This window comes from Lynx rufus, unplaced genomic scaffold, assembly GCF_022079265.1.
Source record: "Lynx rufus isolate CCGP_SWC_20201006 ecotype Redwood Valley unplaced genomic scaffold, mLynRuf1.p SCAF_3, whole genome shotgun sequence".
Taxonomy (NCBI): Eukaryota; Metazoa; Chordata; class Mammalia; order Carnivora; family Felidae; genus Lynx; species Lynx rufus.
The window spans coordinates 126,361,650-126,433,738 of record NW_025814845.1 but is presented as its reverse complement, the minus strand read 5'-3'; the positions used below and the strand labels follow the sequence as shown (position 1 = coordinate 126,433,738).

Below are 72,089 nucleotides of genomic sequence, written 5' to 3'. Positions count from 1 at the left end.
TGGTCAAAAATACAGAAATAACCAACTAATAAAACAAAACATGATCAGTCTCTGGATGTTATGGATGTTTCAAACTGAAACTGCCTTACACTTGTCTAATATTTTCTTATTCCCCTCACTTTTTCCTGGCATGTAATGGGCACCCCTTTGGAACAGTGCTATCTTATTTTTGCCTTTTACTAACAAATAACTTTTCATCATAAAATTTAATCTTCCTATATTGCTGTATATCCAGAAAAGAGAGAATTAGATTTTAGCCATTTTTGTCTTTCTAGGTTTTCTGTTAAACTCTTTCTACAGATCATTTTAGGTAGACTGTGGAGGAAAGATACAACCCTAGAAAAAATATATTTTGGTTATTAATTCCTTGGTTCATTCAGTAGGTGTTTATTGAACACAGTTATACTTTAGACCATTAGTTTTCAACTTTTCTGCATTCACATTTGACAAGATTAAAGATTTTGTTATGACATTACAGTAATTACCACCTTTCTTGGGTGTTGAGTAGACATTGTATCCTATATCTCTTCTCAAAATAAGTTGTACTTGTTCTACATCATATACAATAACCCACTTAGATATATCCTGTCTGATTAACATCACTATATGTTATTGTATATTATACATAGTTTTAAATTTAGCACACCAGTGAAGAGTTTGCGCTGCTTATTATTTGGGAATTAGCAGGGGCTTAACTAATAGAGACAGTTCTAAAGATAGAGTACAATGAAAAACTGTGAATAGGCAGAATTACCCCTGAAACTGCATTAATTGACACTTGAAGTACAATGCTTATTGCCAAATTAGGTGCCATGTTGGAGTCTAATGTACCATTCCTTAATAAGGTGAATCTGGCCAGTTTTCTGTCCACTATTAGAAGAGTACTACCCTTTGTTGAGCACCAGATGCTCATCAAGGTGACATTTGGCATGAAAAATACCTGTTTGTTTATTTATTTATTTTTTAACATTTATTTATTGCTGAGAGACAGAGCATGAACAGGGGAGGGGCAGAGAGAGAGGGAGACACAGAATCAGAAGCAGGCTCCAGGCTCTGAGCTGTCAGCAGAGAGCCCAATGTGGGACTTGAACCCACGAACCATGAGATCATGACCTGAGCTGAAGTCAGACACTCAGCTGACTGAGCCATCCAGGTACCCCAATATTTATTTTTGAGAGAGAATGAGAACAGGGGAGGGGCAGAGAAAGAGGGAGAGAGGATCTGAAGCGGGCTCTGTGCTGACAACAGAGAGCTGATATGGGGCTCGAACTCACGAACTGTGAGATCATGACTTGAGCCAAAGTTGGATGCTTAACTGACTTAGCCACCCAGGTGCCCCCGAAAATAGCTATTTTTATATATTAGACCCAGACACTCTTAGCAAGGTGAACATCAACAAGATATAACTGGGAATAGAGATCAACAGAACTAAACCAGCAGCAAAATTATTTGGTGGGGGATTTGCTTATTAAGTAAATTGTAGGTGGAGTCACCTCTACTATTTAAATTATATTTGTTTCTCTCTAGGGGTAGGATTGAGTTCACTGTAGTAGTGAGCACTTACTGCAATTCCACTGAGTTGTACTATAAAAATGAGTAAAAACCAGTCTCTTTCTTTGAGAAGTTTGCAGTCTAAATAGGAAGTCAAGACATGCATGTACTGGGGGGAAAAATCAACAACAGAGAAAACAACTTAAAAAATTGGGAAGGACAGGGCAACATGTTCTAATTTTAAATGTACTGTTATTAATAGTAGAGTTGAAGGCTTTTTCCAGGATCTGTGAAATTTTTCATGGGATATTTATTTATTTATTTATTTATTTATTTTAACGTTTGTTTATTTTTGAGACAGAGAGAGACAGAGCATGAACAGGGGAGGGTCAGAGAGAGGGAGACACAGAATCTGAAACAGGCTCCAGGCTCTGAGCTGTCAGCACAGAGCCCGACGTGGGGCTCGAACTCACGGACCGTGAGATCATGACCTGAGCCAAAGTCGGCCGCTTAACTGACTGAGCCACCCAGGCGCCCCCATGGGATTTTTTTTTAATAGGGCTAAAGAAATATGAAATTCTTCAGAGCTACTGATCACTACATCCATTTTGTGAAAAGCATCATGGGAAGGGTGATGGAAAGGAAGAGAAATCTGTGTTCTCAGTAGGGATAATACAGTGCTCACAAAAGTTTGTCCGTTTGTTTTATTCTCTTGACTTTGTTATTGCTTAGTCTTGGTAGGAGATTAGGTATATGAGAAGTATGCATTGTGAAACTCAGAAAGGTTGTAAATAGTGAATATTAATTGCAACTGAAATGCAAATAGTCAATTATTTGAGTTTATAAGGTACAATTATGATAAGTATAGGGTGACTCAACTGGTGTTGGCAGGATAGTTCCAAAAATTTCAGCCTTCTATAATTACGAACTATACACATTTGTGTATTGGAAAATAGGGTAGGAAATGTAACTAACATTTTGAGACTTTATATATAATGTTTTTTATTTTATTTTTTTTATTTTTGAGAGAAAGAGAGACAAAGTGCAAGCTGGGAGGGGCAGAGAGAGAGGGAGACAGAATCCAAAGCAGGCTCCAGGCTCTGAGCTGTCAGCATAGAGCCTGATGCAGGTCCTGAACTCACAGACTGCAAGATCATGACCTGAGCTGAAGTCAGACGCCCAAACGACCGAACCACCCAGATGCCCCATTGAGACTTTTATATGTGCTAAGCACTGTACTGTATATTTTATGTAGTTTTTTTTCATTCAATATTAGTAACAAGTAAAAAGATTGACATTAGTATTCTTACATTACAGAGGAAACAATTCCAGCAAATAAGTAAATTAGAAATAGGAAAGCAGGTCTCTGGCTGGTTTCAGATTCTGTATTCTTCCCACTACAATCATGATGCCCCAGTAGGTACATCATATCCTATTTGCTTTTTCTCTACAGGTCATCCTCCATATTCTCTATACTCACAGATATGACTGTTAATAGAACTCATTTTACAAATGTATAATGGGCAGAATGTGTTAATGAAAACTCATTTAAATATGTATGGGCTTTCTTTGTCCTGAAACTGTGTAGATAAAGGTAGCACATTTGTTTTGCTTGTCTTTGAAAAATATTAAGTAGAAAAATACCCAGTGTAACTTGATGTTGTATTACAGATCTTAATTATTATAATTGAGCTGTCAATGGTGATAAGAAAGTGAAATCAGAACTCTTACAACTTTTTCCCTAAAGCTTTCAGAATATTAATAGAAATATTTTGTAGTTTTGTTACAATTTTTAGCTTTAGCAAAAGCCATTCTGGTTGGATTTGAATTATTTTTTTTCTCACTAATCTTTATTCTCTGCTTCTTCAGAAGGGATTCACCCCCTTAGTATATACCCAAATTTCAAACTATGGAGGTTCATCAGAATTTTAGAAAGAATAGGTAATTTGTTTTCATTAGTTTTAAGTAATACATTTATTCTTTTTCATTTCCTACAGTTTGTCAGATATGGCTCTACATATTATGATGATGATCTTAATTTAGACATTATTAAAATGGCATTATAGCCTTATATTTGTCTCTGTAGCACAATATCATTTACTAATTCATACTTTCGTCTCCCATTACATAATAATACCTTATTCTAGCAGGTAGTATAGGCTATTAAAAGTTTGACAGATACCCAAGATGAAAACACAAGTAAGGTAAAACCTTGGATTGCAAGTAACGTGTTCTGCGAGTGATCTGCAAGACGAGCAAACATTTCTAATCAATTTTAAGTTGATAAATGAGTGATGTCTAGCAATACAAGTAGTATGTGACACTGAATGTCACATGATCACAAGTGAGCCAGTGGTTCTTGAAATTCACTTTGATATACAAGTGCTTTGGATTGCAAGCATGTTTCCAGAACAAATTATGCTCACAAACCAAGGTTTTACTGTATTTGTTATTATATAACATTATTGCTTTCTGTTTTGAGAAGCAAATCAAGGTTGATCCAAGGCTTTTTTTGTTTATAAAAGTATATGTAAGGTTTTTTGATTTTGGGGTTTTGGGTGTTTTGTCTTGTTTTGTTTTTTTGAAATGCAGTAAGTCAAAGACTTGTTTATTGCAGTCCTAAAATAAGTATCATTTTTTTAAGTGCAGGTAATCCTTGATTTATAAACAGCTGACTTTAAAAGGTTTTTTTTTTTTTTCATAGAATGACTGGCTTCGTATGTTCTTTCGTAGAAAGACTCGTTTTGTTTTTCCACCTAGTAGAGCCATAGTACCACTTTTCTCAAACTGTTATTGGTGCTAGATATTTCTGTTACTTTTTTCTTCTTTCCTTCTCATTGCCTTTGTTTCATTCTTTTATATGTAGCCCCCAATTTTATCCCACTACTGCTACCACCAACTTGGCAACCAGTAATGACAAAGTCATCTTCTTTCCCATCCATATAAATCCTATCACTCTGTTTTGTTGTCACTAACTTAGTGGTTCTTAAGTGAGGGCAGTTCCCCCCTCACTCCTGCCTTCCCAGAGGATAGTTGGCAATGTCTGGAGATATTTTGGGTTGTCACAGCTGGCAGTGGGTGGGAAGAAGTATGCTTTTGTTATCTAGTAGGTAGTGGCTGGGGATGCTGCTAATCATCCTATAATAAATAGGACAAGCCCTCTTCCTTAACAAATGCCAGTAGTGCCAATGACAAGAACTTGCATTAGCTCTCTTCAAGCATCAGCTCTGTCTTTTCTTCAACTCTCCTAGAACTAAATTTAGACACCCCTATCCCAAGGTCTCGTAATACCTTGTGAAACATTTTTTCACATTTTTTTAACTTTTATTTATAGATCTTGTCAATGTGACTGCATACCTCTTGAGGGCAGAGGTTGTATATTCATATTGGTGCCCCAGTTTGTGGTATAATGCCAGGTACGTAGTGAGAGCTCCATAGATGAATAATTGCCTGCATAAATAAGACACCCTGGACTTCTCTATTACCTTTACAGCACTTCCAAAAACTTCCACTTGCTCACCTCTCTTATCTTTTCTTTCCTACCTGCACTCATTATGTATCTCATCAAATATTAGTGTACCAAGCCTATCACCAATATATGTAGTTCCTAAAAATGTGGATCTGCCCACAGTTTTTCAAACCGAATATTCACAGTCCAGGGTTTATTCATAAATGCTTTTTTTAAAGACAGGCAAATACCATGGTTTGAACATACAGACCAGCTACAGTTAACAATGCTTGTTCTAAGGAGATATCCCAGATAAATTCTTTTTTGCTTTTGAGATACGTTGCCGTCCTATCCTTGCCCCATAGATTCTTAGTGTTTAATCTGGCTGGTGATGCCTGGCACTAATACTTCCCTCTCTAGCATCTTCTCACTTTGGCATGGCATTTGAGTTCCAGTCCTTTCTTATGTCTTACCATGACTTCCTTGTATGCTGTGCTCAACTGTCCCCTCATACATAGTCTTTTGTACATACTGCCTGATGCTCCCTATACAGACCCTTTCTTCCCACACATTCTTCTGTCTCAGTCAATACACATGTGACATTTTTGAAGCTTTTCCTTAGACTCCAAGATCGAGTGATATATGCCTTCTTTGCATCCGTAGCACGTTGTGCCTACCCTTGCATAGTGTTAATAGAAAGGCAGTTGCAATATTTGTCTTTCTCACTGAGAGCAGTCTATGCTTTCAAGGCATTCCTAGTGGTGTGTGTGTGTGTGTGTGTGTGTGTGTGTGTGTGTGTAAAATATTACATACATTGGTTGTGTGAGAATGAATGAGCCAGAATACCTCTTCCAACCTGCAAAAATCACACCAATCTGATTAAACCTTTCTGCTAGGAAATGGAAATGAATCCAAATGTTGAGAGCCTTTGGAAAAGATGGTATAAAGAGATAAATTTTATGTTCACTGGCAGGTTTATCAGCTTAATCAGAGGGCTACACCTCTAGGTCACACTAGCTTTACCCTTTGTCAAGCTAATGACCTTACCGACTGGTACTTTAATCATGTACCATGGCTTTAATTGAGGGTTTTTACAGTGTATTTTCAAAATATATTCAGTTGCCCCTGCACAGAGAAGGAACTCCAAAACCAGATGTGGTGGCGATGATGGGCACTTGGAGGCATTCTGATTTGTGTACCAAACTAGCCACATTCAGAAACTTCATTTACTGGTTTGTGAAAAGTTTTTCCTCGCCAAAGAGAAGGGCAGGGGAAATTATTTAAAACTTGGAAACAAGCTGTTGCTTTGAAAGTGTATTAATATTTTTTAGAATATTTCAGAATGATAAATAAAACATGATCCAAAATAAAAAGAGAGGTTGGATTTTCTTAGGTGAGATTAAGAATGACTATCATGATTTGCTTTGTTGTTGCTGTTTTTGACAGTATCAAAACTAGTAACCTCTGTTTTCTCCTGCATCTGCAAAATCTGGATGAGATTCCATTGTGAAATTTTTTGAATTAACTTTATGCTTGAGGGTACTTGCCTATATAGTGAACTTTGAAAAGCATCTAGGTACCTTTACCTATCCACTCAAGCAAGAACTATAGATTTGACTGTAATCGGATGGTACTATTCACAGCTGATTCTGTCACTAGCAGCTGTGTGACTGCAGACAGGATACCTAACCTCTAAGCCTTATTTTCTTCATTTGTAAAAAAGATCAATGTGTTTGGGCACATGTAATGATAGCAGTTTTCATCATCATCTTCATTGCTGAAATCTTGTCATTAGAAATTAATTTCATTAGGTTAAGAATCTCCTTTTTTTTTTTAATTTTTTTTTCTTAAGTTTATTTATTTTTGAGACAGAGAGAGACAGAGCATGAACGGGGGAGGGTCAGAGAGAGAGGGAGACACAGAATCGGAAGCAGGCTCCAGGCTCTGAGCCATCAGCCCAGAGCCCGACGCGGGGCTCGAACTCAGGGACCGTGAGATCATGACCTGAGCTGAAGTCGGACGCTTAACCGACTGAGCCACCCAGGCGCCCCTCCTTTTTTAATTTTTTTAATGTTTATTTATTTTTGAGAGAGAGATAGTGTAAGTGGGGGAGGGGCAGAGAGAGAGCTAGCGGGAGACACAGAATCTAAAGCAGGCATCAGGCTTTGTGCTAATAGCACAGAGCCTGAGACAGGGCCCAAACTCACAAACCGTGAGACCATGACCTGAGCCAAAGTCGGACACTGAGCCACCGACTGAGCCACCTAGGCACCCCAGGTTAAGAATCTCTTTTAAGATGCAATTTTCTTTCTTAAAAGCACCTTAACACTAATTAAGGCTGTGTGCAAATGCAGTAGTAGACCGTTACCTTACAACACAGCCTAAGGGCTTATTGTAAAAGAGTGGGAAGAAAGGATAGAAAGGGACTCTGAATGGCTGGATACTCCCCCAAAGTCCCAGAGGAAGATAAATCATCAGGAATTAGACCTGACACTACTTTGTCTTGACCTCAGCTTTTGGTTCTTCTCTCAGAATCTGAAAGCCATTTACTTCCCCTAACCCTTTGTTTCCCTCCTGGTGGGTCTTTGACTGTTACATGTCAGGAGTGGTTTTATCTGCCCTCCAGAAAACAAAGGTACCTGATGATAGGGGCCGCAGCACTTGAAGAGCAGAAGGCAGAAGTTCTGGGTCAACTCTGTCAAGGGCCAGCACATAGACTCATACATTTAGAATGGAGGGAAGATGCTATTTGGCAATCCTTTGTTTTGCCATGGAGTGGCATAGGCTCAGGCTCTCTTGCAATAGCAGAAACCAGAGGGGAGCAAAGTAATCACAAAGAAAAAAATAATTGAAAAACATAAAAACTATGTGATATCACACCCCAACATGGAAACCTGTCAAGGGTCGTATGTGTTGTCAGATGTTTTGTGATGTCCCTTAAGATAACGAAAAAACATCAGTAATTATAATCGCAGCAATAACAATAGTGTATTATTGAACACACACTTCATTCCAGGGCCAGTGTAAGATTCTTTAGTGGATTTTCCCTCTTATTCTCCACAACAACCTCATGAGGGAGTTAAGTTATTCCTGATTTTATACATGAAAAAACACGAAGAGAAGCTAAGTAATTTGCACACAGCTACACCACCTAACAAGCAGAGGCACCAGGAGTACGTATGAACAATGGGACTTTGGAACCAGCTCTCTCAACCACGGGGCTCTACTGCTTCCTCCTCTGATCAGTGATTCTATGGCCATGTCTACTGTCCCATAGTGGCCATCCTTCCTGGAGGTTCCCAGCTAAGACATGAACCTGAGCTTATGCTGAGGAATAACTCCCATGAGGTTTTCTGTTAAGACTACTGAGTGATACCTTCACTGTAGCCTTTGCTCTACATAAAGGTGGAGAAAAAGAGACATCTTTTGCATCCATAGCTACACTTGAGATACAGAAATTGTATGCACTACACAGCCAGGAAGTTACACCAGCATCTCCCAAAACTGCTTCCTATGGAGATGTATTTGACCACAGGCCTCCTTTATTTTCCCTACCACAAAACCTGTTAACCTAGAAAGGAGAACTTTACACTTTAGAGTTTGGAAAATGCTGTTTTAGACATTAAGATACTGATTGGTTAGTTGGCTAGCTGCCTGGCTGGCTGGCTGGTTTATGGAATTAGCCTAAGCATGATGCTTATAAATCTTGAGAATTATAGAACCTTGGCTGACCTCAGTCAAAATTATTTTGTGCCAAGGTTTCTGCCACCCCCACAGGCCCCCCAACTTTTTTTTTTTCAACGTTTATTTATTTTTGGGACAGAGAGAGACAGAGCATGAACGGGGGAGGGGCAGAGAGAGAGAGGGAGACACAGAATCAGAAACAGGCTCCAGGCTCCGAGCCATCAGCCCAGAGCCTGACGCGGGGCTCGAACTCCCGGACCGCGAGATCGTGACCCGGCCGAAGTTGGACGCTTAACCGACTGCGCCACCCAGGCGCCCCCTTTTTTCTTTTTTTTTTCAACGTTTATTTATTTTTGGGACAGAGAGAGACAGAGCATGAACGGGGGAGGGGCAGAGAGAGAGAGGGAGACACAGAATCAGAAACAGGCTCCAGGCTCCGAGCCATCAGCCCAGAGCCTGACGTCCCCCCAACTTTTTATCGAAGTGTAACATACATACACGAAAGGTACAGCTCAATTAATTATCACATCTACTCAGCCCCCAGAAGACCCCACATGTGCTGCCATAATAAGTGCCACAAACTGGGTGACTTAAAACAACAGAACTTTATTGTTTCGCGATTCTGGAGGTTAGAAGTCTAAAAGCAAGATGTCATCAGGGCCACGCTCCCTCTGAAATCCATAGGGGAATCATTCCTTGCCTCTTGCTATCTTCTGGTGGTCTGTGGGCAATCTTTGGCTTTCTTGGCTTGCGGCTGCATCATTGCAGGTCTCTGCCTCATTGTCACATGGTGCCTTTCCTGTGTGTCTCTGTCTTCACATGGTTTCCTTCTAAGGATAGCAGTCATATTGGATTAGGGGACCATCCTAGTCCTGTATGACCTCATCTTAACTAATTACATCTGTAAGGAACCTATTTCCAAAAAAAGGTTATTTTCTGAGTTTAGATTTCAACGTGTCCTTTTTGGGAGGGGGACGGTTTGACCCAGACACCCCCATGTTCCACTCCAATCAGTACACCTTCCTCCTTCACAAAAGTAACAGCAAACTGGTAAATAATAACAACATTATACCAAATCGGTGGTAATGAGCAAGGAGATAATGATGTAGACATTCCACAAGCTCTGCCTGGACATACACATGGAATTTTGACTTTCTTGGCCCTGCCTCTAGGTACTGATTTTGATTCTATTAATTACTTCATAGAGTCTCTCCACTTTTGCATCCAGAAGTTTCTCCTACAACCCTCAGTCAACCTATTTGCATTTTAGTACTGTTAATCTCTTCTGTGTTATACTAATTTTTTTTCAAGTAGTTGTTTACACAAGCCTTCAAGAACTGTTTTTAAAAATGAGCATTGCTTACCCAACTAACGTGGATGGATCTAGAGGGTATAATGCTAAGTGAAATAAGTCAGTCAGAGAAAGACAAATTCCATATGATTTCACTCATATGTGGACTTAAACAAAACCAAGAAAAGAAGAGAAAACAAAAAACCGATTCTTAAACACAGAGAACAAACTGGTAGTTGCCAGAAGGGAGGTGGGTCAGAGGATGGGTGAAACAGTGAAGGGGATTAAGAGTACACTTACCATGATGAGCACTGAATAATGTGCAGAATTGTTGAAGTATTATGTTGTTCACCTGAAACTACTATAGCAGTATGTTAATTATACTTGAATTTTTTTAAATCTAATTAACACAATAAATCAGTATTGCTGAAAACATTTTTTATGTTTAACTTTTTCAACGTTTTTTAAAATTTATTTTTGAGAGACAGAGCACAAGTGGGTGAGGGGCAGATAGAGAGGGAGACAGAGAATCTGAAGCAGGATCCGGGCTTTGAGCTGTCAGCACAAAGCCCGATGCAGGGCTTGAACCCAAGAACCATGAGATCATGACCTAAGCTGAAGTTGATGCTCAACCAACTGAGCCACCGAGGCGCCCTGAAAACACTTATGTTTTTATATTATTGTCCTACTTTCATAAGCCTTGGAGATCTCCTCTTGCTTAATTTGGGGGGAGTGGGGGTCTGGCAGAACAGTATATTCTTAAAGTGTCCCTCCCATATAATGAACTGATACGTTATTGCAGCTTCCTGAAGTATTATCTTATCTACTTAAGAAACAGCAAGAGGATTTATACAGATTACCATCAGCATAAATTTAGTAATCAAAAATAAGCCTAAATGTTAAGAGCATTCAGAAGCAAAGTGAAGAATTTTATAAACAAGAAGGCTTTTTTTTCCCTAAATCCTATCATTAATTTTTTAGGTTTGTATATTTTTCCTAAATTATTCCAACTGGAATTAGTCCAACTGGTTTGAATAAAGATTAAAAAAAAAAAAACAGTCTTACAAACTAGTGGTATAAACCTTTGCAACTAGATGGTTTTGACTAGTGAATGAACAAAGGCTCATAAGCATTTCTGTGACTTGGCAAAGTCACATAGTCAGAGATACCAAGGACCAACCAGACACTGAGGAAAACTCAAAGCAACAGAAGACTTATTTTTAGGTGGTGATGTTTTAAATCTAATCTTAGGAAGAAATGCTGTTAATCCTTGGGTCAAATTACTATAAAAATGATATATTTTGATCTGAGATAAGAAGATAGGAATTCACTGTCAAACACCAAAACGGATAAAGGAGGGTCAGAATTCTTTTGAGTACCATGTAATTGCTGCCTGACTTCAAGCACTGTCCAATTTCACTGGAAGATGCACTGTGTAGGTAGCTATGAAAGCAATTTTAAGGCAGATTTTTATTTACACTGCAGATATACTTCACCAGCCTTCTCATTTCCCATAAAACATTTTATGTCAAAGGCAATTTAAAATTTTTTTTAATTTATGTTTTGTAAAGAGGATAAACCAGAAACTAATATGTCAAACTTGCTGCTTGATGCCATATTGAGTCCCAGAAATGACCTGGCATTATGAATGATTCTTCTTCAAAAGGATTAATGAATACATAATGTTTTTTTCTCTTTCTTTTTCTAGCCAAGGACCCTTGTCATCCATTAGAGCGGTAATCAAGAGATGTAAGTTTGGTTTTTCCTGCTCTGTATTTTCCTCTGTGATATTTTAAATGATGGTCTAGATTTCCAGCAAGTTATTGTATTTGATAAATCTTACAAAGAATCCAAAAAAGTAGCTTTTCACTTCTTCTGAGGAGTAATAAACCATCTCAGACAAGCAGCTAGTTTTTCAGCTTCCTTTTCAACTTTCATTTATTGATAAGCCAGTTCCTCAGAATAATATTTTTTCTCTTATTATAACTAAACTTTTAAAAAATCTGGATAATCTATTCAATTTTTATGATCTAATATAAATTTTATGTAACCATTTTCCATAGGTAGAGACATCTGATGGATGCAAAAAATATATCAAACCCTGTCCTTTTTGATTCATTTGCTTCCATAGTGTTTTTATTTTAATTTCTTAACATTTATTTATTCTGAGAGAGAGAGAGAGAGCGCCAAGGAGGGGCAGAGAGAGAGAGAGAGAGAGAAAATCCCAAGCAGGCTCCATGCTGTCAGCATAGAGCCAGATGTGGGTTCGATCCCACAAATCATGAAATTATGACCTGAACCAAAATCAAGAGTCAGGCGCTTAACCAACTGAGCCACCCAGGCACCTCTCCACAGTGTTTTTAAGTAACGATATAAATGCCTGTGGAGATTGGCTCACTTCCATATACAAGATAGAAGTGCCGTAATAGAATTCTCTCCAAAATGGTACATTCATACTTTCATCCTTACCTCTTGGTTAAAGCTTTACCAACCCTGTTGGTTAAAACTTGCTCTTGGTGTAAAATTTTAATAAGCTTTTTAACATAGGTCTCTGCAAATTTCTCTTTTCAAATAGAACATGGACTACCTATTACAAACAGAGATAAGGAAGGGATTTTTTTTTTTAACCAGCAAAAATGAATTTGTTCAAGAATAGCAGAGAATTGCAATCCAGGACCCGCAAACTATAGCAAAACCATAGGCAAGTCTTCAGAACAAAGGACAGGAACATTCTTTTATACAGAAAAGGTGGGGAGATGGGAAGGCTGTTATAAACAAAAAGCCCATGGGAGTAAGCTGAGGAGTAAAAAATATAGTGGCTTCTTACTGGCTGAGTTATGGCTGGGCTTTTGCTAGGGAGAAGGAAAACCCTCCTTCTTCCTGATGGGATAATAAAATAGTATCTGCTGAGGCCCATCTCTTCCTGTTGCATTTGCAGTTGACAAGTGGTAGAACTTGTCTCAACTCCATTCTTAATGAAGTTGCCCATAAGAAAGGGATTTTTAGATGTTCTTTGCATTGTTTGAGCTGAGGTCAGCACCTGAGGAGAATGTATCATAGTTTTAGAAACATAATTTGTAATATTTAGTATAAATTTAGGATATCCACAGGTTCTAAAGAGCATACATTTGAATCATTGCTGTGCAGATTTTGTAAGGTGGCAATACAGAAGGATATTCCACATTTCTCACATTTTATTTTTGTTGGTGGTGAATTATAAAGATGTGGGAATGCCAGTGTATTTTGGAGGGACTTCAGATATGAAAATTAAAAATTCATGCCTTAGAGCACTTTGAAGTGGTGGGTATGTGGAGAAGACAGGGCACAGAGAGAATTTAAAAAGAAAATTAGGGTCTGGAATTTAGGCAAGAATATTTTGCTGGAGATATAATTTGGGGTAATCAAGGCAAAACCCAGCAGTAGCTAAACTCTTCAAGAAAAACGTACAGGCTAGAGATGACAAAGGACAGAATCTTGGGAAGTGACATCTGAGGCCAAGCTCTGCCTTTAAGGTGCCATAGGGCAAAAGATGAATGACCCAAAAAAACCTCTGCCCTGCTAATAAGGAGGAGAGACTGAGTCCTGTCTACTAGCTTCTTACCTTTCCTCTCTCTTGGATTTTAGGATTTCTTTGTCGGGGATTGTAATTTGTACCTGACTCCCCATGGATCCTCCATGATGGATCTTGCTTACCTTAAGGCCCCTGTGCCATACAAAGCGTAAGGAGAGGGCAGTTACGGTGGAGTGGGCAAAAACCAGGGATGGCTGTGTGTTTAAAGGTCAAGGGAGAGGAGGTTTTTTAAAGAATAAGTGAACCACAGATAACTCTTCATGCTGCAGCAATGACAAGCCAAAGGTAGCTGAGAATAGGTCATTGTATGTGGCCCTTAGGTGGTCAGTGGTGACCTCTGAGAGAGCAGTTTCAATAGAACATTGAAGTTGGAAGCCACACTTCAATTTAAATAATGAATGGAATATGTGGAAGTTGGGACAGCGGGGCAAGGCTGCTCTTCCATGGCATTTGGTGGTAAACACAAGAAGGAAGGGCTGAGGAGTGTCAAGCAGAGAGGAGATTTGAATATAGACTGTTCAGGATAAGGAAGCTTGGAGACGTTTGGAGGCAATAGTCAAGGAATCAGTGGAGAGATCAGACTGGAGCATAAAAAGAGGAAATTGGTGAAATAGGGCCATAGCAAAGAGGACAGAGGAGATGAAACAAAGGGAGAACTCTGCCTTTGAGGTATCTTTAAAAAAAAAAAAGACAAAACTAAGTTGTGTTTCAATTTTTATGTATCAGTTACTTAGCGTACACTAAAGAAGTAGTTGCTGGTAGTGTTTATTCCTGGATGTTTAGGCAAGGACACCAGATAACCTCATGTGTTGCTGTGTAAATACAAAATGAAAAATAATTATGTCATCCCCTTTTTCACTTTTTGCCCATTCTGTAAGAAAAAGTTGCAAACAATTTTTGTCTTCCCCAACCCAGTGAAATGTTTGTTTTACTCTCCCATACTTAGTCATCTTTCTCTGGCAAGGAGAAAGACTTCATCACATTTTTAAAGCAATATTCCTTCTCTGGTTGTATTTTAAATTCTTCCATAATGATACTCCTTCCAATCAAGCCTTGAGGTCCATTTTGCATTCATCCTCACAAACCCTAAATACTGTGGGTAAAAATCTGGAAAGTATTATAGTTGGATATATCTGGAATTTCATACTTTTCCTTTCATTAACTTTTTGAGAGAAAATTGTATTCTGAAGTTTAGAGTCAGCTAATATTCATTGCATACTGTAAGTTGGGAAATGTTCACATAAATTGTAAAACAGTGCTCTGCATGGTAGATGTTTAACCCCATTTTACAGATGGAGGGTCACTGAGGTAGAAAAGGTTAAATGGCTTCACAAGGTAGACCTGAGATGTGAACCCAGACTTCTGACTACAAGGCCATTGAGCTTTCAACTCCACAGATGTTCTTGTTACCATGTCAGACATGTCTAACTCATACCCAGTCTCAAACAAGTGTAGTTACTTACTTTCTTTTATTGTGATTTTCATTGGCAAGGTGGTACTATAGCAAGGATGCTTGTAATATAATAATCCTTCTATGTGTTTATTTCTTCTGGTCATCATTTAGTCAATAATTTTGAGTTATTTAGAATTAGGGTCAACATCCAGCTCTCCTAGATCCAAAAGGAGTTAAACTGCTTCAAGGAACAAACACTCCCAGCCCTTCCCATTAATAGGCTGTGTGACCTGGGATAATTCATTTAACCTCTCTGTGTCACAGCCTTCTCATCTGTAAGATTGGAGTAGGATGATCACGGAGGTTCTTTCTTGGCTTATGATCCTGTTGGAATTTAGGAGGATTCTTTATTAGTGCTAATATTGCAAATCCAGATCTCAGGCTTTTATAAACAGTTGAGTAGGAATTTGTTTTGTACTTAGAATTTAACTATATGAACTAGAAACGCTTGAAAATTATTCTTGTCATTGTAAAATGATACGATAACTTTAACTGTGGTCTTAATCCGAAATGCAATTTGTGGAAGGGACTAAATGGAACGTGTTCCTCTATATGGGCGTTGGTGGCAAATTGAATTTTCCTGGCAGCAACTACACCAAATCCGTGTAATCTGGGAAGGTGAGAATGAGGGGAAGTGGATAGTTAAGAAATTAGCAGGAAGAGTGTGAGACGCTGTATGAAAATCTAAAGTGTTTGTACCTACTAAATTTGTTCAACACTGACAAAAAGTGTCAGTCATCCTATAAGGATCAAGAGAGATTTCATAGATGAGTAAATGTGAGGGAAAAAAAATTTAAAGCAGGAGACAGGAAAGCAGTGATTCTCAAAGGATGTGGAGGAGATCTGCAAGTAAGGTTGAGAGACTTTCTCTTGCTCATCCTGCTACCTCCAGAATGGGAGGACCGCTCTGCTAACAGTGGTCACTAACCACCACTGGTGTGAAGGGGGAGAATCAAGTGAAAAGCCACTGGTTTGAGAGAATGTCAATAGACTACCGGATTGCCTTTTAAGTACTGCGTTCATACTTTAAAATTAATCCCTATTGAAGTAGCAGAATGACTTTGCAAAATAGTTTTTAGACTTTATTTTTTGCATTGTTGTTAAAAACTGTAGGTAGATTTGTTTTTACTGGGGTTGTGTGGGTGGATGTCCCGGTCGGGACAGATATATCTTTGCCTCAGCAGATTTCTTTACTCTCTGAAACTGGTACATCAAGTTTTCTTTTCCATCGAAGTGTGCAGAGTTGGGGAAAAACAGTGGAATGGCAGAGCAGTCCTGTTCCTGAATTCCTTTTAAAGCATAGGCAACTGGTTCACTCTTTTTTTCCTCCCTTTCCTCTTCTATAACCCCTTCTTTTTTTCCCTTAGCACTCATGAATAGTGCACAGCAAAAATGCCCCGTGGAAGAGGTATGTTTGTGACAATAACATAATGTCTTTTGATAGTGTTGTGTCCGCTGATTCTGGCTGTCGTGATGGTGGTGATGTGATTGTAGCCTGCTTGGTGAGCCTCTGACTTAATGAACCCATTCTTACGAATCAGATGCACCACTCAGAGCTTGAGCCTCTCTGTCCTCTTTTATTCCAGTAGACAAAATGCATCTCAGCTTGGTCTAGCTCTTGATAAAAATGTAACAGTCATATCAGTTAATGGTATGAATCTAGGACTCCTGAGACACTTTGCCAGCCCAGCAGAGGGTCAGCTGCCATAGCCTCAACTCCAGCCTCGGTTTCCTTCCCACCCCCCACCTCCATCCCCACCCCCTGCTGCCTGGCTTCGGCAGCCTGCTTGTTCAGGGAGAATCAGAAGTTAATAGGAAGAAAGAAAGGATTCATACCCTCAACCTTTTCAAATCAGAACAACTGAAAATGTAGAGTACTGGAGAGATATGAAGGCAAGTGATAGAAATAGTTTAGATCTGAAACAAATTCCCCTTTGTACACGTATCTTTGCAGTATAGCGTTTAAAGATTTTCTTAAAGGAATCATTAGAATGTGCTTCTTGAAAATAGGAATAATGTTCCGTTACACATATGTGTGATATGTGACACCATTTTCCAGATCTTATGATTAAGACTTGACTTAGTTTTAAAATAAAATTTGCAGAAAGTGTCAACCATCTAGCTTTTTGAGTTTGAAGCTTGAAGGAAAAGTCTGTGCTGCATGTATATAATATGTACTATAAACATGTTTATAAAAGTGTTTTGAACAGTTTTTACATTATTATTCTCTTTAAATTTAAGTAGTAGAACAATTTAAACGTTATAAAATTCTGGAAAAATTAGAAAATAGATGAAAATTTGACCCCTTTCACTTTCTTTGCAATAGAGTTGTAAATAAACATGACACAAGTATAGTCATATGGATTAAAATAAAAATTTTTTCTGCCCATTGTAATTCATGTCATCATCATAAAGCTCTTACCAAGCAGTTTGTGTTTAATAGCTTTCTTCCTTTCTCTTTCATTCTTCAGATTATTTTCAGAACCATGGAATGTGCTTTCAGGAATTTTTGAAATCTGTATTTTCTTATGTAATTCAAATATATAACCATAATTTTATGCCATATAAAAAGATAATTTTGATTTGCTTTTCTACTTGTGGATGTTAAAATTCATACATCTTCATTGATTTCAAGTATAAGTTAATTTTTTCCAATAATGTATCCTATAAAAATGTAAACCTTTATTAAATGTACTGATTTTGTACTATACCAGTTTTTTTTTTCTTCTATAGCTTCTCGGACTTCTTTTCAGAGCGAGCTTCATCGAGATAGGAGGTATGGTTATAACAGAGGTCATATATTCTGCTAATGAAATCAAAGTGTGCTGTCAGTTAGCAAGTTAAATATTTCTCTTTCATAAGCAGTGTATAACATAAGCAATGTTCTACCTCATCGGTATATTTCCTAATTTAATCTATAAGTTTGAATGATGGAAATTTTGCTGGGAGAAGAAGCGATACAAACCTCAAAATGTTCTTTTGGCAATAATTATTTACTGAAGTTAATTTTTTAAATGTTTATTAAACAACTGGTATATGTAAAACATTGTTGTAACTGCTTCAAAGAAATGCTTTGTACCTCCCAGCTACTTAGTAAATGTTGCATAAGTAAATGGATGACAAGATAGAAAATTGAATGGAAGAATAAGGAAAGAGAAAGAGTCAGGCTGGATAGATAGCTGAATGGATAAATGGCTGGATGGCTGGTTGGAGCGAAGGCAAGAGGAAGGAGGAAGTCACTGAGTAGATAAAAGGAAGGACCAGTAGGCAGACAAATGGATGGAAGCATGGACAGGTAGATAAATAGATGGGTGGAATTTTATAAGACAGGGACCCTGCTTTCACATTTCTTACAGACTATAGTATACAGTAATGAAGAATGAGGATTTTAGAGTCAGACATAACCAAGTTCAAATTTTGACTTCACTGCCTTCTCACTGTGTGACCCTGGGCAAGCTGCTCAACCTTTTCTAGCTTCTGTATCCCTATCTTTAAAGTGTTGCTAATCAGGGGCATCTGGCTGACTCATTCAGTAGAGCATGCAACTCTTGATCTGGAGGTTATAAGTTTGAGCCCCATGTTGGATGTAGAGGTTACTTAAAAATAAAGTTTTTTTTTTTTTAAATGCTGCTAATCATACCTATCTCAAGGCTGTCATAAGGATTATTACATGTGTAGTGCTTAACATTTATTAACTAGTAACTCCTATTATTCAAATAAAAGTTGTAAGCAGGGGTTTTTAGGTATTGCAATTCACATTTAATCAATAAGCAGATTCTACTGTTTTATGGGCTAGCATGAGAATGTGTGTATATGCCCAGTTTTGATAATAGCAGTGCTTTTTATTTTTATTTTTATTTTCTGTAGAGTGCTAGAGAAAGGCAGAGCAGATATCAGTCATCATCCCTTTTTGTTAGATGAGAAAACTGAGGCTAAGAGAGGTTAATCATTTGCCCAGGGTCACACAGTTGGTATTAGTTAGGAAATCAGGTTGAGTATTAAGTTTAAACATGAGAATGTAGAATCAGATTAAGAAAATGGTGAATCACTGTGGCTCCTCAGATTAAAGATTAATTATCAAATTCATATACAAAACTGACCAGGAGCACAGACACACATGTCACGGTCTGGAAGTGAACAAGGAAAGATAACTTTGAATTGGGGTAGAGTTGGGTGAGGAGGAAAGGATATTCTTTTCATATGGTATCGTGTCTGAGTATATAATTTATAATGGCAGAAAACTAAGCAATTGTACTTCACTGGTGTACTTTTCTACCTTGCCATATATTTATGTTTGTGGTATAGGCTAGACAGTAGAACCCTGGAATGAAGAGATTGTATGGGGCCTATTTAGTTCTTATCCTTATCAACCAAAGAAGAGCTAAGTGGGCCCAGGGTACATCTCTAACATTGAGGCCCAGAGTCCTAGAAGATGACTGTCATTTGCTCCCTTGATAGCCCAGGCCAAACAGGTCATTTCTGTGATTATGGCAGTTCTTACGTAACTTTTGGGGGAGAGGTGGTTGTTTTCATGAATCTTTGACAATTTGCAGATAGACAATAGCTTGTTACCGACCTGCAAACCCTCACTGAGGTCTTGTCTGCTAGGCGCCCAGAGATTACCATTGTGGCAGCTGAGCCCCTAAGGCCAGCCTCGTGGTTTCCAGGAGCTCCACCCCCAGGATTGGGATTTCCCCCACCTTCTGCAGCAGGCCCTTGGAGGCCCAGTGAGCTGGTTCCTGCTGAGGTAAATAAGTATCACATTATCTCTTTGCATTTTATTTTTATTTTTTTAATGTTTATTTTTTTTTGAGAGAAAGAGTACGTGTACATGCACAAGTGGGGGAGGGGCAGGGAGAGAGAGAGAATCCCAAGCAGTCTCTGTGCCTCCTGGGAGGATTCTCTTCTCTCTCCTCTCTCTCCTCTCTCTCTGTCCCTCCCTTGCTCATACTCACTCACTCTGTCTTTCTCTCTCTCAAAATAAATAAATAAAACTTAAAAAAAAAAAAAAAAAGAGTCGGACGCTTAACTGACCGAGTCACCCAGGCACCCCTACATTTTATTTTTAAAATTAAGTTCAAAGACAAAAGTGAGACGTTTAACATTTTGGCTATTTGTCCATAGATGTCTAAAATCTTCATTCTTTATTTTGCAGCTCCCACCATCTTATGAACAAGTCATAAAAGAAATCAACCAAGTTCAAGTTAACACTACGAATAATAATAATGCTGCTGCCACTCCAAGGCACACAATTACTTCTGCAACTCAGACTGACTTTTCAGATGAAATAGACAACCGTCTGCCTCAAAGTAGTGCAAGTAATTTGTCTTCCCTAATTCTGACCTAGTTCTAGGAAAGTAATCAGTAGGCTTCTAGCCTTTAAAATAATTTGCAACTTGTGCATAATTCATTGAGCTCTGCTTCCCAGTCACTGTGATCACTGTATGCTTTCTTTATTTTGACTTGGTGTGATTATTACAATAGATCATTCTCATGAGCCGCAGGCCCAATCTCTGGGACTCACCCTAGTTCATATCACAAAAACATCATCCTTTTAACTCATGGTTGTATTATTGCTAATCTTCTGAATTCCCATTGAGAAGGATGTTATATTTAGCAATGTAATTTTGATGGGATGTTAAAGGTGGTTGTCCTGTTAAGCTTTTAAAAAGCATTGTGTTTGAATAACAGAGATGAGAGTATGTTACTTTGGAAAAGTAAAACAAGAAATGTTGGAATCCTGATGAGAGAGAAAGTGTTTGCGTGATAAATATACTGAGAATCAAGAATTTAATGGTGTTTTAAAATAATTGGTAATGAATATTTCTTTTATGAATAAATACAACTTGAAGAACACTCTTGTGAAAAGCTGAATATAAACATCTCCCTCTTGATTTTGGAATTACTTTTTACCAATTAAGGAAATCAAAATCTCTTGATATTCTACATGTATATTTTTAAAAAATCTGTGTATCTTCTATTTTTTTTTCTTTTAAATTATAATGGTGCAACTTCTTTCTGTTGCTTTTGGTCTTGTCAGCACTACAGGCACCTCTCAAGCCTCTCCATCCTTCCTCAGTGGTCTCAGCCAGTGATCGTCCAACGGATGTCCCACCTCTAATAGTCTTTGATATTTCTGAAGAACAGAATTGTCCAGAGAACTCCAGTGCTCCAAGATGTCCAGTGCCAAGACCAAGATCAAAAGCCAACCTCAGACCAATAGCCAGAGATAGTCACATTAAAGAGCAAAATCACCAGAAAATTAGCCCTGTGGCCACAGAAAGGGAATCTTCCCCGAGCGAGCCCCAGTCTCTGTTGGACAGCACCAACGACTTGGATAGTCAGGCAGTGATGAACATTATGAACACAGAACGAAGCCAAAATAGTGTTGTTTCAAGAATCAAAGCATTTGAGGGTCAGACAAATAAAGAAACCTCGGGACTGTCTGTGAAACCAGAAATTGTTCCCCGCACACTCCCCCCAAGACCTGCTGTTCCCTCAGGGAAACCCACAGTGGCTCCCAAACCAGCTGCTAACAGAGCTTCTGGAGAATGGGACTCCTGGACTGAAAACAGACTCAAGGTGGCCTCTCGGGAGGGGCTCACCCCACACCCTCCACCACAAGAGGTAGGGAGCATCCCAGTAACCAAACCTGAATTGCCAAAGAAACCAAATGCTGGCCTTATACGAAGTGTTAATCCTGAGATTCCTGGAGGGGGACCTGTGGCCGAGAGCCCTGATGGTGGGAAGAAAGTTCCAACTCCTGCTCCTCGGCCTTTGTTGCCGAAGAAATCGGTTTCCTTAGAAAACCCCGGCCCTGCAGCTTTGCTGAAACCCGTCACCATTCCTCCCCGACTCTCAGTGGCGTCACAGGCCAAAGCATTCAGGTCACTGGGAGAAGGACCCTCAGCCAACTCCACAGTTACAGCTCTGCAAAGCAAGCCTTCAGGGGACATCGACCTCATCAGTTTTGATGACGATGTTTTACCCACCCCACCCGGGAACCTGGTTGAAGAATCTGTTGGTTCAGAGATGGTTCTGGGTGAGTAAAAATCAGAAGTGGAAGGGAGTGTAAACTCCTCAGAGGGCATCTTGAATGGCACTTGCTGTTTTAGTTTCTAACACATAAGTTATTGAGTTGTGTATGTGTGTGTACACATATGCATATGTGTGTATATAGAAGATAGAAACACAGAAAGTTTAAGAAACATGGAGCTGGGTAGGAGATAGAGACAGAGAAGGAAGGGAAGATATGGGATGGGGGGAGATGGAGATGGAGAAAGAGGGAGACACATGTTGATGACTGTTACATGAGCCAGGAATAAGCAGGCTCGGTCTAACGACAAAACTAGGTGTGAGGTTGGCTCCCTTGCTTTGGCAGGTGGAGATTCAAGCATCAGGGGAATGCAGGGGAAATTTCTCATAGATGGGAAATCATGCAGTGGCCCCAGAAAGGCTCCTCAGATTGAACCAGCCTCACTGGGAGTGCCAGAAGAGATGCCAGCCCTGGGACGGACTCTGGCAAGAGCAAAGCAAGGAATGAGGAGGACCCAGCCATATGTTGCAAATTTTTTTTTCAGTAATCTTCACAGAACGTCTTCCCTTGGGAATGCAAAGTTTTGTAAATAAAATACAACAGCTGTAAGTTTCTTGCCAAGATCAGGACAATTAAATTTCTCAAGAGGAAATTCAGAGAGTATGTTTTCTTTCCTCACACTGTTCAGATGGAGAATATGATCATAAAGCTTATCTTTGATTTGTCAGAGTAAGCTGCTTTACTTGTCATTGAGGATTCCTTTTACTGCTGTTTACTTATTTGGGTAAATTTTGTGAACATATAAGCTTAATAATATTTTCAAAAGGTTAGCTGTCATCTTATAAATGTTTAACATGCATCAAAATGGCATAAGCTCTGTGATTCAAAACCAAATTCTGCACAGCACAAGTGTATTTTAAGTGATAACAAACATATTTATTAAATATTTATCCTGCACACATTAAACTGGCTATAGCTTGCGTCTTGTCTATAAGGGGTAGAAGGAAAGATGTTAGAATATATTAAGATTCGGCAATGTTCCAAACCCTGTGGTAGATACCCAGACATACATCATTTAATTTCATACTTGTAGTAGGGGCGCCTGGGTGGCGCAGTCGGTTAAGCGTCCGACTTCAGCCAGGTCACGATCTCGCGGTCCGTGAGTTCGAGCCCCGCGTCGGGCTCTGGGCTGATGGCTCTGGGCTGATGGCTCGGAGCCTGGAGCCTGTTTCCGATTCTGTGTCTCCCTCTCTCTCTGCCCCTCCCCCGTTCATGCTCTGTCTCTCTCTGTCCCCAAAATAAATAAAAAAAAAAAACGTTGAAAAAAAAATTAAAAAAAAAAAATAATTTCATACTTGTAGTAAACCTCTGCAAGGGGTTGTTGTTCTCAGTTTGCGGAAGAAAATGAGACTGAGAGAAATCAATGGGTAACTTGCCCAGTGTCCTAACACTAACAGTTTTCAAGGCATGATTCAAACTGTATTTCTTTTAAGTTTTATTTATTTATTTATTTTGAGAGAGAGAGCACACACAAGAGCAGGGGAGGGGCAAAGAGAAAGGGAGAGAGAATCCCAAGCAGGCTCCATGCTGTCAGCACAGAGCCTGACGTGAGGCTCGATCTCACGAACCATGAAATCATGACCCTGACCCAAGATTAAGAATCAGATGCTTAACTAACTAAAACGCCCACGTGCCCCCAAACTCCGTCGTTTTATTCTAGATCTAGTATATTTTTCATTACATTATGTTGCTACCCAACATTTTCATGAATCATTACACCAGGGAACACTTTGAAAACTTTTCAAGTCTTTGTTATGTCATTTTCTTACTTAAACCTTTTTGGTGTTACAAAGTTCAGGGTGGGACAGGGATGGGTAAATCCAACAACAGCAAGCTGAGAAGAGGTGGAAATGGTACAAGCCAAAGAAATACCACCTTTTGTAGAAACCACTAGATTCTGTGGGGATGGCAACTTGGTTAATAACTGCTGAAAATTTATTCCATGTCATCAAACAGATAATTACAGTCATCTTCAAAAAGAAGGTCAACCATATACATTCCACATGAATATAGTCTCATGCTTCATACTCAGCCTTTTCTGTTTCTTGATTTCTCCCACTTCACTGCATAACATTTAATTATTTAGGCAGTCTTTCAGCAAAATGTGTAATTTGTTTGCCCTCCCTGACTTTAACCATTGCTCTCAACTGTGGAGTTGTACTGAACATTTACTCTCTCTTCTTTTCTAACCTGCACATCCCATAGTAACTCCATCATATACCCGGCCTTCCCTAGAGAATCCTAGAGATCATCTTTGAGTCTTCCTACCTGTCACCTAGTGGCTGTTTGTTTGGACTTGGAGTGAGACGGGCCAGAGTCTACCACTTAATTGCTGTGTGACTTTGGGCAATTTACTTGACCCCACAGTGCCTCGGTTTCCTCATCTATAAAACGAGGTAATAATAACTCCTCATGGAGGTAATGCAAGGATTAAATGTGATTACGCAGGGAAGCCCTGTCCCAGTGTCTGAAACATGGGAAGTGCCCATTAAGTAGTAGTTATTATTGTTACTTCTTGCCCTTAACATCCGATTAGTTACCAACTCCTGCTGGCTGGTTTAGCCTTCTCAGTGGTTCTTGAGTCTTCCTCTCATTTTCATCCCCCCTCTGCTGCCCCACATTAGGACTCTGGCCAGATTACTGCAGTGGCCTCCTAAATTGAGCCCCTGCTTCTGTGTCAAACCTATCATCCTCCATATCATGGCTTCCCAAGGGATTTTTTTATAGAGTGTTCATTGGACCTCGTTGCTTCCCTGCTTACTGTCCTCCAGAGGCCTTTAGGATCACCTATGAATTCCTCAACATGCAGAGAGATTTTTGTTTGTGTATTGATTTGGGGCTTTGTGACTTTTTGATGGTATATCAATAGCATTGTCTTTGTAAATAAAGGATTATGGTCTCTTTGTGAAACCTTACTCAATCATCCTGGCATTAACCAGAAACTGGGAGAGAACATGAGAAAAAGGAGAGGAACTCACAAATATGTCTTTCCTTCTTTTCTTTCCCTGAGAAATAAAGAAAATCTAATAAAGTAGTTTTCATAAAATGAGGTTGCCATATTAATCTCAGAAAATAGAGATCAGAAAATACTGGAGCTATGAAAACATTATAAAGATTAGAAAAATTATTAAAGGAAAACTCATAAAACAAGCAATTTAATATTGGATTCATTTCTTGGGTAGAATGCCTTCCAGGTTAATGTAATGGAGCTGAGAAGTATTAGCAATTCCTCTTCACACCTTTACAAATCATACCCAGTTGTCAAAAAAAAGAGGCAGAATGCCTTGCTGTCAGCTCCATTACACAGCCCAGAATAATAGTTTAGCAGCCAATTTCTGCTATTAACAGAACTCAAGGGAAGGAAATGACAGAAAAGCAAGCCAAGGATGGTGAAACTAATTATGATGACAAGCATATTATTAGAGACAGGTAATGGGCAGAAAACTACATTATCATCAGTGTTTTTCTCAGCCCAGTAATGAAGACCGTGCGGATATAGGTGTAAAGGGGCCTACTTGTTTGGCAGCAGGTGTAGAATAATTGGTTTGGTGTGAGGGCCTAGAAGGAGGGCAGAATAAATACTGCAAATAAAGGTGGAGAGAAATGCCATGGACCTTCCTTAGATTTGGGTAGGAGATTTTTTCTTCTTCTTTGAGATGCTTTGTGTTTTTTTTACTGTAGAAACAAAAGCAAACTGGGTAAGAGAATTGTGGCATTGTTGTTCTTAACCCCTTCTGGGTCACAGAACTTGGAATCAGGTTATCCTGTGAATCTTTTATCTCCTTTGAAAGTAGCCCCTTAACTCATGTATGCACAATTTTCAGAGCTTCAAGGGCTTATTCTTACACCCCAGTGGAGGGCTATTGCTACAGAATATTGCAAGTAACCTCCAGTGGACTGCTTAAATAAATAATGGTACATCCACAGTACAGTGGAGGATTGTGTGTTAATTAAAAAGGAAGCATACCACCCACCTATTACCTCCTACCAACCTCTAAGATATTATTAGGTGAAAAATGCAAGGTACAGATAGCATTCATGGTATTTTAGCTACTGTTTATTTAAAACACACACATTCACATATGTAGTTTCTTTGGAAAGATGTATAAAAAGTAACAAAGGTAGTCTTTATGAAGGAACAGGATTGGCAGGAGAGGGTGGGGAACCTGGTTTTCGAACAGTGAAAGATAAGCAGAATTAGGATGAAAAGCTGGGAGAGTTAGCTTTTGTCATCTTTGCCAGAGAGAGTGAGAGTGAGAGAGCGAGTGAGCGCTGCTTCCCATGTGATCCTCAGTCTTGTGATGAGTAGAAATTTTAAAATAATAATACATGATTTTTCTAAATTGCTGTATTATTCAAGATTTCAAATCGAAGCTAATTATTTTGAACTGTATATGTCTAAAGACAAATTCAAAAACATAGATGTATGCACAGAAAATCCTATTAAATAAAATCACTGAGGAACTATATCCAATAAACAGTTTTAATTTTTCTAGTTATCATATAGAAAGTTTTATGGCTATTATTGCCTTTAAAGACCAACTAAAGGAACAAGAATTTTCGCTTTCCTCCCCTTATTTTTAAGTGGTTTTTGGTTTGGTTGGTTGTCAGGGTTGTTATTTCAGCTTAATCTTGTAACTTTTTTCTTGTGATTGGCTTTATCTTACTGCATTTTTTTCTGTTACAAAGTAATGTTATACTGCTATAACAAGTCAACAGTGCAAACATCTAGTGAAAGAAAAAAAAATGTATCTCCCTCCAATCCATCCATATCCTCAGAGGAACCAGTGTAAACAATACTGTATGTAGCTTTCCATGTCTTTGGACATTTCAAACCAAAGCTTACAAACCTGTATACATACATGTACTTTTACCTACTTTTACAAACAGTTTTACCATACTATACCCTTGTCTTTTTTTTTTTTTTTTTAAGAGCGAGAGTGAGGGGTGGGCAGAGGGAGTCAGAGAATCTTAGCAGGCTCCGTGCTCAGCACAGAGCCCAACACGGGGCGCAGTCCCAAGCTGAAATCAAGAGTTGGACACTCAACCAACTAGTGGCCTGAGCCACCCAGGCGCCCCTGCTCTTTGTCATTTTTTATTTAATAGTGAGATTTATTTTTAGGTCAGTAGGTCTAACTTCTTGTTTCCTTATACCTGCCTGATATTTCTTAGTATGAGTGTATCATAGTTGATTGAACATTTCCCCTATTGATAGATGGTGCTTTTAGATTGTTGGATTTCTTTTTCCTCTACAGAAAATACTGCAGTAAACACTGTCATAAACATTGCCATTTCTACTAGTGTTTTTATTTCTGAGGAATAAGTTTCCAAAAGTGAGACTACTGGTTCAAAGGTTATGAACTTTAAACATTTTAATAGTACCAGTGATTCACTTCTCTGCTTGACAATGCCTGGAGTTCCCAAACATGAGATGCCATCCTTATTTTATATATTGCCCACTTAGATTTCTGTTAGAAAAAAATAACCCTGTTCATAAATGGACATAACAAGTAAACTTCATACTAGTGTAGCTAAAGAGAGATTTGCATAGCATCATCAAGATGAAAATCAGGCCTCTGGTCCCAACTTCTTATTGAAGTGATGCTATTTGTCCTCCCCACTAATCTGCACACCTTGTCTGCATTACAGCCCTGGACAGCTCGCAGACAAGAGAGGCAGATGCTGAGCTCACTGACTCAGTGAGCACAGCTGGGGCAGGTCATCAAACAGACCCACTCCTGCCAAATAGCCTGCAGCACTAGAACACTGAGATTTCCTTGCTCACTGTATTGAGAAAGAATTTTTTTCCAGAGACATAGTAGAATAATTTTACATGATCTGAGTGCCAATTATTAAAGAGTAGCTAGTGATATTAAAGGTAAAGACGGAGAAAGAGTAGATAACTAGGAAGGACACTTTGAATACTTTGTTATATAAATTGTATCTATACTACTTCAATTTAAGTCCTTAAGGTTAAAAAAAAAAAAAATCACTGGACCCTTGGATGCAGAAGATGAGGTTACATACTGTGCAGGATTTGGGGCAGGTGTCTGAGGCCAGTCCTCCAAACAGCATAATTTGGATGCCCCCTGTGATTGGCAGTGTCTTTTCCCTTTTGCCTGATGCCCCCCTTGTTCGTGCTCTCCCTCCTGGAATGTGAAAGAATGTAGGTGGTATACTGGCTCAGAATATAATATGAGTTGGGAAATAGCTGAGGTCATTCCATGCTCAAGATTTTCTTCCCCCTCCACACCCACCCAAAAAGACAACATCAACTAAAAGCCTGTACTAATAATCAACAGATTGTAGGCACCAGAAGGAGCTATTAAAGCAGAAATGCCACTTGAAAGGTAGAATACAAGTGAACATTTAACAGCCTTAATCCTTTTTGTGAATTTTTGGTGCTTTTCCCAGTAGAAAACAAGAGCCCTGAGAGAATGGGATGTGACAACCAAGATAAGGGAGAGAGAGGGCAGTCAAGTCTCTGAACCAAGTCTCCACTGCTGCTGGGGGAAGAAAAGTGGGTCCTTGGAAGTCAGTGGGTTCCAGCAAGGGCCTAGGAAGCAGAGTAAAGGCAATGATAGGGAGAGAGGTGAACAGAAGGGAAAGATCAGCACAAAGGAAAGATGCTATGTTTCTGTGTTTGAATAAAATGCATGCCAGGATTACATAGGGTCTTCAGATTCTCTCGTTTTAGCTAGTATTACTCAGATGAACCATTCAGGGAGTCCACATTCAGGTAATATTTGCAGTAATGGGCTTTAATACAATTGCACCTATCCCCTGTTATCCATTACTGTTTCCTAGAGACCACGTGTATATTAGTGAAGTTGGAAGGACTATTAGAATATGTAAAATCCAGTTGTTGGAAAGATGACCCTAGAGAGCTCCCCTCCCTCACCCCCTGCACTCCAGTTTCATGCTGCAAACTGCTTCCCTTCTGCCCACACCCAGAGTCTCTAACCGTGCTCTACGTTTTCCTTTCTCAGTAGTACTTTTCATGTAATGTGCCACGTGACCGATGTATCTATTATATTTATTGTTGATTGTCTTCATCTCCCTGATGGAATGTAAGTGCCGTGAGGACAGAGTTCTTTGCTGTTCACTGAAGTATTCCCAGCACCTAGTATACTATTTGATTCATAGTAGGCTTCCAAGCAATATTGAGCGGACAAAGTGAAAAAGCAAATTACAAAGAACGACATAAAGTCCTGCTTTTTTGTTTATCAAAATACCTGTATAACAATACATGTAATATAGTAAAAAAAATATACCAAATTTTAATTATTACTGAAGGGATGGGATTATAGAAGGCTTTCCATCAAATATTTCTTAATGTTTCCCATTTTTATAATAAATACTCTTTTGGAGTAAAAAATAATGCTATAACAAAATATAGAATTAAAAAATTTATTTAGACCTAAAAGGAGCTTTCTTTGTTTTGTGAGGACATAGGTTACAGTGGAAGAAAGTTACATTATTACAGATCCTTTTTCTCAAGTTTGATACTGTTGTGATAATCTTGAGTTGGTTTTTTGAACACAGATAAGATTGCTTCATTGTGAGCTAATAGGTTTCCAAAGAGGACTCCTCTAATTTTTTTTTTTTTTGTTTTTCTCGCTAGCCAATAATAATAGTTTTACCTGGCATGCCATCTCAGGGCCATTCCTAGGCGGTAGATAATAAAATGGGATTGTACTTTACCATAGTATCTTCCCACCTACCATTGTTACTGGCACATGGTAGACATCCTATATGTGAGCAAGTGGCTAGTGAGCGAGTGATGCCTTTGGTAGGATGTGTAATGGTAAGGTTGCCTGAGAGCTGCATGGAAGGGAAGGTCAAGTATCTAGGGGCCAAAAGGCCTTCTTATCGTTAGCTCAGCTCTTCATGTATCTTGAAAATAGCTGCTCAGCAAAAGGTGCTTATTGAACCACAGCTCATAATAGGCAGAACATGAATGCTGTTCATCACAGGAGCTATGCTGTACATTGTTTTTTTATAGGGAGTATCTCCCTATAGTTAGTAATTACAGGTGCAGAATTACAGCATATACTCATTCTGCTTCTTGGTGAGTAAAGGCAAAGGAGGCCTCAAGAGATCCTGTGTGCCACAGAGAGTATCCATTATACAGCATTTATTTTATTTTTGCTAATCTACTTATTTTTAGATTTCTTGTCTTTAAAAAAATGTTATGGACATTTCCCTAAAGTACTGAAAAGAATATTTACATTAAAGAAAAAAGACGGTTTCTTTCAGTAAAAAACTTTGGTTAATTATGTCTCTATTTAAAATACTTTCTCCAGGGGCACCTGAGTGGCTCAATCAGTTAAACATCGACTTGGCTCAGGTCATGATTTCACAGTTTGTGAGTTCGAGCCCCGCATCGGGCTCTGTGCTGACAGCTCAGACAGAGCCTGGAGCCTGCTTTGGATTCTGTGTCTCCCTCTCTCTCTCTCCCCCTCCCCTGCTCACACTCTGTCTCTGTCTCTGTCTCAAAAATAAATAAACATTAAAATTTTTTAATAAAAAACAAAAATAAATAAAACACTTTCTCTAAACATACACTGTCAATTTTAAATGAATCACTTAAGGTGGAGAAATGCCAAGTCCTGTATCCTTGCCCCCAAATGAAATATTTGAAGGAAGATGTCTTATCTTATTTCAAAGATAAAACATTTTTCATTTTCATGTTAACTGAAGTGTGGTTTTACTGAACGACTGACACTCTGCCCAGCAAAGTGTGCCAGGCACACTCTGTATCAGGCACGGTGCTAGGTAGGATGAGGGCCCTTGGTGAGCCTTGTGCCTGAGTTCTGGGACAGGCACAGGAGTGAGAGGGGGGGAGAAAAGGCCTTCTTTCCTGGGGGATCTGGGAGGCTTCACGATAGGGGGAAATTGGCTCCTCGTTTCAGTTGCCCCTCATTTTCAGGCAACACTTGCGAAATGACTGTACTCCCTTGAAGGATTGCTTCATAATTCAAGATTGTCCTGGATATCTCTCATCAGAGAGGAAGAAAAGCCACATGAATTATTTACAGAGCATCAAGTTATTTCCTTTCATGAGCTCCGACTTTGTATTTGTCTCTGCAAACTGAGATTTTGTTTATCCATGAATAGTTTTCCCTGGGGCATGAAAATATGACTCTTTAATTATGAATGAGGTTTTTTGTTTGAGTCCATGTTAACTAAAACATGCAAAATAAACTGTGTTTTTCATTAGATCCCTTTCAGCTCCCCACAAAAACAGAACCAACAAAAGAACGAGCGGTTCAACCAGCACCCACCAGGAAGCCCACTGTGATTCGAATTCCAGCCAAACCGGGAAAATGTAAGCACTAATCTGCCTTCTTTATCTGCTTCTCCAAGAGCCTGGGGAAAATATACACTAATTTATCAATGTCTGCTTTTGAAATTATGTGTATTCGGCCATTTATTATTATTTATAGTCCAGGAACATTTAAAACCAAGTTATTTTTTTTCACAGTTCTTTAGACAGTTGGTACAGTAAATACGGATTTCATTTCTCTATACCATCATCTCTAGGCAGAGAGAATAGAGAGAGACTGAAACTCAGAACAATTGGAGTATCTTGTCAGTGCCTCTGGTAAAGATGGCAGGAAAGTCTGCTTGACCTTTGAACAACACAGGTGTGAACTTGTGCGGGTCCACTTGTACACAGATCTCTTACAGTACTGTCAGTATTTCCTCTTTATGGTTTCCTTAACACTTTCTTTTTTCTAGCTTACTTCATTGTAAGACTACAGTATATAACACATAAACATAAGATCTGTGTTATTGGGCTACTTAGTTTATCACTAGGCTATATTAGTCGTTAAGTTTTTGGGGAGTCAACAGTTAATGTGGATTTTTGACTGCACCAAGGCGTCAGCACCTCTTAACTCCCAAGTCGTTCTCCTATGAACTCTAATTGAAACTGACAGCAAATAAAGTTGTATGTGTCTCTCTGGATACAGTATCTTATTCCAGTCAGCATAATCTAAGTGTAAGTATGCATGAGTTGTGTGAAGAGCAGTTAACCAAAAATTATAAAAACATAATAATGTATTAAACATTTTTAAAATTAGCATAACACAACATTTTTATACTGTTTTCTTCCTTGATTTTTTTACCGGCACAATAAATGAAATTTTGTATGAGCCTATATATGTACCATGAAGAAATCTAATATTTATTGTAAAAGAGAGGCCAAGAGGGCCAGGCCCATTTATTTGAGACCCTGGAGATTGTTTAAAAGTGTGTGTTGGGGCACCTGGGTGGCGCAGTCAGTTAAGCGTCCGTCTTCAGCCAGGTCACGATCTCGCAGTCCGTGAGTTGAGCCCCGCATCAGGCTCTGGGCTGATGGCTCGGAGCCTGGAGCCTGTTTCCGATTCTGTGTCTCCCTCTCTCTCTGCCCCTCCCCCGTTCATGCTCTGTCTCTCTCTGTCCCAAAAAATAAATAAAAAACGTTGGGAAAAAAAAGTGTGTGTAAAAGTATATGTATGTGTACACGCACGTGCATGGACAGTGCGTTCCAAAGCAGTTCTTGGCAATGCTTGGAGTGATCACACAGCTTTCTCCATGAGCTTCTGCTATCGTTTCATTTCATTCGGTGCATTTTCATAGACCAGATGCATCCTTGCTTTTTATCTAACAGGAGATCCTGTCACTCCATTCCTCCTCATAGCAGATCAAATGTCCCCAGTCCTTCACCTGTAGCATCCGTGGGTTATTTTGCAAGCATACCCTGGAATGCCATGAAACCCCTTTAGTTTATGGGTGTGGTTTCTCTATAAAATACTACCCAGATGGATCATACTGGTTTTGGTCTTTTGATGGTTATTAATTGATGGCTCTAAGCCAAATAGTGAAAAGATTGAACTGAGTTACTGTGAAGAATGAGGGGAAGGAAAAAGTCAAGGGTACCAAACTCTGGTGGGTCCTCGCTTCTTAGGAGGTTATGTGGTAGATTAAAAAACTGGTGGTTCATTTCTTTTGACAGCATTATATAGTCCACAAATCAGTGGGCTATGGAACTATCACAGACATTGGGTTGTTTGCCTGTTTGCCGTTACCTTGTTAAAATGTATCCTAGATTTTAACAAGTGTAGTGAAATATAATGATAATAAATGTTGCCTGAAGCTCATGTGGGTTTTAAGTAATACAGTTTTTATATTTGAATTTATTCTTCTGCTGTATCAGGGTCCCCAAGACCCCCAGGTTTGATGATCGCTAGAGGACTCACAGGACTTAGCACATACTTATGTTCACAGCTGTGATTTATTACAGCAAAAGTATACAAAGCAAAATCAGCAGAGGGAAACGGTACCTGGGGCAAAGCCTAGAGGAAACCTGGCACAAGCTTCTGTGTGTTCTCTCCCGGGGGAATCACAAGGGCTATACTTAACTCCCCCAGGAACCAGTTGTGACAACACAGGTGAAATATTGTCAACCAAGGAAGCTCATTAGAGACTCAATGCCCAAGGTTTTTATTGGGGGCTGGTCACATAGGCACCTCTAGCAATTTTGGCATGTTCCAAAATTCCAGATTCCCAGAAGGAAAACAGGTATTCAGCATAAACCATGTTCTTTTGTTTTATCAGTTCTGGGGATGGTGGGAACCTTCCCAAAGCCCAAGTTCCCAGATTCCAGCAAGAACCAACCTTGGAAGCATATCTTTCTGAGAATAAGCAGTCTCAGGCCTGCTATGTTCATTCTTTTCTGCATACTTATAAATTGGCTTAATAGTCCTGAAATCCTGGGGCACCTGGGTGGCTCAGTTGGTCAAGTGTCTGACTTTGGCTCAGGTCATGATATCATAGTTCGTGAGTTCGAGCCCCGCATTGGGCTCTGTGCTGACAGCTTAGAGCCTGGAGCCTGCTTCAAATTCTGTGTCTTCCTTTCTGCTCCTCCCCCACTCATGCTCTGTCTCTCTCTCCTTCAAAAATAAATAAAAACATTAAAAAAATTTTTTTAATAAAAAATAGTCTTGAAATCCTGAAAAGGATATATATTTCTTAAAGTTTATTCGTTTTGAGAGAGCGAGAGAGAGAGCGAGCAGGGGAGAAGCAGAGAGAGAAGGAGAGACAGAATCCCAAGCAGGCTCCACATTGTCAGCACAGAGCCTGATGCAGGGCTCAAACCCACAAGCCATGAGATCATGACCTGAGCCGAAACCAAGAGTCAGACGCTTAACTGTCTGAGCCACCCATGCACCCCCTGAAAAGGATATATTGAGGAAGAACCTTTATTATTCTGACAAAGCTCCAGGAGCTGTTAGAAAGTTGGATTCCAAGTGCTGTCTGTGAGAGAACTGAAGTGCCTGTTTCTACAGCGCTGTTTCTATTTACATCAAAAACCAGCTCCCCAGAATTGTACTTACCACAGTTATTAAGCAATTCATATGTGCCTTGGTGTTGGAAGAACTTGGAATGGTCAGGCAAAGAAAGGAATAGCTTTGTGAAGCAAAACCCCTTGGCCTTCTTTGAACATGTCATCTCTTTCCTCTTGAGATTTGTTTCTTCTGACTAGGATGTCCTTTCCCCAGGTATGTGCATGGCTCCCTCCTTCAACATTCCTTCAGGTCTTTGCTCAAATGCCACTTTTGTCATTGAGACCTCCACCAACCACATTATTTGAAATTGGAAATCTCCACCTCCCCCCCTCACATCCATACCTGATAACCCCTATGTCCTTTCCTGCCAGTAAGACATCTCCTCTCTACTTTCATATTCTTACTGCTTTGTACCCTTAATTGTTTGTCACAGCGATACAGCATCCTAAATGGTTTCAGCATCTCCTTGTAAGAATAAGAAAATTTTTCCACAGAGAAAGCCCTCAAGATGGCAACTCAGTTGAAATCTTCCTATGTGTCTTCATTTCCAGAGCAGCCCTGCCCCTCCCTAAGAATGCTTGCCTGTGTCTAAATCATTGTTTTCATAGTAGCTGGCCTGGGTATTTTCCTTCTTTTGAAAGTGTTTCCTGTCTGTAGATAAAATAGGAACCTGACAAACCATCCTCTAGTTATAGGTATTTCATGTGAAGTGAGAGCAGAGAGTGTTCATTTGAAAGAATGAAAAGAATTCCCATCTCCTTTCCGTGCCTAAATCACCATTAGCTTTAGCCTCCTTTAGTATGTTACAGTCATCCTTTCTCCAAGTGTTTTTGCACACAGATTTTAATTAGTTGCCACTAATTAAATCTGAACTTTTCCTTCTTTTTAAAATAAGCTGGGGGTATACTATCACTGAGTTAAGGATGTAGTTTGGATGTGAAGATATTGTTTGTTAAATTGAAGGCAATTAAACCCATTAATCTGGAGCTAATGAAATAGAAAACACATTCAATTATTTGGATTGGGGGAGGGTTGGATACACAACCTATTAAAGAAACAGCATGCCATATTATAGTGAGTACAGGCTTTTGGGTTCAAAACCCAAAATTACTAGCATTAAGACTTCAGATAGCTTATATATTTTCTTGTCAGCTTTGGTTTCTTCATCTGCAAAATTAGGGTATTATCTAGCATAGTGCTAGATAGTGCATAGGACTCTCTGCAAAGGTGGAAACGTTCTAAAACTATGCTGTCTATTATGGCAACTGAACATTTCAAGTGCTAGCTATTTCAGTGTAGCTAGTGCAACTGAGGAACTGAATTTGTAATTTTATTTAATATTTAAATTTAAATCACCACATGCAACGACTGGCTAGTGAACTACACAGATCTAGCACATAGATAGTCATTAGTTGGAGAAATGTATACGAATAAGGTGCCTTAATGCCTGGCACATTGAAGGTTTTCAAAATTGCTGGCTGCTGTTTAATTATTTAGTATTATTTTTACTCTATACAACGTTCAGTAAAACTAACTGATGCCTGCTAATCCCATCCTTTTTCTGAAGCTCTTTGTCACTTATTTAGCTGTCCATTCTTTGTATGGATCTGTTAGGACAGCCATTTTCCTAAGGAACCAAGCTGCAATCATTTCATACTTTGGAATCCTCAAAGGCCCTAAATTATTGATGAATTACTGCTGTTTTTCCAGGTTTACAAGAGGATCCGCAAAGCCCACCTCCTCTCCCTACTGAAAAACCTATTGGAAACACTTACAGTGTAGTATCTGGAAAACTGAGTAATGTTGACAGAACTAGAAACTTGGTAAGTGGTTACTATAAATTGTCTTAGATTGAAGACCAAGCTATGCGCTAATTTTAAATACGCAGCTGGTGTCTGAATTATTTTACTGTTGGTCTGGTAAAGACCTTTATTGACCATTTCTAAGCCCCATGTACTTATTTAAGGTGATGTTCAATATTTAAAAAATTCCTATAGGACAAAGGAATTAAGCCAGTTCGTGGTACTTCATCATAAAATATTTTTCCTATAGTGATACAATGACATTGCCTTTTACATGGTACTAATAATTAGGCAGAAGTTCTTAAATCTCTAAAAACCTTTAATATTTGTGGAAATAGATGTAGTCCAATTATCAGTTTTTATTTAAAATATGCAATTAGTGACATGATTTTAAGATAATAACCATAAGAATTTGTTAATCTGAAATTTAGGGAAAAATTTTTTTTAATTAAAAAATAGTACTTTATCATGCACTTGTTAACAATGGTAGTCAAAGAGTTTTATATATATACACACACACACACACACACACACACACACACGTATATATACACACTGTATTTCAGGTGTATAACACAGTGATCTAATATTTATATACATACAAAATGGGCACTACAGTAAGTCATTACCATCTGTTGCCATACAAAGTTGTTACAGTATTACTGACCATATTCTCTATGCTGTACATTACATCCCCGTAGCTTATGTATTTTATAACTGGAGGGTTATACCTCTTAATCCTCTTCGCATATTTCACACCCCTCCCACCTCCCCTCTGTTCTCTGTATCTATGTATACATATATATATATATGTATATATATATATTTTTTTTCAACCTCAATACCATTTCCCCATGCTGTTTGAAACTCCCATATGATAGATTATCTTTTAAGGTTTGTTCAAAAGAAACCAGTTCCTTAACAAGTGTTGGCAAGGATGTAGGGAAAAGGGAACCCTCTGCACTGTTGGTGGGAATGTAAATTTATACAACCACTGTGGAAAACAGTGTGGAGGTTCCTCAAAAAAATTAAAAATAGGGGTGCCTGGGTGGCTAACTCGGTTGAGCATGCAACTCTTGATTTTGGCTCAGGTCGAGATCCCACGGTCGTGGGATTGAGCCCTGTGTCAGGCTTTGCACTGAGCATGGAGCCTGCTTGAGGTTCATTCTCTCCCTCTCTCCCTCCCCCCATCTCCCCTCTTCCCACTAATGCCCCCCCCAAATAAAATAAAAATTAGAAACAATTATCGTATCCAACAATTTCACTTGTAGGTACTTATCTAAAAAAAGTGAAAACACTAATTCAAAAAGACATATGCACCCCTGTGTTCATCACAGAATTGTTGGCAATAGCCAAGATATGGAAGCAACCTAAGTGTCCATCAATAGATTAACTTAATGGGTAAAGAAGATGTGCTGTATATGTGCAATGAAATATTACTCACCCATTAAAAGATGAAATCTTGCCATTTTTGACAACATGGATGGACGTAGAAGGTATTAAGCTAAGTGAAATAAGTCAGGCAGAGAAAGATACTGTATACTTTACTTATATGTGGGATCTAAAAAGCAAAACAAAACGGAAACAGTCTCATAGATGCAGAGAACAGAGGGGAGGTGGGAGGGGTGTGAAATATGCGGAGAGGACTAAGAGGTATAATCCTCCAGTAATAAAATAAATAAGCTATGGGGATGTAATGTACAGCATAGAGAATATGGTCAGTAATACTGTAACAACTTTGTATGGCAACAGATGGTAATGACTTACTGTAGTGCCCATTTTGTATGTATATAAATATTAGATCACTGTGTCATACACCTGAAACTAATACAGTATTATATATCAATTATTCTTTAATTAAAATTTTAAAAAGGAAAATTTAAAAAATTTTGAACAAATTCTTAACATCTCTGTACCAAATTTTCAGTTCAAATTTCATAATAGTTTTACACTGTGCATTAACTATGCTTATTACACATGCAAACCCATTTAATCATCTAGTGAAAAGAGATTTCTTTGAAGGAAACATTAAATTGAATTAGCCAGTATCAAGTTAATGAGATTTTCCTGTAGGCTGAACTAAAATTTAGTGATGGTTTACATTTTCAAAGTACTTGATAATAAATTTTTATTAAAACTGGGCCAAGAAAGCCCATTAGGGGATGATAGGGCCCGTACAATACTGTTGTTGAATAGAAGAAAATCCCAAATTTCCATGGAGGAAAATTTACTTGAACAGGTTACTGACTTCTACTCTAAAGGGTTGTAAAAGAGAGTGAGAGGGTGATGTGTAGGCATATATATATCATTCATGAAGTCATGTAATGGGCTTCTGTAAACCATAAAGCTCTATTAAAGTATTAGGTATTAGTACATTTGGTGTTAAGCAGACCACAAAGCAACTCCCACATTTTAGGAAAACAAGAAAAGGAAGTTAGATTTAACCATCTGGAAAGGTACTATAATCATAATTGAACCTCACATGAACAGGAAAATCCTGTCCTACACTGTTTACCAAGGAGCGCCAAAGCATTCTGTGCTGTTCTATAATAAATACATATCATGATAGATGCACTGGGTCTAAAGGAAGAAGAGAAAAGAAACAGACCACAAGTGAAATGAGTTGGCTAAAGTCACACATAATAGATTTCAGGGCCAGAAAGTCAAATCTATGCCTGAGAAATTCCTTTTGTTTGAGGATTACGATTACTGAGTGACTATTAGACCAGAGATTTTAACGCCTTCAGGTATCGGGGAGGATTTGTAGAAAGACTATTTCACGGGGCGCCTGGGTGGCTCAGTCGGTTAAGCGGCTGACTTCGGCTCAGGTCATGATCTCACGGTCCGTGAGTTTGAGCTCCGCGTCGGGCTCTGTTCTGACAGCTCAGAGCCTGGAGCCTGTTTCAGATTCTGTGTCTCCCTTTCTCTGACCCTCCCCCGTTCATGCTCTGTCTCTCTCTGTCTCAAAAATAAATAAACGTTAAAAAAAAAAAAAAAGACTATTTCACCAGTGTAATCACCCACGAGGATGGGCTTGATCTTTGCCAACTGTGTCCTTTGATGAGGCACGAGACAAAAACTCTTTACTGTTTCTCCATCTTAGGGCAGGATGGCTATGTTACGAAATCTCCCTTTCTTCACCAGAAGGACAGGGACTCTAGGGTGAAGAACATTAGGAGCCCCTGGAGCAGGAGCAGATGTTTTTGTGTGAGAACTCAGGGCTTCCAAAGCTTTTCCCAAAGAGGCTGCCAGCCAGTGCAGGAGAGTCAGGAGACACCACCTGCTATGTATCAAGAATCCAAGCTGTAGCACAGAAGCTGGCCAGTGAATTCAGGGCCTAAGAAGTGGTACCAGGTCTTGGAGCAAGAAGAGAAGGAACTTTTGCAGAGGCTGCTAAGAAATTCCAACAGACAAGAATGTGGTCTTGGAAGAAATGCGTGTTTTTATTAAAATTCAGCAAAAACAAACAAACTAGGGAATTATTTTGAAGTTAGAATATAAGAAACCATTCCAAAGCAGATGAACAAAAAGATGGCATCTGCAGGGCCAGTACAAGCAGAAAGACCAGCTTCACCAGGAACTATCCAAACACATTGTAAGCCAAAGTTCAGAAAAGTCAGAGCTAAAGAGAAACTATAAAAAACAGATGCAGAGAGGCTCCGGTTAGTTGTGGAATATTGAAGAGGAGGAAATACGTAATCATTAATCTTGCAAAGGCTGTTGGCAGAACTCGTGCACAAAGCTGGACTTTAGCAAACACTAGGACAGTGGCTTCTACAGGAGCCAGTCCTCTCTTCTCAGTATTTATGTTCTACAGTGTGCCTAACATTCCTGGGCGATGTGAGCATACTGCCTTTTTTTTTTTCCTGATTCAAAATGTTCTCATTGTGGAAAATTTGAGAAACTAAAAAGATACTTCAGATCCTCCATAAAAATAACACCCCTGAGAGAAAAGTACAGTTAATATTTTGTACAAGATTAGGATTATATGGTATGTAGTTATTAAAGTACATCATCTATAACTTTTTGTGTCAAATGTATACATCTATATTTTTTATATGCCTTCATTTATTAAGTTATCTAACAACTATAGTTTTGAGAAAACCAGTAAGAGTTCTGACTCTCTGCTAGAGTGTTTTTCTGTTTGTTAATATTAAAGGTAGCCAAATAAATAAGTGAGTTTTTCAGAATCATAGCAGGATTTGTCAGGAGTGGGAGGAATATAGGCAGTGGTGGGTTTATAAGGCATGGATTTTGTATGGACCATTGCAGGGTTTATGGGCTAGTGACTTGCCTCAATACATTAATTGAACTCATTAGTGAAACCAAGTTTTAAGGGCAAGCTTAATTTTTAAAAATGGGATTTTGAAATATACTTAAATGATCGCAGTTACTGGCAATTAATCATTAGGTATTTAAGGAAAAGTTGTTAATATTCAGTTTGAATTAGAACGCTATGGAAGTGAGTTTTAACTCATTTATAAGGTCAGAGGGAGGAAAACAGTCTGAATTAGCCTGAACATTCCCAAATGAGAGTTAAATCTCCCTTGCAAAAAAAGGCAATGTAATTTTAAAGGGTTAGCACTTTCCCCCTTGAAGGAATATTATATTGTGCATGTCAGTACTGGGGGCTTAGAAAGTAGGAAACGTGAAAAAAGGAGACTCGATCAGAATTAGAAGAATTTAGAGAGGACTTTTTCCTAAAAAAAAAAAACAAAAAAACAAAAACAGAAGTTTTGGCTTTGTGATCCTTTAACAAAAAGATCTGCAAACATTTTCCATGTATTATTATACTCATTTCCTAATCCTTAGGCTACAACATGTTTGGAAAATCTGTTTAAGCAGCACAGTTTGAGTCCTTTTCCTATAGAAATCTTCCTCTTGTTCTCCACACTTGCAGTTTCTCCCATATGCTGTTAGGCTCGGACATTCCTGCTCTACCCATCTTTTATTTTTTGAGTTATCCCCCTTTACTCTTTCTGCTTTCTTGAGCCTTTTCCATTATTCTTCACATACCTTCCTTTCAGGCCATCCCTTAAGTTTCTATTGTGTTCTACCTCCTAGTTCAGAAGCCACCACCCAAACTGTAAACCACCCAGTGATGAGAGATCTGCCTGTTGTAAGCAAAACAAACTAATCACCACCTCACTTATTATACGTTTAAACTTAAGAGCAGTGCGTATCTTATGTGTTGTCATAGGATAAATAAAGGCTATTTTTTAAAAATTCCCTACAGTGCTTGCTTAAATTGCTACTGTACAACCTATCATGATTTAAATATCATCCTTAATACCTGATGAGTCTGCTGGGCGTGTAACCACACAGTGCAGTTGGCTGGGCCACGGTCCACAACAGCAGACTACCCTGGTCTTCTCTCTGTTTTCACTTGTATTCAGACTTGACAACTGATATAGGAAGTAATAGTTAATATTGTTAAGTAATGAGTTAATATTGCTTAAGACTAAAAACTCTCAAACTACTTTCTATAACTCAGCTACATTTCCACTTAGAGAGGTAGTCAAAAAGTTGTCCATAATTCCTCTTGACAAGCTCTTATTTCAGATTAGCCTTAACTGAAAAGCATTGTCTGATACTTGCAGGAATCTGACCACATGGGTCAAACAGGAGGTTCTGTGCGAGGACCCCCAAGGTTGCCACCAAGGTAAGTAAGTGTGAGAAAACTTTTAAGAAGTAAATTAGAGAAAAACTAATGACTCAGACTGGACTCTGTTTTCTGTCATCAAAACTGAGTGTTGTTGGTCCAAGATCTTTTGAAGATGCATTAAACTCCTGAATTCTCCCAGACCACTAGCCTCTACTCTGTTTCTGACATCTGGTTGTAAGAATCTTTGCTCCTTCTTTCTTTTAACACAGCCCAGCAACTCACAGAGCACAAACACTGATCTGTATTGCTTTTCCTCAACTTTTCCTCAACTAAAGGGAACAAGACCCTTTCTAAACCTAAAGCTACTCTGCTTCTTGAACGTCTACATGAACGTACGCACATACTCTCCATTATGAAATCAGCCTGGTTTTTGAAAGCCTTTCCAAAGGGAGACAGGCACTGTGAGCTCAGAGGGGACCTGCCCTCCTGAGTTCCAGAGCTACTTGAACAAAACGCTGTGATGCTATCAGAAGATGTTACTATGTTGGAAATTATTTTTGTCATAGAGATTATGGGAAGACTTTAAAAGTAATGGTTGTCTTACCCATTTTCAGAATTAGCTTTCTTTATATTAATCTAAATTAGGGTTTTAGTAATAATTCCTCTAATGCAAATATTGAGAGAATTTGATGTTCCTTTTCTAATTATGTATGGACCCCGTCAAATATACCTGATACCTTATTATTAGCATTTCATCTCATACTTTAGAAAGTGCTTAGTCTCCTGAAATAGTCATGGTGTGTTTAAGAGTAAATAGTGCCTTGGAGAGCTCATGATAGTAAATGCTTGTTTGTCTTAAACTAATGAATCTCTAGTGCAAGATAAGAGGAAGCTGGAGCATCATGGCATTTCCTCTAATAATATAATGTTTAATGCAGCAGTCGTTTGCTCAAAAATAGCATAGCCTGCATGTTTCAGAAATTGTATTACCCCAGCAGAAAGCTCTGTGTGTGTGTGTGTGTGTGTGTGTGTGTGTAAGAAAGAATAAAACAGGACCCTAATGTCAATCAAACACTGACTCCCAGCACCTTCATTGACTTTCAGACCTATAAATGGAAAAGTTATACCGACTCGACAACCTCCTCCCAAGGGGGCCCCGGAGAGACCACCTCCCCCGAAACTTTCTGCAACCAGAGCATCAAATAAAAAACTGCCTTTTAATCGGTCTTCTTCTGACATGGATCTTCAGAAAAAACAAAGTAACTTGGCATTTGGACTTTCGAAAGCCAAGAGTCAAGTCTTTAAAAATCAAGATCCGGTGCTGCCCCCTCGCCCCAAACCAGGACACCCTCTTTACAGGAAATATATGGTGAGTGTAGCCCTTAAAAATGTTTGTAATCAAGAGATTTGTTCTAAAGTATATAAATGATCTGTTATTCCTTAGAAAAAGATGATGAGACAAATGGGGACTTGCCCCTTGACACCATAATAGGGCTTTAGAGAAGTAGGCCATAATAAAACTAGGTCTTTAAAGCAGGGTTTCATTATTAGAAGAACTATAGGAAAAGAAAGCAGGGCAGACAGGGAGTGTAACCTGCTGTGTGGCTTGACCAAACAAACTGAAAAACCTGACCCAGTGGATTATACTGATGGGAGTAGCTCTGACAGATATTATAGTTTATAACTTGATATAGTTTATATCTTACAGCTACCTTGCCCACAGACTAAAATTTAAAATGAAATAGAAGGAAATTTCTCATTAAAATGGATGGTTTTTTTCCTCACTTTCCCCTTTAGAAACCTAATTATCATGGCCCATGTAACAGTTACTGGTTAGAAGCTTTTAATCAATAATTGAGATAGTTGAGATATTAATTTTGTTCTCTTGAATGTGTTTTTTCATCATGTGACTTCAAAACGTTTGTTCATTTCCCACTCTTAAGTGAAAATAGAGCTGATGTGCTCTCTCTACTTTGGTCAGGTTAGCCTGATAAAATGCAAAACAAATAAAAATGAGAAGGAGAACAGAACTGTTTGCACTTTTTAAAATAATTGTGTGACAGTGGCTCTTAACAAAGACAACAATTAACAATATTATGTTATTCTACATTTCCTCATTAAGGAAATTTAAGCCATTTAGGATTTTTCTAATCCTAAGAGAAGGGTATAGACAGATAAGAAAAAGGTAGTATGCTCATTTTCATTTTCATTTAAACTGATGAATAAAACCCAGAGGTGTTCTTTGGGATAGGTTACTTTAAAATAATAAATAAGAACAGTGAGTGATGTATTGAGTACTTAATATGTGCCCGATATTGTTTAAACACTTTAGGGGTGCCTGGGTGGCTCAGTTGGTTAAGCATCCGACTTCAGCTCAGGTCATGATCTCATGGTTCGTGGGTTTGAGCCCCGCATCAGGCTCTGTGCTGACAGCTCAGAGCCTGGAGCCTGCTTCGGATTCTGTGTCTCCCTCTCTCTCTCTGCCCTTCTCCCTCTCATGATGTGTCTGTCTCTCAAAAATAAATAAACGTTAAAAAAAAAAAAAAAAAGATTGTTGTTGAAACACTTTATGTGTATTATTCCTCACATCAGCCCTTGAAGTAAATACTGTTATTAACCTCTATTATACAAATGAAAAAAATAAGACACAGAGAAGTTGAGGAATTTGTCCAGGGTCACAAAATCAGTTAATGGTAGAGCCAAGATTTGAACGTAGATCAGCTGGCTCTGAGCCCCATGCTCTTAGCCAATAAGCCATACTATGAGTAGTATTGGTAGCTATAAAGTCTCTACTAGCTTTGGACATTCTATGTTAAGAGCCTCATTCAGGAAAAACCATATTTTGCTGGTTCTTAGCATAGCTGTATAATGTCAGTAAAACATTTGGATAGCTCAAATTAATAAATTCAAAATGATAGTATATTAGAGTAGTATGTCTCAGTATGAAATAATTCCTTAAGTCTCTCATTTTTTCCATGGACATCCCTTGATTAAATTGCTAAAATCAAGACTCTGGTTCCTTTGGGAGCCTGGGACTCTTAACAGGGATGCTGGGAATCACCACCACCCAACCCAGCCTTACAGGGACACATCCTTGCACTCTGAATCTTTGCTTATGAGTGATTGAAATCTGCCTTTTCTTGTTGGAAGTGAGCTTGTGTGATCACACTTCCTGGATATACCCTCTGACCTGCACTTATCAGACCAAATTTATCAAGGCAGGGAACAGTCCTCTGGCTAAGGGTGGGGTGCAGATGTAAAAGTCATTCTAAGATCAGACAGCTGAGTACGAAGTGACTGGGGTCAGGCAATGAAATGGGGTTAAGTAGATACTTGGTATCAGAGAGACTCTAGGAGAAAAGGAAATTGAAGGCAAATGGAAGCAGTCAAGCCCTACAGAGGAGGCCCCAATCCCCTATCAGCCTTCAGAAGACAGCCGTTGAGAACCCTGCAGTAAAGACATGACTTAGGCTCTGAGGTCAGGTGCTGAGCATTTATCCTTTAAATGCTTTAAATCAGGAGACTTGGTGGGCCTTGTCCTACAGAATAGAACTTCCTGGTTGTACTTGTTAAAGGGAATTTTTGGCCACATTCTTCACATTCCGATACTATTAGTATCCATTTCTCATGGATCCCACTAGATCTAGAGCTTGAGGAAGCCAAGTGAAGAGTTTAACTGCTAGAAAAGTTGCACTTTAGGCACACATTTGACATCTCCACATTATCAGCAGTTTATGAGGAGGCTATTTGATTGTGAATAATCCTTCTGTGGGTTTGTGTTTAAGCTGTCTGTGCCTCATGGAATTGCCAATGAAGACATTGTCTCCCAAAACCCTGGAGAACTCTCTTGTAAGGTAAAGTAGAGCTCTTTCTTTACTAACTAATGTAAAAAAAATCAGTGTCCTCTGTTACTCCTTTACACATTATTAAATGCTTTAGGCTCCAAAGATTAAAATGTGAAAAAAGTAATAATGTTTTATTAAATAATAATTGCTTCAGAGTGTGATATTGTGCCTTACAGCGTGGGGACGTACTTGTGATGCTGAAGCAGGCAGAAAATAATTACTTGGAATGCCAAAAGGGAGAAGATATTGGCAGAGTTCACCTGTCTCAGATAAAGATTATCACCCCACTTGATGAACATCTTAGAAGCAGACCAAACGTAAGGAATTAATATTGCACAGCTGTCATGTCACACATGGCAGCACATTTCATAGAACTATTAATTATATCTCATCCTCAGGTTTTTATTAGCACGTTTATTTTAACCAGAGTAAAAATTGCAGTAGCATTTTATTTCATTTTAAGAATAAATGACTTCTGAAAGACTTGCCCCTGCCATGCTAATCACTTTGACACACAGAATGACTACCATGTGTTGTCTTCCTCATAGCATACTGACTTACAGCAACCAGAGCACTCACCATTAATATTCAACTGTGAGAGCTATTTTTTTTTCCAAAATAATGTAAACATGTTTACCAAACTGCCCAAGATTAGTTTCCTAGCAGAATGGATAATTATTTTAACGGGGGCCCTATAAATGCTAAGTCTGACATTAAAAAGCACTTGCCTTTAAGATTTAAGCTTAGAGTAAACCTCATTTCTCTGATCATAGCTCAAAATAATGAAATGAAATGTAATCCAACAACCTAAAGTCACAGTTTAGGCCTAACAAATTTGTGGAGCCTGGGAGAATGCAATGATTAGCGAAGGTCGTTTGTTTAGCAAGAAAAATAGCATTGAATAATTTATAGAGGTGTATTCGTAAAAGAGCTTCTTAAGTTATCCAGTTAAATTTTCACTATCTGTTAGTTAATGTGGCAAACCTGAAAAATAATACCCACCAATCATTTAACCCAAGTAAAGTATTTGGTTTGCCATTCATCCTAGTTTTCATAATCTAGTCCAATTCTTTCTTCTTAGAAGGCAGTTTATCTTTTGAAGTTTGCCAAGAAACTTAAAAATTTGTGTCTTGGAGAGCAGAGAAGATATGTGTTAAACTAGTCACAGGTAGGATACTGAAATTCTAACTTTAGTCCACCCAGGGAAAGTTCTCCTATTACTCATTTTCTCTTTGTTTTGATATAGCATTATCCATCTGTCACAGCCATCCTTCCTCTCTCAGAACACACTGATGGGTGACAGTGGGAGTTATAGGGCCAAAAAGCTTTCCTCAGTGAAAAACAGAAGCTAAAAAATTAGAAGTTACTCTTATAATAGTCCAGAGGTTTGACACTTTAAACATTACCTGCCTTCCTCTTACACCATAGACTTGAAGACACCTGGCCTCCATTGGCCAACTACTGCTGATACCAAAATGAAGCCTCCTTTAGAAAACTCTGGGTTCATGGCTAGCATTACACTTTTTAGAAAAATAAACATTACCTACTTTGAAGCCTAGTTTTAAGGTACAGATTTCTAAAGATGAGTTATACTTTCTCCTGCTTTAGTAAACAGAAAATACTGAACATTATCAGCTGAGGTTGAGCCTGTCAAGTCACAGGGGAAGTGGAAGATTGTTACCTAGTGCCTGGTTGTGAGCACAGATTTATGTCTCAGGGAGCTGGGTTTCAGTTCACTGTATATCACCCTAGGCAGTTTTTTAACCTATCTCTAAACTTCTTTTTTTTTTTTTTTTTAATTTTAGAGCGTGAGTTGGGGAGAGGGGCAGAGGGAGAGGAAGAATGTTAAGGTTTTGCACTCTCAGTGCAGAGCTGGAAGCAGAGCTTGCTTGATCCCATGACCCTGAGATGGTGACCTGATCTGAAATCCAAGAGCTGGACGCTCAACCAACTGAGCCACCCAGGCGCCCCATCTAAACTTCATTTTTTTTTTTTAATTTTTTTTTTTTTCAACGTTTATTTATTTTTGGGACAGAGAGAGACAGAGCATGAACGGGCGAGGGTCAGAGAGAGAGGGAGACACAGAATCGGAAACAGGCTCCAGGCTCTGAGCCATCAGCCCAGAGCCTGACGCGGGGCTCGAACTCACGGACCGTGAGATCGTGACCTGGCTGAAGTCGGACGCTTAACCGACTGCGCCACCCAGGCGCCCCCAAACTTCATTTTTTTAATGTAGAAAATAAGATAACTCCACAGAGATATTTTTAGAATTGATTTATTATATGATTCCATTTATATAAAAGTCCACAATAGGTAAATCCAGAAAGTAGGTTAGTGATTGCCTAGGGCTATGGGGAGGGTGCAGAGGAAATGACTGCTAATGGGGAGGGCGTGTCTTTTCAGAGTGATAAAAATGGTCTACACTTAGATTGTGGTGATAGTTGCAGTTTTGTGAATTTGCCAAAACTATGTACACTTTAAATGGATGGATTTTATGGTATTATTATGGAGTTATATCTCAAAGATGTTTAAAAACTTAAAAGAGCTAATTAATTCATATAAGGTGTTTACCCTGGTGAGTAGCACATAGTAAACAATGAGTATTGGCAGTTTTTATTCATTTGTATCCACAATTATGGTCATATTAGAAAGAGCTTTGAGGGGGCTCCTGGGTGGCTTAGTCCATTGAGCATCCATCTTCGGCTCTGGTCATGATCTCTCAGTTCGTGGGTTCGAGCCCCGCGTCGAGCTCTGTTCTCACAGCTCAGAGTCTAGAGCCTGCTTCAGATTCTCTGTCTCCCTTTGTGCCCCTCCCCTGCTTGTGCTCTGTCCATCTCTCTCTCTCAAAAATAAATAAACATTAAAAAAATTTAGAAAGAGAAAGGGAAGGAGGCAAACTGTAAGAGACTCTTAAATACTGAGAACAAACTGAGGGTTGATGGGGGGTGGGGAGAGGGGACAGTGGGTGATAGGCATTGAGGAGGGCATCTGTTGGGATGAGCACTTGGTGTTGTATGGAAATCAATTTGACAATAAATTACATTTAAAAAAATTTTAGAAAGAAAGAGCTTTGAAATATATTAAATTTACCTACCAGACACCCACCCTAATGGTGTGGTCCGAGTTGTACTGACCTCTTGTGGCCAATGCTGTGTAGTCTGTTCCTCTTGCCCTATAGCTGCCAGGCCAGGTTGATGAGCAGCCTTGTGGGGATATCCATGCACTGAAGACAGAGAAGGGAAACTGACTGGGAGGCTCAAGTTACTGTCCCACCTCTTCTACCCACTCAGGCTTAGTCACATTCAGCTTGTTGGGCCATTTGAAGATTCATGTTTGTTTTGGTGTGGGGTAAGCCTCTGACTTCATTTTTTCCAAATGGATAGCCCTCTAACCTGACACCATTTATCGAATAGTCATTCTTTTTTCCACAGATGTAAATCAGGAGAAAAAAATGAAAAACCACACATACACACATATAATAAATTATGTAAATAATTTTTTAGAGCCCCTGAAGACTGCAAATATTTCATGGTTCCTTTCCACAATCCTGAACTTCCCATCATGCTCATTTATTTAGAGAAAAATACTGAGCAGCTTCTAAGAAAATTGTCAGGGTGACTTTGAGAAGCTAGTGTAGCGAGCTGCCATTAACCATTACTGTCTTGACCTAGGTTCGTATTTCTCTATACCTAACTTGGGAGAATATAGCATGCCTCTGCAGGTGCAATTTGGTTAAAGATGAGGTAATAAATCGGCCTTCATTTAGTTCACAGGTTTGCCAGTGTTGAAAATATCTTTTGGTCAGATTAGATGAGGAGGAGGAGGAAGTGGAAGAGGAGAGTAAGTCTATCTGTTCATATTAAATAAAACTAAGAATAACAGTGATTCAGGATTTCAGGCTATATTATAAAGCTGTAGTCTTCAAGACAGTATGGTACTGGCACAAAAACAGACACATGGATCAATGGAATAGAATAGAAAACCCAGAAATGGACCCACAACCATATGGTCAACTAACCTTTGACAAAGCAGTAAAGAATATCCAGTGTAGAAAAGACAGTCTCTTCAACAAATGGTGTTGGGAAAACTGGATTGCAACATGCAGAAGAATGAAACTGGACCTCTTTCTTACACCATATACAAAAATAAATTCAAAATGGATACAGAACCTAAATGTGAGGAAACCATCCAAATCCTAGAGGAGAACACAGGCAGCTATAGCAGCTTGGCTATAGCAACTTCTTACTAGAAGGGAAACAAAAGCAGACGTGAACTATTGGGGCTTTATCAAGATAGAAAGCTTCTGCAAAGTGAAAGAAACAATCACCAAAACTAAAAGGCAGCCTACAGAATGGGAGAAGATATGTGCAAAGGACATATCTGATAAAGGGTTAGTATCTAAAATCTATGAAGAGCTCAGCAAACTCAACACCCAACAAACACATAATCCAGTTAAGAAATGGGCAGAAGATAATGAATAAAAACTTTTCCAAAGAAGACATCCAGATGGCTAACAGACACATGAAAAGATACTCAACATCGCTTATCATCAGGGAAATACAAGTCAAAACCACGATGAGGTACCACCTCACACCTATCAGAATGGCTAAAATTAACAACACAAGAAACAACAGGTGTTGGTGAGGATGTGAAGAAAGGGTAATCTGCTGTTGGTGGGAATGCAAACTGGTGCAGTCACTCTGGAGAACAGTATGGAGGTTCCTCAAAAAAACTAAAAATAGAACTACCCTAGGACCCAGCAATTGTACAACTAGGTATTTACCCAAAGGATACAAAATTACAGATTTAAAGGGGTCCATGCACCCCAATGTTTATAACAGCATTATCAACAATAGCCAAGCTATGGAGAAACCCCAGATGTCCATCAACTGACGACTGGATAAAGAAGATGTGGCATATATATATATAATGGAATATTACTCAGCCATTAGAAAGAGTGAAATCTTGCCATTTGCAACAACATGGATGAAGCTAGGGTGTATTATGCTAAGTGATATAAGTCAGTCAGAGAAAGACAAATATCATAGGATTTCACTAGTGGAATTTAAGAAACAAAACAGGTGAACATATGGGAGGGGGGGAAAAAGAAAGGGAAACAAACTGTGAGGGCTCTTAATGATAGAGAACAAAGTGAGGGTTGATGGAGGGAGGTGGGTGGGGGATGGGCTGGATGGGTGATGGGTATCAAGGAGGTCAGTTGTGATGAGCACTGGATGTTGCCTGTAATTGATGAATCACTGACTTCTCCTGAAATCAATATTGCACTGTTAACTAGCAAGAATTTAAATAAAATTTTAAAAAGACAGATTAAGTTTTAAAAACTAAGAGTAACAGTTGCTTATCAATGAGAAAAGGTCACTCTTCAACTTTACTCTCTCCCTTAGCCAATCTAGGAAGTTAGCTAAATGGGTAGAGAATATTGAATTCTCTTTGCTGATTTAGTTAGAATTACTGTTGAATAAACCATTTAGATTAAATAGAAAATCCAGGGCAGGCATGGGAGGTAGTGTTGGTCTTCAAATTAGAGAAAGCCTTCAGTTAAGTGGTAATAAGTGAAATGGATTTTACTTTTTGTGAATTATACTTTTGTGGAAGTCATTAGCTCTTTTCATTATGAAAGGCAAGAGTATAAATTGCAGAGCTTTCTTCTTTTACCATTTTAATGAAGACTCAACTTTGAAGGCTCTGTTCTTGAGGTGTAGTACTGATAACAGTTTAAAGAAAAAGCAACCCTGGCAAGGTACACAGATCAAAAAACACTACTTCAGGGTAGAATGGTACCAGTTAATAAAAAAATTTTTTTAAAGTTAATTCCCTTTTAATTTACTCTCGTGGTTTTAAGAAAAATGCTAGGGGATATCATAATTGAGAGTTATTTTTGTCCTCCCTTGGCAAGGACACATGCCTTTTCAACTTGATAATGATTCCCTTGTTTGGCTCAACTATGTGGTTTGCATCTTGTACTCAGAATGTAATTATGTCAAGAGGATTCTAATGAGAAAAAAAAAAATGGTCTCAGAGCGAATAGCAAATCCAGCATGAATCGTGCACACTTCATTCACAGCTCTGTTTTTCCCCCTAAGGATCCAAGCCATCCAAGCCGTGCTCAGAAGCCTGTTGACAATAGTGCCCCTCATGCTGTTGTTCTTCATGATTTCCCAGCAGGTAAGCACATAAATAATAAAGTGGTAGAGCTCAGGATCCCTGAGCAGATATCTTCCCCGAGTTAACCTCTCGAGGACATCTTCATTTTCTGTGCCAAAAAAGATTGGTCATTTTACCACTCACCATGCCTTCCAGAAGGGTCATTAATACCCAACTGTTCCAGAGAGCTTAGCTGCATTCCCTTGCCTTTAAAACTCCCTGTGAGAGAGAGAATGAGGGGAGACAGAAAGGGCTGGGGGTGGAGGGATTCCCTTGCAATGAGCAAAAAGTGAATTGCCTACCAGTTGCAAACTTTTAACTCTTTAAAAACTATGCATATTGCACCCCAAAAAATGCATACCAGTTAACAATTAAAATGAAATTCTTTTTTTTTTAATGTTTATTTTTGAGAGTGAGCGCACAAGCTGGGGAGGGGCAGAGAGAGGGGACAGAGGATCCCAAGCTCCCTGTTGATAGCAGGAAGCCCAATGTGATGCAGGGTTCAAACTCCCGAACAATGAGATCATGACCTGAGCCAAAGTCGGATGCTTAACGTACTGAGCCACCCAGGTGCCCCATAATGAAATTAGTTCTAATTTAATGAGGGAAATAATTTTCTCCTAAGAGTTGCAAAACCTACACACAGAACTTAGCTATTACTTATGTGATGAAAATACACATTTTTTGTAATCAATTTTTAAATACCTTTTATATACAAGGCTAAAATAAGCTCCTATTTTTTTAGGTTTATTTATTTATTTTGAGGAGGGGGAGGGGCAGAGAGAGAGAGGAAGAGAGAGAATCCCCAGTAGGCTCCACACTTAGTGCAGAGCCCAACATGGGGCTCAATCCCACGACCCTGGGATCATGACCTGAGCTGAGTCAGATGCTCAACCAATTGAGCCACCCAGGTGCCACTACAAATAAACTCATGATTTATTAAAACTTCTTATAATCTACTTGGTAGACTGATTTTTATTTCAGTGTGAGTAGATTTACTTGCTAAGGAACTATACTAGTCCCTTAGTTAATATTTTAGATTGAAATGATTTTTAAGCATGATTGAAAATAATAATATTCTACATGTCTATAAAATATTTCATTGCTCAAGATGTATTTAGCAAAGGGTTTATATTAACCTGGTAGGAACCATTGACCAACAAAATAGTTTTTTTTAACCATCTCCCATCAATCAGTGCATGGTAAATACATCTAATTTGGCCTTTAAAAAGGAAGCTTATAATAACAATATCCTCCCAAAAAAGAATATGTTTTTTAAGTCAATTTTATTAGTATAATCTGTTCTTAAAATCAATAGAATGTACTGCCTCAGTGGACAAAACTGAAAGCTACTTTGTGCGCTGCTTTAATCAAATCTGCAACCAAGAGAATTCATCACACATAATTATAATTTTATGTTACAGAGCAAGTTGATGATTTGCACCTCACTTCTGGAGAAATTGTTTATCTTCTGGAAAAAATAGACACAGATTGGTATAGAGGGAAATGTAGAAACCAGACCGGTATATTTCCTGCTAACTACGTCAAAGTAATTGTAAGTGGGTAGTGCTTGTTTAAATTGGTCATATATTTGGTGGGTTCTGTGTGACTTGCAGTTTGGAAAAAACCAGAAGCCTAGATAGCCTAGATTCTTTTTTTTTTTTTTTTTTAAGTTTATTTATTTATTTTTGAGGTGGTTAGGGGCAAAGACAGAGGGAGAGAGAGAGATTCCAAGCAGGCTTCACAAAGTCAGCACAGAGCCTATTGCGGGGCTGTAACCCACGAACCATGAGATGATGACTTGAGCCAAAATCAAGAGTTGGGCGCTGAACTGACTGAGCCACCCAGGCACCCCAAAGCCTAGATTCTTATATTCTAATTCTCTGTTTTCCATTGATCCCTTTGGTATTTGGAAAATTTTTAAAAGAAAATTTTTGTTCAGCTAGGCAATGATTAATTTTATTATATTATATGGAGTATTAAAACTTAATGCCTAAATGCTCTCAGAAATCTAAGGTGAAAAATGCAGGTCAACTAGTGAACCAACTTGGAGGGTGGATAAGCACTAAAGGATATATATTAATTCTTTGAAACATTTAGTAAACAGTAATTAAATGTTACTGGATAGTCCCGAAGAAATGTCCCCTGAGATTATGGTGCCAAGTTTTCTTTGAGGTAGATTTCACTTTCGGTTTCTTTCATCCTTTCCATTCCCATTTATTTCCATTTAAAAAAATAGATTTGGGAATATTAAAGTACTTTTATTGAGGGTAGTGGTCCATTAATTATGTTTCATATAATAATATCAAATCTGATTGGGAAAAATTATATTAAGTATCAGAATTTTTACACCCTCACAGCCTACAGTATGTGAGCCCATATTATAGAGCCCTAAGTGTAAGCCCAGGTGGCTGTGAACTATGGAGATAAAATCAGAATGCCACTTGAACATTTATATCAGTAGGAAGAGTATGACTCAGTCTCTGATATAACTTATTGATACTGGAAAATATCAATAAAGCTAGCTTATATCATTAAGCTTTAACAGCTTATATAAGTGGGAAAAAGCCAATGACTTTTCATTACATCAGAAACTTAGGAAACAAATATAACAGAAAACCTGTATTTTTTCAAATATAAATGAGCTTGAGTCTCTTGAATTATAAAATGTGGGTCTTAAAAATTGTCTAGTGTATATATGCCCTGATTCTTTGGACAATCTAACCACATTCTCTAAATTAATATTAAGAATAATGTTAGTTTTAGCACTCTTTCTCATTTTTCTTCTGCCCAATGTAGCAGTACTTTAAAAAGCACAATTACCACACTGAAATCAATCACACTGAATCTGCCACATTATTGGTATAAGTGTTATTTCTAAACCTACAGGTTTAAAAAATTGTTTTAAAACTTTTAGAATTTATCAGGAAGGGTGCTGATTTATTTAATATAGACCTCTAAACCTTAAGTAGTTTTCAGACTTAGTGCATTATGGTCAATATTTTATTACAACCCAGCTCTACCGAGCCCTGTAAATAAAGTATTCTCTAAAGTGCTTGCCACTTAATAGATGCTCACTGAGTACTAATTCCTTTCTTCCTTCCCTATTCACACTGAAGGAAAATAAAATGTTCTAGAGTTATGAAAATAGAAGAAATCCACAAGTTTGATTAAAATGTTTTTGGGGGGGTCAGAAAAGTATTGCAGAATTCTGCCAACACTTGGAATACGTGTGGTAGTGCGTGAATGCTTTCTGCCTAGTTTCTATCTTAAGTCGTCCTCATCTGAAGTTTTCAACTTACAGAATGTGGGAGAGAGAAAATTCAGTCCAGGGTAGGATGATATTAATGTGCTTATTCTATTCTAATGTGCAAATTGTTGCCTTGACTTTGTCTTTACAGATTGATGTTCCCGAAGGAGGAAAAGGGAAAAGAGAATCCATGTCATCTCATTGTGTTAAGTAAGTTTTATTTGTGTCCTTTTGCACCAAATGCAAAGGAGGCAAGCATTTATATCCTAAAGAATTACCAAACTGAAAACACTTCAGATGTGTGATTATTCACATTCTCAGTGTGTCTCTGTAATTATGAGGAAAACTTGGCCTTAGTGGGAGGCGCCAGGCTGGCTCAGCTGGTAGAGCATGTGACTCTTGATCCTCGGGGTTGTTAAGTTTGAGCCCCATGTTGGGTGTAAAGATTGCTTAAAAGTGAAATCTGTTTTTAAAATAAATGAATAAAAATAAAAAGCCTTAGTGGATTAAAATTCTGATGAAGATGCGACATGTTGGCAGAAGCTGGCATAAACAATACTCTGTCATACAGGACATATAGACACACACACAGAGCCACAGACTGTCTGTCCTAGAACTTCCCACAGCCTGGCCTGAGCTTGAGCAGAGACAGTTTCGTTATCCAGCGCATTTTGTTTTGGCCTTCTGGTGTTTATCTACCAACATCTTTTTAGAAGGTTCAGATATTTTTGCCACAGAAAATATTTTAATCTTATAGAAATAGGAACCCTATAAAACTTGCTAGACATTTTGTATTGTTTTGTTTTTAAGAGGAACTAGAAGAAAGTAAAGGAAGAGTTAAGTTGGAGAGGTCTTCCTTTATGTCTGAAAACCTTTCCATAAATTTATATACCCTTTTATGCACCACTGTAACTCCTTTGTGATTTAAAACACTGCCACAATGCAACTTTATATTCCAGTTAAATGAGCAAATTAGTGGAATTCACTACCTGCTGAAGACTGTAAACCTGTCTTTGAATAGGTCAGACATAAGGAGATGCTCCCCGAGGACTTCAGAAAATAAATGCAAAGGTTACCACAAATAAGAAAACTTCTGATGCCACAGTAGTTGAATTCTACTTCGAGTTCAATTTTTCTCCTATTTTTAAGCAGTGTTTACTGTGTCAGCAGGTTGAATTTAAAATGGGCCTTCACAGCTATTGATCCATTGACCTGACTTAAATCAGACTTTGATTGGTACCAGTACCAACCTTTTCTCTTCAGGCAATTGCATCTCTTTAGACTGTTGCTATTGAAACTTCCCTTTCTAAAGCCTTAAATCGAAGGTTTGGTATTAAATCATGCCTTCGGGGATATAATTTTATCTCTACTTTTATCTTATTTTCAGTCACAATTGCAGATCATTAAAGGATTGTTCTCATAATCAGAAGTGAAGCCTTTTTAAAGGTGATACAGAAAGCATCTGTAAAACAACAGTGTTAGATATAAAATTGTTATAATTTGCCTGGTTTCTGTTTTCTTCTAACCTTCCAGTTGGGAAGGCCATTTCTCTCTATAGACAACTCACTGATGATTCAGCATATATTGAGGATACTCTGCCCAGCTTCTGCCCATTGCATTTGGCCACGGAATTTTCCTGTCTTGCCCCGAGATTCTCAGGGTTGGCAACTCGTGAACTCAGTGCAGTTAGGATTGAGAGGGTTCAGATTCAGCCGGCCTACATATACAAAGACATGTAATGGAGTAAAGGAGTAAAGGTGATCAAGAGATATACCAGTATAGACTGGCCACAGGGCTCTCCTTTGTAATTCTCATGTACTCTGTGAGCTTGATGTTAGCCTTTTTTTTTTTTTTTTTTTTTGCTTTAGCCTTCTTGAGTAAGTTCATATCTAAAAAGTGAGGACTATCATTTAGAAATGTAGCTTATTCTTTTTATGGAAAATTTTAAATTATGCCTAGTATATCTTGTTCCATAGTAAACACAGAATAAGTATTTATTGAAAGACTAAATTAAGGTTTTAAAGCATTTTGAAAGTTAGTACTCTCTAGTTTAACTCACAGACATGATCTTCTTTGTTCAGAGGCCCAAGATGTGTTGCTCGGTTTGAATATATTGGAGACCAGAAGGATGAGTTAAGTTTCTCAGAGGGAGAAATTATTATTCTTAAAGAGTATGTGAATGAAGAATGGGCCAGAGGAGAACTTCGAGACAGAATTGGGATTTTCCCCCTTAACTTTGTAGAACTCATGGAAGATCATCCCATCTCTGGTGCAAACATTTCAAGTGAGTATAGAGAATATGGTTTTTTATTATTTTATTATGTCCTAATTCAACTAAACCAAATAACAGGATCATACTTAAGGGACACCTGTGTGGCTCAGTCAGTTAAGCGCCCGACTTCAGCTCAGGTCATGATCTCGTGATTTGCGAGTTCGAGCCCCACATTGGGCCCTCTGCTGTCAGTACAGAGCCCACTTCGGACCCTCTATCCCCCTCTGTCTCTGCCCTTACCCTGCTTGCACTCTCTCTCTCTCTTTCCCTCTCTCTCTCTCTCTCTCAAAGATAAACATATACAAATTTTTTTAAAAAGGATAATACTTAAACTGCTTAATAATCCATATTTGTTAAAGTAGAAAGAAAAATGGTTTTTATTTTTTTGAAAAATGGTTTTTAAATGGTACTAATTATTGGGATAGTCATTGTGGTAATCTCTCACAAAGATCTAGTTTTGGTGTTTTAGGTTGTTAGCAATAGCTTCATATCAAAAATGGTAAGGAATCATAGACTTTTAAACAGAAGTGGACTATCTAGTATAACTAATGTGTATCCTACTTTACAGTAAATGAAACAGACCCAGGGAGGATGGTACCAGTCAAAGTTAGTCATTACATGAAGAGACTGGTCTGGAGTCCCAGACTTTTTATTCTCTCTCTGTGGTTTTTCTCCAATACTAATACATTGTCTTTACATGTAAAGTTTTAACTTTTTTTTTTTTTTTAAACGTAGGCACAAAAACACCACCCAAGGCCAAAAAAGAAGATTCTGGTGCAAATTCTCAGGTAGGCTTCTTGAATGGGTAACCGTAGTGAAAGTCAGGTTTCAACTCTTGGAGGAATATTAAAATCATAATTATCATAAGTAACAAGAGAAAATTTCAACTCATGTTGCAAATGTTTGAAATAAATTGGTAATACCTTTTACTCTGTATATTAGAGCTCATGCAAATGGGTTAGAAAGACATGCAAATGCTGATAGAAAACAAGGAAAAAGACATGATTGGAATATTCATAAAAGAGATACTGTAAGTGACTGATATTAAACTTTAAAATTTTTTTTGTTTTTTTAATGTTTATTTATTTATTTATTTTATTACTTCCTTTCTTTATTTTTGTTTTCAATATATGAAATTTATTGTCCAGTTGGTTTCCATACAACACCCAGTGCTCATCCCAAAAGGTGCCCTCCTCAATACCCATCACCCATCCTCCCCTCCCTCCCACCCCCCATCAGCCCTTAGTTTGTTCTCAGTTTTTAAGAGTCTCTTATGTTTTGGCTCTCTCCCACTCTAACCTCTTTTTTTTTTCCTTCCCCTCCTCCATGGATTTCTGTTAAGTTTCTCAGGATCCACATAAGAGTGAAACCATATGGTATCTGTCTTTCTCTGTATGGCTTATTTCACTTAGCATAATACTCTCCAGTTCCATCCATGTTGATACAAAAGGCCATATTTCATTCTTTCTCATTGCCATGTAGTACTGTATTGTGTATATAAGCCACAATTTCTTTATCCATTCATCAGTTGATGGACATTTAGGCTCTTTCCATAATTTGGCTGTTGTTGAGAGTGCTGCTATAAACATTGGGGTACAAGTGCCCCTATGCATCAGTACTCCTGTATCTCTTGGGTAAATTCCTAGCAGTGCTACTGCTGGGTCATAGGGTAGGTCTATTTTTAATTTTCTGAGGAACCTCCACACGGTTTTCCAGAGTGGCTGCACCAGTTTGCATTCCCACCAACAGTGGAAGAGGGTTCTCGTTTCTCCACATCCTCTCCAGCATCTATAGTCTCCTGATTTGTTCATTTTGGCCACTCTGACCGGCGTGAGGTGATATCTGAGTGTAGTTTTGATTTGTATTTCCCTGATGAGGAGCGACGTTGAGCATCTTTTCATGTGCCTGTTGGCCATCCGGATGTCTTCTTGAGAGAAGTGTCTATTCATGTTTTCTGCCCATTTCTTCACTGGATTATTTGTTTTTCAGGTGTGGAGTTTGGTGAGCTCGATAGATTTTGGATACTAGCCCATTGTCCGATATGTCATTTGCAAATATCTTTTCCCATTCTGTTGGTTGCCCTTTAGTTTTAATGTTTATTTTTGAGAGAGAGACAGAGTGAGAGTGGGGGAGGGGCAGAGAGAGAGGGAGACACAGAATCTGAAGCAGACTCCAGGTTCTGAGCTGTCAGCACAGAGCCCGACCTGGGGCTCAAACCCACAAATTGTGAGATTGTGACCCAAGCTAAAGTCAGACACTTAACCAACTGAGCCACCCTGGTGCCCCTTTTTAAATTTATTTTTAATATATATATTTTTAGTGTTTATTTTTGAGAGAGAAAGAGAGAGAGAGACAGAGCATGAGCAGGGGAGGGGCAGAGAGAAAGGGAGACACAGAATCCAAAGCAGGCTCCGGGCTCTGAGCTGTCAGCACAGAGCCTGAGGTGAGACTCAAACTCATGAACCGCGAAATCATGACCTGAGCTGAAGTTGGATGCTCAACTGACTGAGCCACCCAGGCATCCCTTAAATTTTTTTAAATGTTTATTTATTTTTGAGAGAGAGAGAGAGCACAAGCAGGGGAGGGGCAGACAGCAAGGGAGACACAAAATCCAAAGCAGGCTCCAGGCTCTGGGCTGTCAGCACTGTCTGACACAGGGCTCAAACTCACGAACTGTAAGGTCATGATGTGAGCTGAAGTCGAATGCTTAAGGAGCTGAACCACCCAGGTGCCCTGATATTAAAAAAGTTTTTAACTAGGGCACCTGTGTGGCTCAGTTGGTTGAATGTCTGACTTCAGCTCAAGTCACAATATCACAGTTTGTGAGTTCAAGCCCACATCAGGCTTGCTGCTGTCAGCAGAGAGCCTGCTTCAGATCCTCTTTCCCCCCCTCTCTCTGCCCCTCTTCCACTCATGTTTTCTCTCACTCTTTCTCTCAAAAATGAATAAACATTAAAAAAAAAGAAAAAAAATTCACCTTATTAGTAATCAAAGAAATACCTTGTAAAGCAGCAATAAGATACCATTAACCTATCCATTTAACAAAGATTCAATACAATTCAACACTAAACAAGTAATTATATGAATGCTAAAATAGAGGAAGTGCAGGGGCACCTGGGTGGCTCAGTCAGTTAAGCGTCCAACTCTTGACTTCAGCTCGGGTCATGATCTCATGGTTGGTGAGATCGAGCCCCTAGTAGGACTCTGCACTAGTGGTGCTGAGCCTGACTGGGATTCTCTCTTCACCTCTCTCTGCCCCTCCCCTGCTCACGCTGTCTCTGTCAAAATAAATAAATTTAAAAAAAGAGAAAGTACAGATTATTACATTATTATTGTTTCTCACCCCAAGAAAAGGATAAAAAAAAAAGGGACAAGATTTTAGTCACAAAAATGGTCATAGTGCTGTTTTTATAATAGGAAAAAACTGGAAGCAACCTAACTATGACCATTATTAGGAGAATGTTCTGAGGCCACGAATACTAGATTTATAAAATAAATGTCATGGGAGGAAAATACGTTATAGGGAAATTGAATATATAGCATAAAAAGACTAGAAGGAAATACATTTGTTAACATGCAATTGCCTAGTTGCCTTTAGGTGGTAAGATTATCTAGGTGGGTGGGTTTTCCCCCCCACCTCTTCACTTCTTCATACATTTTCAAACTTTCCAGGTGTTTGGGAACATTTGTAATATTTGTATAATGAGAGAAAAAATGGCTTAAAATCTTTACGTAGCATGACTTCAGAAGTGTCTAAACTGAATTAGGAATGGGGATGACTTCCATTGTTTATTTGCAGCATATTGTAAAAGAATGAGCCTGATGGGGTCATTGTCAATATGTCACTGGTAATTGGGCTGTGTGTCTCTTAATTCTTTCATCACCACGCACTGATTAAATCAAACAGGGAAGAAGGTGACTACAGTTCTCCAGAAGGAAATATTCATGTTGCTGCCTACATGTCTTGGGAACAAAAGTACCATTCGTTAGTATTGATTACTCAAGTGTAAGAACAAGAGGGATTTTTGTTTGCTCTTTTTGTTTTTGTATTATAAGCCATCAGTTGTTGCAAACTTAAGATGTGTTAGGCACTGTGCCAAGTGTGCTTACATGCATGACCTCATTTGATCCTTGCCGCAACACTAAGGTGAAGCTGGGGGTGGGTCTGAAACCTAGGCCTGTCTAGCTCCAACCCTTTGCCTTAGCATTATCCTCTCTTCCCTGCTTAAGCTCCTCAAACATGGGCTTCCCATCTTGACTTGGCAGAGACACCTTTTCGCGGAGCAAAACCTTCCTCCGGTGTGTTTGGGGTAAAAGCATTCTTGTTGGAGCATTCCATCATACTAACCCACCATGTTTGGGTCATTACCCTGCCAGCCTTAGAGCTAACTACACCTCATAAAATTAAAAATGTGAATTAATGAAGTCCCATGCTATGAAATCTGATAGCCTCTGAATCAGGTAAAGACCAGGGATTAACAGCCTGTTCATAATTTAGGTAAAGAAGAGCTTCACTGAAAATTATGTGCTTTACCAGAGTTTTCTCATAGTGTCATAAATACTATATGTTTTTACCTAATGTTTTTAATGTAACTAATGTCATAGATCATACTTAGAGAAAAGTTTTTGCTTAAGTACTATATGTACTTTAAAAGCAGAAAAGCTAGAAATCCCAGCGTATCTGTCATTTAGAATTATATTTTTAAGAAAAAAAGTTATTGGAAACTTTTATTTCTGAAAGCTGGTAGCAACATAAAATGTTAGGTGATTGAAAGAATCGTTCAGGCTTTGAAATCTTATGACCCCTTAGCTTTTTCCCCCATTTCTTTTTAAGCTTTGTAGAAATCAATGTCAAATAAAATCTCACGTTCCTTACCAAACTTCTGATTTGTAACAGGATAATAGTCTTTCTGGAGAATGGTGTGAAGCGCTTCACAGTTTTACAGCAGAGACCAGTGAAGACTTAGCTTTCAGGAGGGGAGACCGGATCCTGATCCTTGAGCATGTGGACTCTGACTGGTACAAGGGCAGACTGCATGACAGGGAGGGGATCTTCCCAGCAGTCTTTGTGCGGCCCTGCCAAGGTGTGACAACTACAGAAATAACAGTTACTCTCTAAGGGCAGAAAGCCTGAAACCTTTGAAATGATATATATTTCTTTTCCCTCTGGCTATGCTCAGTTTAACTTGTTTGCCTACATTTGAAAGAGTTGATTCATAAATTTATGGAAACTCTCTTCATATACTTTGTTGGCGTTATGGGGGGAGGGGAAGACAAAAATGCCTTCACTTAATAGTGGCTAATTTTGTCTACTAAATGTATTTTGTATAGTTTTTTTCCTGCTAGGAAAACATCACCTTTTTGCAAGTTAAATAAATTCAAAATTAATTGAAATTATTCTGTCCTGGGAATGAAAAGCATGGGGGTGGGGGGGGTGGGGGGAGCGGTTCTTAAAATGTTTGATTTGTGTTTTAGTCTAATGTCTTTCTATACATATTTGAATTTTTGGTATCTTCACAGCTGAGGCAAAAAGTATGTCTGCTTTAGCACTTAAGGGGAAGAAGGCCAAAGCCTTATATGATTTCCGTGGGGAGAATGAAGATGAACTTTCCTTTAAGGTCAGAATGTGTGTCTTTTTGTAACCGCATTAATAAATTTTGAAGTGTCTTCTACTGAAGGGTGGAACATTTGGGTGAAGTATTGATCATTAGCTAAGAATGAACAGATCTCAGACCCTAATTCTAATGGACGGAATTAGAGAAGGTGAATAGGGCACATTTAAATTATCAGCAAGGTGTTTAGGCCCTTAAAACCTTCCTGACTTGATAGCCCTACAATCCCCGACGACTTCCTTATTCCTAGGCCTTGTAACATCCGACCTCAACAATATAGGAATTTTCATTCATCCCTAGAAAAGGATGATTCTCTACATGGCCTTGGCAGCCTGCTACTGTCCTCTTTGAGATCAGATGGTACCTACCACCAATGGTGGCTGCAGTAGTGTTCCTAAGACACTGGAGTATTGTCCACAAAAACACTGATTAGAATTTGAGGAAATGATCCCAAAAGGTCAAGTTCCTTTGCAAAGGTTTTTTTTTAGAGGCCTAAAATTTAGTCTTACTTTACTGAAGAAGTACCTCTTCTTTTTTGTTTGTTTTTTGAGTAAAAACTGAGTATTTCCATGATCCTCTTTCCCCAGCCTACAGCTGGACCATGGGCAGAGGACAGCACTCAGGACAGTACTTTGGAACTGTTCTTTTTTTTTGGAACTGTTCTTTTTTTTTTTTTTTTTTTTTTTAATGTTTATTTATTTTTGAGATAGAGAGAGACAGAGCGTGAATGGGGAAGGATCAGAGAGAGGGAGACACAGAATCTGAAGATGCTCCAGCTCTGAGCTGTCAGCACAGATCCCGTCACGGGGCTCCAACTCACGACTGTGACATCATGACCTGATACGAAGTCAGAGGGTCAACCGACTGAGCCACCCAGGCGCCCCTGGAACTGTTCTAAGAGGAAGGAGAATGGGTGTCGTAGTAGTTGGCTGTCAGAACAGCCCGTGTCAGATGCTGGGAAATTCTCCATCATCGGAGATAAGCAGCCAGAGGCGGGGCTACAATAGAGAGGAGTGACTGGGCAAGATGAGACTTGATGTTGCGGGTACCCCCACACCCGTCTAAAACAAAATGGGGATCTTGGGGAGTCACGGAGTAAGGGACAATGCAGAGATAAAGTCTGTATAAAGTTGCTGACTCTTCTATTTTGTTACGGAGTTTTCCATTCTGAGAATTTCTTCTATTTTTTTCATTTTAAAATGTCATTTCTTTTATAAAATGTTGTTAGTAAATGATGATATTTCTTAATGCAGAATTATAATTTGGTGACCCTGCATCAGTTCCTTTCCCCCCCCCCCCCCCTCTTAATTTCTTGGTCCTTAAAATCCAAATGTTTGGAAACCATTGCCATAGTCCCTTTCAGTCATGGGCATCAGTGGCTCATACTTCATTCTTGTGATCTTTACTGCACGTGAACAATCTGGATTCAAAGTATTTAGATGTTATTTTGGCCTTAATGTCGGTGTAATAACAGACCTCATAGTATCCTCTAGAAAATAGGTTGTCTTCATTTTACAAATGACTGTCTGAAAGCAAGGTAATTCTAGAGTGTTTTTTTTTTTTAATGAGATATTCTGCATTCTTTTTTTTGTTTTGTTTTATTTTATTTAAAAAAAATTTTTTTAACGTTTATTTATTTTTGAGACAGAGAGACAGAGCATGAACGGGGGATAGTCAGAGAGAGAAGGAGACACAGAATCTGAAACAGGCTCCAGGCTCTGAGCAGTCAGCACAGAGCCCGACGCGGGGCTCGAACTCACAGACCGCGAGATCGTGACCTGAGCCAAAGTCGGACGCTTAACTGACTGAGCCACGCAGGCGCCCCTAGAGTTTTTTAGTTAAGGAATTCACAGCTGTCAGTATTGTTAATCATTAATATTTCATTAAATATTTACAGAATATTAGAACTTTTTTTTGAAAAAGAAATTGTGCTAGCCATTAGAAAACTGACATGGTATGTACATAAGGACCAGAGCCAAAAAAAAAAAAAAAGTTTCATTCAACTATTATGTCATAATTTAGGAACCAGAAGGAACTTATTTATAATATAAATTTTGAACAGCCAGAATTTTTACGGATTTTGGCAGAGAAAGTAAATTAATGACATTTGATAGTCAGCATTTTTCCTTTCCATTTTCCATAAAGAAAGGCCTTAAATCAAACCATTTTTCCAGAGCGCAATGTACTAGTGCTACAAATAAAATCCATTTAGCCTGATAAAGATATTCTTAAAAGTAGCCAGGGTCATCTTGAACCATTATAGAATCTTAAACCCAGATTCTAAGAAATGGTTAGAATCCATAAGGAACAAAATAGTTTCAGGAGATAATTGTAAAAATTATGTCCTCATCTGTTGAGGAATTATAATATTCACATGAATGAGACATACAGTGTCTTTGACTAACCTGATGAGGGTAAATCAGTGTTCTGAGTCAGGGAGAAGCCCTTTAAAGACAGGAAAGAATGTAAATTTGATCGTGAGGCCACAGAAGCATGGAATAAACCAAATGGTAGAGGAGGATACCATTATGTGGAAGAATAAATGTAGAGTACAAAATGCTCAGGATGTTGGGAAAGGCAATTATAATAAAAGCCTTTCTAAGTAAAAAGTCCACTGTAAGATGTGGTGGCCATGTTGCCCAATGGTTAGCAATACAGGCCCTCGAAATCACACTAGATTGGAATCCTGTCTCTACCACTAACTAGATATGTGACACCAAGGAATCTATGTAATCTCTTTGGGCTTCAAGTTCCTTCTCTTTAAAATACAGAAGTCTGTAAGGATCTCTCTCTTAAAATGGCACAATAATAGTAACCACCTCTAGGATGCAGTGTTGTTTAAATGAGTTAATTCCTATGAAGTACATAAGGTAGGACACGACCTATCATAAGCACAGGACTTACTCTCTTACCTCCAAGTCTTTGTTTAAATGTCACCTTCAATGGGGCATTCCCTGACTGCCCTAATGAGAAGGCAGTCCCACACTGTCTGTTCTCCTCTGCCAGCTTATTTATTTGTCTCCCTACTCTAAACTGAAGTCTTTATTCATTGTTGTAGCCATAATGCTCAGAACAGTGTCTGACATATGGTGGGTACTCAATAAGTAATTATTACGTGAAAAACTATATATATAATATTAGGACAGCTAATACTATTTATTAAAGAAGTATTTTAGATTAGGAGTAATTGGGGGGAGGGCACAAAATGCAAACAGGAAAATAAAAGTACAGCAAGGGTGAGAAAGGCAAAGGAACAGGCTCTGAGGAGAAGTGGCATACAAGTAAATGGTGTCATAAGGTATAGATCATCTTTGTGGTGTATCATTTAATCCTCTGGGCAAATCAGGATCAGTGAGTTACATAAAGAGAAGATTAACCATGCCTGTCCAGGTAGACTGCTTACCATGCTTATTCTCGACAGAAACTAATCATTATTTCCAATTTTTGTCTTCTTACAGGCTGGAGACATCATAACAGAGCTGGAATCTGTAGATGATGACTGGATGAGTGGAGAACTAATGGGAAAATCTGGAATATTTCCCAAAAACTATGTTCAGTTTTGACAAGTCAGCTAAAGGTGAAGCTTGACTGTGTTTTTCAGCACAAGAACTCACTTGAACTATCACTTTGACTATCAGATATGTTTTTGCACTATTTTTTTAAACTGAATGAAATACCTATGCTGTACATGGTACACTAGAATTTTCTGAAAGCAGAATATGATTTTGTAGTCAGCTTTCATTCACAGTAGAAACCTGTACATGGAAACCCATAAGCAAGCCTTGATGTTCTATCAAGGAAGACATCAAGCAGGATTAGCAAGGCAGACAGACACTTCCTCTGGGGAGAGCGTCAGGTGACATGGCAGCATGGGGAGGCTTACAAGCAAAAGTTGCACTTAGACATCTTTTCATCAGCACAAGGAAATTAACCATGCTTGTTCCATTTTTTACTTTAGTTTAAAAAGAGGACATTTGATATTCTCCGTGCTGTAACTATCAGGACATGGTTGGTAATCTAAATTTCATTGTTGATATTCAAATTAATTCTAACCACTTAAGCGCATTATCCCTTATTACCAGGGCAAATCTCTGCTTCAGGTGAGGCAGTTTATTAACTAGTTGGGGCCTTTATAAGCACATGGTGAATCAGCTCGTGCTCATCGAATGCTCCTTGTATTACTAAGTATTTCCCCTTTGTCTAAGGATTTAAGGGTGATTAAAATTTGATGTATCTTAGTCAAAAGAACCAAAATCATCTTGAAATGCCTTGCTAATACAACTAACCAATCATTCCACCTACCTGCCATACCTTCTCTCTTCCATGTATATTTTATGTTAACAGGGTTATTATAAAGCACATTTTCTGAATCTGCAATCATTCTTTTGACAATTACTGGTACCCAAAGAAAAATTCATTTTCTTTGCGTTACCCCAGTAATATATAAAAACTGTCTTGTTATAGTGGTACATTATGAATTGCATATATCTCAGAATACAGAGCAACGGTTAAAACAGAAAACACCAAACCCCCACAGCTCATTTCTTCCCATTATAATCAGAATAAAAAATAATTTAAGAAGACCGAAGGCTGATAGTTATTTGGGCTTTTTCCCCCAGCTCATCCCTGAACAAATTATTAGAGCAAATGAAAAACCACTTTCCTGGTATCCATTTGTTATGCATTCCAGGCTTAAGATAAAAGTGGTTCTTTATGTGACTGAATCAATTACAGTTTATGGGCTTAAGCCAAATAGGTCGAAGACAATCTTCAAACAGATCAATGGAATAGAATTTCATTGGAAATGTAAAACTCTTACCCAACAATGTTCATGACTTTCTTCTATTTTTGAGAAGAATTCATATACTAGACCACTTGTTTGCTTTTGTTATGATTTCCCATTGTCCAAAAGTTAGGCAGCCAGTTGTCAAACCATTATGTGAACACCATGTGGGGTTTTGTAAGGGAAGAGATGTTTACTGTCTTTGATGGAAATTCATCTTCCATTTACATGATTACAATTGATTTGGGAATATGGGAGCTGTTTTTCTTACATTTTGGTTAAAGAGGACAGTATAAAGAAAACTCTTGTCAAATCTCAAGAGTAATTTTACGAGAAATGAATGACTTAGCGTTATCTTGACTAAATTCTTATTTGCAGCAAGGTGCACAACAATAAGGAAGTGGGGATGTGTCTGGAATAGGATGGGGGTATGTTATTTTGCCTGTGTAATTTTAACATCATATATCAAAGATCATGAAAGCCTAGCTTTATTGGAGAAAAATATTCCTCTTAAATTTTGGCCTTGTGTTAGCAGAATGATAAGTGCAATAGTTGTAAATCTATTTGACACTATAATAAACTGAGCTGAACTTTTCAAAGTCCTTTTCTCATACTCAACTGAGTTTTTTGAGAATGGACATGGTACCTTTGTATCTCCAGCCCTTTGCACCATGTATGTAGACTCAATAAAAGTTGGTTGGTTGGTTGGTTGGTTGGTTGGATGATTGGTAGATTGGTTGGTTAGATGGAAAGCTTTCACATATAGCAATACTATCTCAGATCCCCAATTTTCCTCCTTAATTTGTAGACAAAAATCTTCATTAAAACAAAATTCACAGTTTGTATCATTTCACTCCTTCATGACACCTTTTTTGCTTGCCACTTATTACCCAGTCAACTGACAAAATGCCGGAATGTTGCTCAGTATGGGTTTTCATAGGTATTTCCTTGTTCTCTGTATTGATTGAACATATTACACTCGGTGAATTTCATAGGGGAGGAATAGAAATATACTTTTTCCTTTCAGTAATTTTAGATGAAACCTGATATTGTACATCCAAGCCTACTCAAACTAGAATCTTCAAATCCTTTTTCTTTAGTGGATTGAAACTAGAGAAGTCACTTAATACATTATTCTTATCCTTTAAAATACTTAAAGATTTTTTTTTAATCTACTTTTTTTTTAAAGTAGATTTTGTTTATATAGATGGAGGGGTAATGTAAGATATCTGTCACTGGGCTCATGGAAATCACAGGTTTTAAATACAGCCTGAAACATTCATAGTGAAAAACAGTCTGCATTTATCAAGATTTATTGTTAGAACTAGCATTTGCAAAAAAATTTTTTTTCTATAGGATTTATTATACATCAGTACTCTTTTAACAATAATTGTTTGGTTTTTATTTTAGTATCTCAGTTTCTTAAGCTGAGATAAATATACCTAGTGAAATAGCGATGGATATTTGAGCTAATTATAAGGGAATATTTGTTATAATCATTAATAGTTTATTCCTTTCAATTAATGCCAAAAGTATATGAACCATATGATTCATAATTCAATGCCATTTTGAATATTTAACACTGGATTTTTTTCAGAACTAATAGGAAATCATTTTCTAACCTATGCGTTTTTACTTCACTGTAATTATAGAGGGGAAAAAAAATACAAAGCCTAAGTCAGAACAACAGCACCATCTAGGGGCCTCTCTCCTATGTGCAAGCTCATCCTGTTAAACCACAGAAGTGTGCAGACCAGAGCTCTCAACCTGCAGAGATTAAATGATTTGCCTAAGGTCATACAGGTATGGCAGAGCTTAAAGCGAAACCTAGCTAGTTCTACTGATTTCCAGTTGAGTACTTTTTTCGTTGTGCTAACGTGATACGTTAAACAAGTAGATTTCATCTGTTTTATTGTCTATAAACAAAACGTTTCAGATATGGGGCCCCCGGGTAGCTCATTCGCTTAAGCATCCAACTATTGGTTTCGATTCATGTCATGATCTCATAGTTCATGAGTTCCAGCCCCACGTTGGGCCCCACACTGCCAGTGTGGAGCCTACTTGGAATTCCCTCTCTCTCAAAATAAATAAATAAACTTAAAAAAAAAAAAAACATAACTTCTCAGATATAACACTTACGATTAGAATGAGTTGCAGAGAATAAAGCCTTAAATTTATTTCCTCAAAAAAAAAAATCCTGCTTAGTTTCTCAATTTTATGTACACAATTTATATTGATGTTACCTAGGCATGAATTGATTCATTAATGGGCATTCCTTTTCAGTGTAGTAGAGAATATATGAATGCTTGAAGCATCAGATCATGAGAAGGTGTGACTGTAGGGCTGTGCTCTTGGTAACAGCAACGATTCCTAAACCTAGCTTTTCATACACATATAGTGCAAAAAACTGTTGTATTTTGGAGTCTAATAGATTAACTGAGGCACTGTTAAGCTATTTAATAAATGTATATTTGAGGATGGGATACATTCTAGATTTTTTTTTTTTAAGGAATCTTAATGGAATGTAAGCCATGGATTATTTATCTTCAAATACTGTAAATTAGGCAATAACTTGAAATATTTTTCAGGAGAAGTAAGAACTAAAGTTTATAATTCAGAAAGGAAAATTACCTTTGGTCGTATATCCTCTTTTAACAGAAATAAACTAAGAGTCTTCATACCAAAATAGTGACCTATATTTAGTTCTGCTTTACAATTAGAATAAAAAGGGCAGTGACATTTATTTCTCCGGTCATATCTAAGTTTTTTATTTAATAGAGCCCTGACTCAGAGGACCACTAAGGCCCACCACATTGTTCCCCCTGTCCCAGGTAGCCAGCAGTGAGGAGCAGAGTTGTTACTTTCAAAGAGTGTCAGAGCATTTAACTAACCCTTCAATTCAGTACCCTACCTGAGATTACTCTATACAGACATACCTCAGTGATACTGGGGGTTCAGTTCCAGACCACTGCAGCAAAGCGAATATCACGATAAAGCAAGTCAAATGAATATTTTGGTTTTTTGGTGCATATATAAGTTATGTTTACACTATATGGTAGTTTATTAAGTGTGGAATAACATTACGTCTAAAAAACAATGTACATACCTTAATTTAAAAATGCTTTATTGCTAAAAAATGCTAACCATCTGAGCTTTCAGCAGGTCGTAATCCTTTTGCCTCAATGTTGATGGCTGCTGACTAATGAGGGTGGTGGCTGCTGAAGGTCTGGGTGGTTGTTGCAGTTTCTTTTTTTTTTTTTTTTTTTTTTAAATTTTTTTTTCAACGTTTTTTATTTATTTTTTGGGACAGAGAGAGACAGAGCATGAACGGGGGAGGGGCAGAGAGAGAGGGAGACACAGAATCGGAAACAGGCTCCAGGCTCCGAGCCATCAGCCCAGAGCCTGACGCGGGGCTCGAACTCACGGACCGCGAGATCGTGACCTGGCTGAAGTCGGACGCTTAACCGACTGCGCCACCCAGGCGCCCCATGTTGCAGTTTCTTAAAATAACACAAAGTGAGGTTTGCCACATCCATTGACTCTTCCCTTCATGAACGATTTCTCTGTAGCATGTGATGCCGTTTGATAACATTTTACCCACAGGAGAACCTCTGTCAAAATTGGAGTCAGTTATCCCAAATCTTGCCACTGCTTTATCAACTCAGTTTTCGAAATGTTCTAGAGTTTTTGTTATTTCAACAGTCTTCACAGCTTCTTTGCCAGGTGTAGCTTCCGTCTCAAGAAACCACTTAATTCATCTATAAGAAGCAACTCCTTATCTGTTCAAGTTGTATTATGAGTTCACAGCAATTCAGACACATCTTCAGGCTCCACTTCTAATTCTAGTTCTCTTGCTGTTTCCACCACATCTGCAGGTACTTCCTTCAATGAAGTCTTGAACCCCTCAAAGTCATCCTTGAGGGTTGGAATCAACTTCTTGTAAACTCCTGTTCATGTTGATAATCTGCCATCTTCTGATGAATCACAGTTATTCTTAGTGGCACCCAGCATCATGAATCCTTTCAGAAGGTTTTCAATTTACTTTGACCAAATCCATTAGAGGAATATATATTTATGGAAGTCATAGCCTTATTTCTTAAATAAGAACACTCAAAAGTCCTTGATCCATGGATCAATTATTCCTTGATCCATGGGCCACGGAATGCAATGTTGTGTTAGCAGGCATGAAAACAACATTAATCTTTTACTTCTCCGCCAAAATTGGGTGACCAGGTACATTGTCAGTGAGCAGTAATATTTTGAAAGGAATCTTCTCTGAGTAGTGGGTCTCAACAGTGGGCTTAAAGTATTCAGTAAACCATGTTGTAAAAAGATGTGCTGTAATCCAGGCTTTGTTGTTCCATTTATAGAGCAAAGGCAGAGTAG

General features: G+C 38.5%; 1 protein-coding gene across 1 annotated transcript; it reads left to right on the top strand.

Annotated features, from left to right (window-relative positions):
• Positions 1–19,564: 19,564 nt before the first annotated feature.
• On the top strand, positions 19,565–68,510 carry SH3D19 (SH3 domain containing 19). The gene is made up of 17 exons (XM_047092144.1): positions 19,565–19,685; positions 20,094–20,256; positions 20,979–21,980; positions 31,258–31,365; positions 36,080–36,192; positions 41,772–41,833; positions 42,881–43,145; positions 45,562–45,630; positions 45,798–45,938; positions 51,726–51,807; positions 53,211–53,341; positions 55,188–55,246; positions 57,118–57,320; positions 58,044–58,096; positions 62,206–62,392; positions 62,829–62,926; positions 66,379–68,510. Exons 3-17 carry the CDS (start codon positions 21,290–21,292, stop codon positions 66,481–66,483), a joined length of 2,367 nt encoding a protein of 788 aa, XP_046948100.1. The 5' UTR covers positions 19,565–19,685; positions 20,094–20,256; positions 20,979–21,289; the 3' UTR covers positions 66,484–68,510.
• The last annotated feature ends 3,579 nt before the right edge of the window (positions 68,511–72,089 follow it).

What these genes read in the sequence shown, in the direction of transcription:
- SH3D19 (XM_047092144.1), top strand. Translation starts at nt 21,290, where the DNA reads ATGAACATTATGAACACAGAACGAAGCCAAAATAGTGTTGTTTCAAGA. An exon ending in ATGTCATCTCATTGTGTTAA is followed by an intron (nt 55,247 to 57,117) that starts GTAAGTTTTATT and finishes TTCTTTGTTCAG; the next exon opens with AGGCCCAAGATGTGTTGCTC. An exon ending in AAGATGAACTTTCCTTTAAG is followed by an intron (nt 62,927 to 66,378) that starts GTCAGAATGTGT and finishes GTCTTCTTACAG; the next exon opens with GCTGGAGACATCATAACAGA.